The sequence below is a fragment of the Sceloporus undulatus genome, chromosome 3 (genome assembly GCF_019175285.1).
Source record: "Sceloporus undulatus isolate JIND9_A2432 ecotype Alabama chromosome 3, SceUnd_v1.1, whole genome shotgun sequence".
NCBI lineage: Eukaryota > Metazoa > Chordata > Lepidosauria > Squamata > Phrynosomatidae > Sceloporus > Sceloporus undulatus.
Genome location: NC_056524.1, coordinates 105,171,249 through 105,243,337, shown reverse-complemented (window position 1 = coordinate 105,243,337; position 72,089 = coordinate 105,171,249). Strand labels below are relative to the sequence as shown.

Sequence of the window (72,089 nt, the reverse complement as noted above, 5' to 3'; positions counted from 1 at the left end):
AAAGTCTGCATCTGTACTAAAACCACAGCAGAATACCATTTTATTTTGTGCTCATGGAGCTTCTATTTCACTCAGCCTTTTAATGCATGTTCCATTGTGTGTCTGTCATCACACAATAAACTTAAATGAGTCTTCTAAGGCTACCCTTGAAGAGCAAGGCAATTGCATGATGCCTTTGTCATTCACTTGTCTGCCCCTAGGCTGGGTTTTCTGGTTCTATAAATGATGAGCTTATTAAAGCCTCTGCTTCTTAACAGCCCTTGGGGAAGACATTTGTCAGACTGTTTGCCATCATGTATTTAAAGACTGCAGGTGCAAAAAGGAGGAAGCCTCTTTTCTCAGCCTTCATAGGAAGAGCCTTGTATATTATAATATGCAATATGGGGAGAGGTGTAAGCTTATTGCTTGGCATTTTAAATTGGCTCCAGCCTCCCGGGCTGCAGCTGGGACATGGGATGGAGGTGGGGATTCTCACACACTAAATTGCCGCTGACTTGCCAGTTGCCTTCAGCCAGGGTTCAAGCTGCATTCTGCCAGCACTTTTTAGAAGTCAGAAAGCTTTCTGACTTCTAAAAAGTAATGGTGAAGCATGGCTTAGACTCGGCTGGGATCTGTGCTGATGGTGATCAGTGATTCAGTGGCAATTTAGTGTGTGATAATCCCCGCCTCCATCCCACGTCCTGGCTGCAGCCCAGGAGGCTGGAGCTGATTTTAAACTCCAAGTGATAAGCTCATACATATGCATTTGTACATTGTCAGCATTGCCTTTTAATGCATCCAACCAGCTGGATATGGGATTGAGATGTTTAAACAGTGGTTCTCAACTTTTGGTCTTCCTTATGGTTTTAAATTCAGCACACGCAATCCATGAGTATTGGCTAAGCTAGCAGGGCTTCTGGAAACTGAAATCCAAAATATCTGGTGACAAAAAGTATACAAATCCCTATTATAACACACACACACACACAATCTCCTATGTACAGTGAGCCCTTGGTATTCACTGAGGTTTGGTTCCAGGACCCCTCATGGATACCAAAATCCATGAATGCTCAAGTCCCATTATACACAGTAGCAAAGTAAAATGGTGCCCTCATATAAAATAGCAAAATTAAGGGTTTTTTTTTTTGAATTTATATATTTTTGGAATATTTTCAAGTCATGTATAGTTGAATCCATATATAATGAATCCATAGGTATCGAGGGCAGACCATACGTTTAGATTTCTGGAAGAATAACTCCATAATCCCATTCTAAATTCCACGTTTTGGCACTCAGTCATCTGCTGGGAAGGGGCAAGAAGGTGATGTAGATACGAGGCCCTTTCCCACTACACAATTATAGTGCTATAATTCCATTTCAGTGGCCATGGCTGCACTCTGTAGAATCCTGGGGTTTGCAGTTTGGTGAAGCAGTAGATCTTTCTGGCAGAGAATTCCAGATACTCCTTGCTAAACTGCAAATCCTGCAATTCCATAGGATGCTGCATGACAAAGAAAGTGGAAACATAGCACTGTGAACACACGGGAAACTGTAGTTCTAGATACATGCTGTATATACTCATGTATAAGTCTAGATATTTTACTCAAAAATTGACCCAAAAAAACCTGGGTCGGCTTATCCACAGGGCAGTGTAAGTACAGTACTTTAACTCTTATAAAGAAAGAAAGAAAGAAAGAAAGAGAGAGAGAGAAAGAGGAACCATCCCCTGGTGAAAGGTAAGTGCTTAATCCCTTCTTGGAGCACCTAAAAGAAGCATCAACTCCTTCTACTATCTCATCCATCCAGGGTGAGCACAAACAGTTATGCCTGCTGGAATTTTGAATGCTCTTTGGCATTGTTTCCCTTTGCTTCATCTTTTATATCCTTTGTTACATGCTGCTAAGTTTTACCCTTGACTTATCCATGGGTCTTATCAAAATCCATAATTTTTTTCCCAAAACCTGCCCATGATTTATACATGAAGTCAATCTATAGTCAAATATACATGGTAATACCTACAGAAACAGCTCAGCATACAAGAACCGCTCAAAAGTTGTCTTCAGGCAGCTTTAGTCTCAAGTTCCAGGACTGGGGGAAACTTTTAGATGGAGATAGTTCTAAATCCATGACAGTAGAAATAAAATAATAATAAACAATTAATAGATTGTTGCCTTGTTGTGATGCCTCAGATCTGTCTGAAATGGGCACCTCACTCAACCTAGTGATTAGATCCAGGATGGGCCCAAACCCAGCTTCTGTAGAGATATGATACAGGAACCTGGCTTCACTCCAAGGCTGATAGCTACCAGTGTGCTTTGTGGATGGCTTGGCTCTCATATCTTGACTTGAGGCTCTGTATTGCTAAGCTTCTAATCCATTCCAACAGGGTCTGTTGCTCATTGCAAATGTCCCATGTTCTCTTGCATTTGGAGCTGCTAACAATGAACTCCTGCCTGTCTTTTAGTGTCAGATGCCCAGCCTCATGGAAGGAATCGGGCTATAAAGAGTCCTATCATTCTCACTGTCAAATGGCACTGCTAGATTCATGATGACAGCACCTGTGTTTAAGACTAACGTGCTCCATTGTCAGTGCCTGGAGTGATCTAGTCTTCTTTAATCAAAGTCAGATAACCTCCAGTTAATCTGCTTGTACTGCAGTCACTCACAAAAAATGACATCTCATGATTCATGGAATGCAGACTGGCAAACAGAAGCAAGAAAGGACACCCATACAGTTGGCTTTGGATACGGAAGATTTCATTTCTGAAAATGTGCAACTCTCTTCTAACACTCAGCCCAGTAAGCATCAAGACAGAGGCAAAAAGGATGGAATGTTACTTTTAAAATAAATGATTTCATTCATTTGGGACACTTTTGCTAAAACCATAAGAAAGATTTTACCCAAAATTAAATGCTTTTTAATTTTTTAAAAAAAATCTATTTATTTTTGGAAAAAAATCAGCATAAAACAGCTGGGTGAACATACAAAGGAAAGAAAAAGGAAGTCAAACCTGTTTTTGTAAGAATACAACAAACATTTAATAAAATAACTCATCTGAATAGGCACTTAGTGCACCCTAAGTTTCTGCTGGAGTTCCAGTACCCTTAGTGGATATCAAAATCAATGGATGTTGATGTCCCATTATATGCAATGGTGTAGTAAAATGGCATCGCTTATAAATATGACAAGATTAAGATTTGCTTTGGGGAATTTTTTGTGTAAATATTTTCAAACCATGGTTTATTCAATCCATGCATGCAGAATCTGTGGATATGAAAGGCTGATTATCTTCCAAACATACCCTACACTCCAAGTTTTATGTATTACAAGAGAAATGGAGACTGATAACCTGGTCTGGGACTCCTATCATGAAAAATTCTGGACTTATATCTAATAATGCCAAAATTAATTTAAGGTAAATATAATTTAGGGTCAGTTGCCACAATATTATAGACTTTGAAATCCTTCCTCTCTTCTGTTCTTGTATGATCACAAAGTCTTTTTCTCTTTGTATAATACAGAGCTAAATGGCCACCAAATCTGGTAACCCCTTCTCCTTTCCCTGATTCCCAGAGCTAACATTTCACAGCTGAAAACTGATACACATATGTCCAAGCAACATCAGAGTGTGGTCAAGAAGATAGTAAACATTATTCATTAGGAAGAATGGACAACCTAGCAGAACCTGCAGCAGTTTGTTTTTGTCTGAGTCTACCAGGAAGGATGGGATTCTGCTCTCTCCTCTCCCCCCTGCTGAACTGAATGAGTGTAAACTATTTTTGTAGTTTAGAATCAGTTTGCAGTAACTGCCAAGGACAATAATGGAAAATAAGCAGAGGAGAGAAAAACCAAGACATTTAAAAAGCCATTTCATATAAAGGACACCATTTTACTAAGCCATTGTATTTAATTACACTTGAGCACCCACAGATTTTCATATCCACGAGGGGGGGGGGAACGTGGAACCAAACACCAGTGGATAACAAGGACACAATGTATTTCAAGTACTGTGGAAAAGTAAGACTGAAAAGAAGCACTGCTTTATTTGTTCCTTGCTCCCTGGCCTCAGGAGGAGAGGAGAACCGCTGCCGGCCTCAGTTAAAGCTTCTGTGGTGGGGTGTTTTTTTGGCAAGGATACCAATAAAACACTAAATAGTCCGAGTGGGCAGAGTTGGAAGTTGCAGGATATGGGTTGCAATTGTCTCCTTTAGGCCTGAGTGAAGAGTCCCTTGTTCTGATATATTCTTGTTATTGATTTGCTTGTGGTCTTGCCTGCTCCTTGAGTATCTAACACATCCAGCCTATTCTTGCTTGGGTGCTTCCATCCTGCAACTACTTGCTAGAATCCTACCAAAGCCTTTATCCTGAAGCTTTTGCAAAGCCATTTTCCTTGGCTGAGGACTCTAAGCTTAAAGACTTTTCTTCCTACCTGAGAGGCTCTGGGTGTGTGAGAGCTCCTGCAAGCAGAGATGGGTGGGTTGATGTACTCCTTCCCATGTAAGCCACAGCACCAACAGCAAGTAGGTATATGGAAAATATGGTTTAGTTGTATCCTTTTAAAATTATTGTAAGCTGCATTAGATCCCATTTTGTGAGAAAGGCGGGATATTAATCCAATAAATAAGTAAAATTTTCAGCACACTGCCAGAGCGCATGATCAAGAATAATGTATTTCTAAACTGACTTTAATTTTTCAGAATCAAATTACACTTTGTGCCTACCTCTGCTAATTGGATACCTGCTATTTATCACCCTACCATCACTGGAATTCATCAAGCATTCAGTTTTAGAGGTTTATCTTCATTACTTCATTCAGAAAAGGAAACCTTCACCACATTCCTAATACTACAGGCTAGACTTCAGCTGTCAGCTCTTCCATATTAACTTGGATATTCTTTTCTTCTTCTTTTTTCTTTTTAAATGATTTTATGACATCTTATATCAAAATACGTGGCAGGTTTATTACTCTCTATTTGAGCTGCACTGTCAATTTACATTGTGTTTGCATTGTAGAGCTTGTAGTAAAGCAATCTTATGAAATCTTATGATGGTAGATGGAGCTACAGCTTCACTTGCTTTGAGTTTGCTGCACAATGGGCTCCATTATACACAAAAAACAAGGTTGAATAATCAATATGGGATGATGGTTAAAGAGTTGAGTCTTGGAAATGGGGAACCAGACCTTAGAAACTGGGTCCATAATTCCCAGAATCCCTCCACCAGCATCACACCAGCTGGGGGTTTCTGGGAAATGTAGGCCAAAAAAGTAACTTCCTCAAGCTCTGTTTAGCTAGAATGAACAGCTTGTTATGGGTTTCCTTGTTAATGTCAGCTGTCATCTTGTGTTAGGCTTCCTGAATTTCTCTCTTTACATTGCATGGCAGCTCAGAGTTGGAGTATATTAGCCAAAGCTTCTCTTCTTTCTGCTTCTATTATTTCAAATTAACTTGGAGATCTAACTGAAAATACACAACTAGGCCCTTTACCGCTGGCTACCCATTGCTTCTGACATACTTGGCAGCTGTTAGAGAAGTAATGTCTGTTGTAATTAGTAAGTAGGCGAAACAGGAATCTGTTGATTAGCTGAGACAAAAGTAGGGTATTAATTGGGGTTAATGTAAGGTTATTGCATATTTCAGAGGTAGCCACCTGTCCCAAGGCCAGGTCTCTTGTTTCTGTATTACTGTGTCACTAAAGTCCCTTCAAAGTAAACAAATGTATTTTCTGAGTTAAGGAAACTTTCTCTATGAAGATTATCGCACTGGGTTCTGAGAACGTTCTCATCACGTGATGAGAATGGAACACATTTGAGTATACTGCACGTATGTGTTCCAATCGGGTTCTCAGAACGTTTAAATGTGTTCCAAATGTGTTCCAGGAGAGTACAGATATGAATGTGTTCCCAGAGAGCTGAAACGTGATGAAAACATTCCAAGAGAAGTGTGTGCGGTATTCTTATCCGTTCTCAAAACCGCTCCCTCATTCCTCCGTCTCCTGATTGGCTGAAAGAATGACAGGCAGGGAGGCAGGGAGACAGGCGAGCGACTGCAGTGAGGGAAGGTGTGTGTGTGTGAGGGGGGAAAGAAGGAGGGATGGAAGGGAGGAAAAAGGGAGGAAAGGTGGGACAAGGAAGAGAAGAGGAAAGCAGGGAAAGAGAGGGAAAGAAGAGACCAGAGGAGAGAGCAAGAGGGAGAGGGTCTGGCTGCTTCTCCGGGGGTCTCTAGTGTCATGTCCAGTGGGGCTCCTGTGCTGTCACAATGCAGGAGGCAGGGATGCCCAGGACCTTCTCCTCCTTCCCTCCAGGAGGGAACCCACAAAAGCTCCTCTGTTTGGAGCACCACAGAAAAGCAAGCAAAAAACTCCCAGAATTCCATAGCAAAGAGCCAGACAAGAGTTAAAGCGGGGAGGGAAGCTCACAACCTGAAGGCACACATTACATGCACACACACAGGAGCAAAAGGGTGTCAACCTGCCAAAAAGGGGAAATGGGATGACAGCAGAGGACTCTTCTTTTCTAACCGGTTTAAAGAGCTGCAATGGCTGCCGGGGCTCTGCCCTTGGTCCAGTCCCCTCCCTTTCCCTCCGCTTGAAGGGACCTCCGTGGAGCTCCCTTAATGCCCAGGCTGCCAAGGAGGGGACTCTGCCCTTGGCCCATCAAGTTACATAGGTTTTATCCTATTTTCTTCAAACATATGCCAGCATATGAAGCCCCAGCGTTTTATAGGGGCATGCCTTCTTTCCCTCCCAAGAGAATCTTCGGAGGGAAGACTTCTCAGTGAGGCTGAGAAGCACTCTCCCGGCCAGAGTCCCTAGGCTTACTGAAATCCCCCACCTCCCTTCCCCATAGAAATCAATCCAAAAACTGAGTTTAAAAGGAGCAGAGGAGAGCCCTTTGGGTCTGCATCTGGGAGAGATTTTAAAGCTCCGTTTTTGGATTGATTCCTATGGGGAAGGGAGGTGAGGGATTTCAGTAAGCCGAGGGACTCAGGAGAGGCGAGCTCCATGGCCCAAGCCTCCCTTTTCCCTCTTTCCTGGGGGCAGCGCCTCTCCCGAGCCGTCCAACCACTGAGTGGCGACGTCATCAGAACACAGCCCATAAAACTTAATACAGCAAACCGTTCTGAGAACGGTTTCAAGAAAAAGGAATCGCAGTGCGGTAAACTGCCGTTCTGATCATGTTCTGATCACGTTTTCATTTCTAATGCGGTAATATCCGTTCCAGGAACGTTCTCATCACGTGATGATATGGAACGTTCTCAGAACGCAGTGCGATAATCTTCTATGTCTTGCCTGTCTTTCTGTGTTTTCTGTGCCAGAAACAAAGGATAAGACCAGATTTTATTTCCACAACCAATTGGACTGTAACCACATTATCATGCTGGCTGTCATTTTAATGCCATTTACAGGTCTGTTCCATGCACACGCCCCCAGCCCCAATGCCTCATTCTGAATGATCAGTGCCACTTCTTGTTTCTCAGTGCAAACACATTAAAAAAAACCCCTGTGATTCTGAACAATGTCATTAGGCAATTGTTGCAGAGGCATCCAACTTTCTAGGAGAATTTGCAGCAGCAGCAGCCCAGCTGCGAGGCAGAACACCCACCAACCTGAGCCTTATACCTGCCTGGAACTGGACTTCAAGTGAAAATCACCCAAAATCACACCTAAAGCCACCCAAAGGCTTGCAAACATCCAACTCCCCAAACCTCTTAAAAGCTCAGTCCTCTCAAATACTTTATTCCTTCTTCCATTGCTCCTTAAAAATGCCAACAGGTAGTAGGATAATGTCACTGCTTGTTGGCATTTTGGAACAGAAATGAAGGGAAAATAAAATATTTTGGCTCATTCAGGAGAGGATTTGCAACTTGTGGAAGTATCGGGGGTGGAAAATTGGCCCCTGTTCCACTGTCCATTGACCATCCCTAATTTAGTGATAGGCTTCAGAGAAGGTTTTTTTTTTATTTTCATTAAACATTAAAAGGAGACATGGGAGTGATTAGGAAAGGGAAAGATGGTGGCAGCCGGAGCAGGGTCAAGTAAAAAGAAGCAATCCATTTATTTTACTGCCCCTTGACTTCACCACTTCTGCATCTCTTTAATTCTTGGAAGGAAAAAAGGGTCTGGACAAGGAAATGGCAAGGAAGAAGAGGCAAAAAATGGCAAGAATCATAATGTTTGTGGGACAAATCAGCACATACTGTATTGTCTATCTGGAGGAGCCTTGTGTCTTTTCCTTTAAAAATATTTTACATGCAGAATGATTCCTTTCCATAGCACTTTTATGCTAGACGTCACAGAACACATAAACTGTTTAATAATAAAATAAATGTATATTTTTAATAGCTGGACAAAAACGAAACTAGACAATATTTTACCCTTTTTTCCTGAACTTCTTGGGCACTATTTTAATACATTACACATGCGGAGAGAAAATGTGTACAACAACAGTATGATTCTTATTTGTTTCCGTCATTTGTTAAATAGATTTCTGACAAACACAAAAATATACATCTGTTAACAAATAATAGCCACAATTACTACCCTGTTTAAATAGCAGATTCATATACTGATTAGCTGCACATTTTATTTGATCAATTCAGCTTGGAGGATAGATAAACAATTAACTGCTTCTTCCTAGGATTTAAAATATCTGAAATATATTTGAAATATTGAATGGTCCCACACTATGAAAATACAGGCCTAAAATCTGACTGTTGCAGTTTTTGATTAACTTCTGTAAAGTTTACATTCAGCTAGTCTCTCACAATGTTCATAATATATACATATCAGCATATACTCACAAAATAATACTTTATCACTTACTTGGATTAAAGTCTCTGGCATGGTGCTTATGTAACTGGCTCACGCTCTGATCCTACCCCCTTTCCTTGATACTTCAGAATAGGGCTGGTCTGAGACATTTTCCTGCCTAAGGAAAAGCAGGGAATGGTGCCATCTTTTCCCAAAATCAAGGTGCAGAGTATACCCATATGTAGCCAACATATTTGGGCACCTAAAGATGACAATTGCAAAGTACCCTTCTCTTTCTCTCACAATAATAATACTAAAGAAGAAATATAAATACAACTATAATGTTACATAACAACTGGCTGTCTTTCTATGCCTTGCAGTGGAATCCCAAATCAGCCTGAGATGGCTGTTCACTCTGCCTAATGATAGGGCTGGCCCTGTTGCAGAACAACCATCACCTTGCAACTTTTTACTTGTATGTGAATGTGCTATTGCTAGCAGCCATGGTGGGGATGATCGTGGGGGGGTCTTATGGTTAGCTGTACGTGTGGCTCCTCACCCTCTGTACCCTGAAGAGGTCTATTGACCGAATGCCACTTTGTTCCTGTGCTAAATGAATCTACACTACCAATGAGCTTCTGCAACAATGGGTCTTGCGCCAGCATCACACCGAGCCAAAACATCTTGTTTTCTGGAATGAAATGCAAAATGACAACATCAGTTACAGAAGCCATCTAGGCTAGTGGTTGAACCTTAAATCAACATTATCAATGGGATATCTTCCAACTCATTAGAGGATAGCAGGCTAGAGAATGGAAGACTGGTTGCTTGGAAAAGTAAGTGGTGCCACTGTACCCACTATATCATTTGGCATCTGCTACCAGTGCTAACCACCTCATTTTGACATACACATATGGAAAAAGGAAAAACAAATGAAGAGATAAAGTTAAGAGAGAACATGGCCCAGTTCCATAGTACTGTACACCCAAATGAGGATTCTGGTCGGTTCAGCAAGAATTTGTTTTCCCCATTTCCTCTGAGTGAAGGGGATAAAATAAGTTTCTGCTGAACATACAGGGATCCTTCTTGCCTGTGTGAGTCTAGAATATACCAGTTTTTGTGTATATACATTGTTTATGTGTGCATAGACAAATACAATGTATGAAAGAACTGTCAGATTCCAGTGAAGATTCTGTCAAATTCCAGCAAGTGAAAAGCAACCTCAATACAAGGCTTATCATTCAGTCTCTAATCCTACAGGTGTATGGACTCAGGTTATGAAAACAACTACACAAACAATTGGCTCAAAGACTTCAAATTTGGTCTACAAATCAGAAGAGCTGGCACCCTGAAGAAGAGAACTACTTGGTGAGAATTTTCTCTTTAGGGAACTGTAAGCCACTCTATAGTGCAGCCTCTCTCAAGGTGCTTGCCACATAATTAGATTACATTTTCTATCAACTCCAGTCACCATGGAAAGTAGTTGTGCATGGTGAGAGTTGTAGTCTGAAATATCTGGAGGGCATCTGGTTGGGAAAGACTATTATAGGGCACCTTATATGCTCATACAATAATTTAAAGTAATGCAAATGTAATGAAATGAGGGAATGCAGTAAAGTATTGACCACTCATTTTGTGGGGTCTTTCAGTATTACAAAAGACATTGAATAATGCTGCTACCTCCTTCCCACCTATCATGTTCCACTCATTTGACTGTGTAATAATGTGCAACAAGTGTAAAGTAGTTCAGCTACCTTCCAGTTATTGAGATATTCTCTGATGTTTCTAAATCATGATAAACTTGAGCAGTATAAAGGTTTAAAGATTGGTAAAAATGGACTTACTCTCTTAGTTATTATATTATGGAATCTAGTTTGGACCAAAAAATAAAATTGTTCCTGAATTTCCCAAAATAAATGGCTAAAGGGAGAAGAACACCTATATCTTTCCCACTCGGTAGCAATGCCGGGCGAGAGTCAGCATAGCATAGCAGTTTGAGTGTTGGACTATAATTCTGGAGATCAGGGTTTGATTCCTAACTCAGTAAAGAAACCCACTGGCTGACCTTGAGCAAGTTACATGCTCTCAGCCTCAGGGGAAGGCAATGGCAAACCTTTTCTTTGCATTAGCATCACCAGAAATCAGAGATGACTTGAAGATGCACAGCCACAACAAAGCTCTCTCTTTCTGTGGTGATTTGGATCAGGGCTGTGAATGGGTGGGGAAGAATTACAGCACCTTCCCCAAGCTGCTTTCATACACCATGAGATTCATTCACCTCCATGTAGCATCTAGATAAACATTTACTTTCTTAAGTTTCAGATCTTCTTCACACCAACCAGCGAAAGGAAATACAAAGCTGAGACAAAGCAGTGAAATGGCTCAGTTTTGTAATTTAATCCCTTACTGAGATACTGTACAGAAATTTGGCATTTCTTGTGTATCTGTTTGTAACAAAGGTTTAATATGGTGGAACTGAAACTTGAATTACGTATCTCTAAACTGACTCATACAGTGGAAGGGCGGGCATGAAGAAGGGTATTGTGGTTCACAAACAGATAAAATTGTTTTTATTTTAACTCTAAAGTATAAAAATAACAACTTACTTTTATTTCTACTGTTAGGCATATATCAAATTAGAACCCAATAGGAGTCAGTCATGTAAAAACTAAAAACGAGAATGAGTGCAAACAATAAACAAAAACCATGATTTTTAGCAAGAAAACGTGTAATTACATGTTCAAACTTCTGTTTGGTAATTACTTTGCAAACCTTAATAAATCATGAACCCAGTTAATCCTCTACATTTTTTAGTTTTAAAAGCTTTTAAAGTTGATTTCAACAGAAGACTTAGAATACAATCTTGCTAAAGACAAGCATGGAGAACCAGTGTGCGTAGTGGTTTCAGTGTTGGACTATGACTCTGGAAACCAGGGTTTGATTACTAGCTCAGCCATGAAACCTACTGGGTGAACTCGAGTAAATCACATTCTCTCAGCCTCAGGGGAAGGCAATGGTAACCTCCTTCCCCCCACCAACAAATCTTGTCTTCCCCTGAAATCCCATCCTTGAAAACAAAGCTGCAAGCTGGCATCTGGGCTGTATATCAGTTGCATTTGCCTGGCCATGGGTGAATGCAATAAGACCCATTTTTATCCTGTTGGGAATAATCTGCTTTAAATGGAATGTGAAACTCGGAGCATGAGGCTCAAGTCTACAAAAGCTCATTCTAGCAGCTTCTTTCTTTCAGTTAGCCTCAACGATAGTTTTGCAACCTATAGTTTAAGGAGAACCTTCAGTTTTCTGCAAATGATTGATGTGAATTTAAGATTTCAAGGAATATTCTAAGTGGAATGCCCACTTCATTAAGGACTAAACAAAACTGATTTTGTTTATGAAGTAGCATCCCATGTTTAGGCAGTCTACTAGAGCATAAAAACCAGAGCAAGGAAATTTGGGGCCAGTTTACAGAGCTCCTCAAATGGACAGAGAGACAGATTTGTTTAAATTGTTTACAAGTCCAGAGAAGGAAAGAAAGATCCCTATGACCAGAGCGTGCAACCAGTACAAGTTAGGCTTTGAGGCTATGTTGGTTTCTGGTAGATCTTGGAAAAGTTACTTTTTTGACTACAACTCCCAGTCTCTCCCAGCCAGCATGCTCACTGGTCATTCTGGCAGAGGCTTCTGGATGCTCTCATTGAAAGATAACTTTCCTTTGTTCTAGTTCTATACCAGTAATATAAATGACATTTCAATCTCTTTGGTCCTTGCCTCATAAAGCTTTCAAAGAGGAGACAGGGATGGAGTCCCTGCCATTGTTCAGAAAGGTCTCCTCTGGTTAGGCAGTCCCTATACCTGGCTAATAAAATAGTTCACTGTTGCATACAGAAGATAATAATAACTTTATGAACAATTTCCTGGCATGGAAGCAGCAGTTGCATGATAACAGCAGCAGAAACATGCCTCAGCAATCAGACTTGCAAATCAAGCCTGCCAATCACCTTCCAATCTTACCTTCAAATGACCAATCAGAAAACAAAATATGCTTAATGCAGGTGAGGAAAAACATGTGTTATGACAGATATCTTTCATCACTTCATCATATTTTTCTAAATATGTGCTAACTGTATCTATAGTTTGATGGTAAGAGTAAAGTCAAGGCATTTATCACAAGCTGATGCCTCTTTGGTACAGTTTGACTGTTCTAGGTGTTGGTGATTACCTCCCCACATCAAAATGCCAATAATGCTATTTAGTGATGAGTGGATCTATGCATTTCAGTTTCAATGAATATTTCTTGTCCTTGTGTGTCAATTTATTTCAGGCTGTTATCCAAATTAGTTTGCAAGCATGGCAAAATTAATTCCCCAAAATAACTGTACACATTTTTTAATACATTAATTTTTGTACTCACTTTTCTTGGTGTATCCAATTTTATGAACATAATTTTCTTTATATATTTTTGTCTATACTTTCTTGGGAAATAAACATTTGTAAGCACCCTTTCCCTTAATATAAACATCTAATGTGCACTTTAATGCTATAAATCAGAATGCAAGATTCTCAAAAACATTAGTGCCTTTGGATTCATTTATACATTCAGAGATCTGAATTAAGTTCATACTAAAATTCAGGCCACAGGTATTCTCCTTAAGAGATTATCGCACTGGCTATTTTCTCCTGATCTGGGCACAGCCTGAAACTGTGTAAAAACAGATATTTCACAGTTCTGTGCCCAGATTGGAGGTATCCCGTACCTGATCGGGATTTCTCCCATACTTAGTTAAAAATAGTACTTTTCTGTTTATTGCTAAGTACGGGAGAAGTCCCGATCGGGTATGGGATACCTACAATCTCTGTGATAACATCCATTTATATATGGTCTCAGCCTGTGCCCAGATCAGGGGAAAAAGTCATGTGATAATCTCTCAAGTCCTACCCAGATGTTGAAAAGAAAGTATGAAGCGAACCACAGATTCGTACCACTTTGTGAGTGCACATATTGCTAGTTTCATGAGTCTGTGGCCTGCTAAATACTTTGGTGCAGAGCTTGGTTCAGCATACAGTAAAACTACAGCTATCCAAATGTTGACTATTTTAAGGCTGACACACATACTCAAACATGAGGTTAGTTGGATGAATGCACAAATGACAGCAGTTTACCAGGACATACACTGACACTGGCTACATAGGGTTACAAGAAAGGCACACCTGGAACCCACACACAGCTAGAAATATATACAAAGCCATAGTTGGGAAAATATGTTCCTACTATTGTGCTCTGTAATCAAGCAGTTAATTAGTAATACACTACATTGAAAAAGATGAGAAGACCTGGATGATGAATCTGTTGCTATGATATACCATTTCAGACTGAAAGTGTAGTTATTACAAATTTGAATGATCTTTGCATAAAATATACCAAGTATACATGTCAAGACTAGAATGGCAGAGATAGGTTTTTATGTTAGGCTTTTCTGTGACATCCAAAATAGTATTTGTAGGAAACACTTTGCATTTCTAAGGAGAAACATTTCATAGCTGCTACTGATGAGTGAAGCTTGGAAAAGTTCCTTTAAGAAAAGCTATAGAGCCAGTGTGGTTCAGTGGTTTGAGTGTTGGACTACGATGCTGGAGAACAGGGTTCGATTCCAGGCTTGGCCATGAAACCCACTGGATGATCCTGATTAAACCACAGGCTCTCAGGCTCAGGGAAAGGCAATGGCAAACCTCTTCTGAACAAATCTTTCCAAGAAAATCCCATTATAGATTCACCTTAGGGTCGCCATAAATTGGAAGCGACTAGACGGCACCCAACAACAATAGTGACATGATGAAGTCATGAAACTGTGGCAGCATGATGCACTGGGTTGTAGATCATCATTCTACCATTGCTCGGTTATAGTTCACTTCACCATGTGATTATATCAATTCTTCTAAGAAACAATGGATGGTATTCTGTATTGTAGTTACAGATTGGTAGCCTAGAGTTACAGGTCCACAACTGCTCCATATACATTAACATTACATAGTCATGATCATGGCTCTATTGCCATAATGGTAAATGCCCCAGTTTGCCAGGTGCATTAGAGATGGAGGTCTGTTCAGTTGATGACTGAAGTACAGAAAGTGATGTTTTCACCCCTATTCTGATTCCTTGTTGAGGCATCACTTGCTGGTGGGAGGGGTAGTGAAAACATCATTACCCTTCAGTCGCCAGCTGAACAGATTTCTACTTCTGGGTGCAGTGACTACCTAATGGAGAAAGGGGTGTTTCAGGCCAGGAGAAGTTACTTAGCTACACTTCTATAACTAAGCAGGAAGGTTGGGAAGTTCTCGCCTAGGAAGAATGGCCCATATTCTCCATTGCCTAATGTAGAATGTGGACCATTTTTCCCAGCTGAGAACTTCCCAACCTTCCTGTAGAAGCACCTTGAAAACTATTTGGGCAGTCTCATATTGGGCAGCCCCATTGTATCATTTTAAAAAAAAACCCTCAGTAGACTTTCTTAGTATTTTAAAGGAGCACTTGGAAAAACCTATATGGATAAAACACAGTATCTTATTCTCAAAATAGAAAAACCTAACCTCCGTGAAAGCAGAGGGGGTAACTAGTAATAGGCAAGGATTACTGTTAGCTGGAAATGGCAATTTGGAGCCTTCCCCAGGATATCATAGATGTTGTAGTCTTCTCTGCTTTGTACATTTAAATCCTTTCCTCGTCAGACTGAAAATGCAATGAAGCCCATAGCACACACCCCCTCCCCAATACAGCTCACCTCACAGAGAACATTAAAAACAAACTCAATCCTACAACACTCTACAGAAAATGATGCTCTTGAACACTATGGCACTTATTTTCTAGTGAAACAACCCTGATATCAGTTACTCCTCATTTGCAAAAGTAAATTTGCAAAAGTGTTTTTTTTTTTTGTTTGTTTGGGAACATCAGAAATGTTAACCATGTTTAACACTAAAGAGTTAATGAGATTTTGAGTGAAAAGCAGTGGGAAGGGTCAGTAGTTTAAGTGACTGATAGTATCTTATCTGTTATCTATCTGTGGCCAAGCAGGTGGGGATGGACTAATAGGAGAAGCCTGTATAACTGCATGGATAACAGGTAGATCCCATTCCAGCCTAAATCCAAACTCAGCCAATGGAGGGTTTTCAAACATAGGTGTTTCCATTCCAAATGCCCTACTAATGCAAAGTTCACCACAATGTTTAATTTCAACTTTCAGCATTGTCCTAGTCTGAAATGGCACAACCCATCTACAAATGAATCACACAGGATTTCCAATCCTCTGCAGCATGAATTAACTCCCCCCTTTTTGATCCCAACCAAAAGTTGACAGTTTAGAAATGGATAATACTAGCAACCAAGATGACCTGCTATCCTTCTCTTCAAACATTTCCCATTCATTTTAGTGGTCAGGGCTGGGGGAGAGGAGCTGGTAGAAATTACTGGAGCTCAATGGCCCAGAACAGGGATCAAGGCTCAAGTATGTTGTATATGGCTTTATCTCTGGGGTAGTACAGCCCCCAATCCCATGTTTTTAAAAATGTATTGCAAGTAGGAATAATGGCCACTAGCTGTATTCACAAGGGAATGGCCCCAGAACACTTGCTATGCAGCAAAATAGCCTTTAAATTATGTATCAAATGCTGTGGGGAATCTATCCACTTGCTGAGAGGACAGTTGGTGCCTTTTCCTCCTGCTCTCAACTCTATAGGCCAAAGTGACTGAGGCAAGTAGCGTATGAGGCAATCCCTATATGAATCCTGCTTCATATTTTGTGCGAGGAGGTTTTCTCATGAGTTGTAGGTACTTACGAGATCTCTAATCTCATGGGATCCTGAAATTTTCATGAGAAGTGCTCCTCTTATGAGTCTAGAGGTGGGTTTTATATAGGCCTGCCTCACCTGTTCTGGCCAGTCTTGAGCTGGCTTGGATTGCTTCTTTCAAAAAACTGGCAAGCATAGCTGGGGAGAGGGTGCAATCCCCCCCCCCCAAGTTGGGCACCAAATCAATTTCTAATGGCCCTGAGGGTGGTCATGTATGCTATTTTACTGGAGGACTGTCTTATACCCTCCACCATTTCATAGATGAAGATCAGGGCATGTGTGGCCAGGTAACATCAGAGTGTGGTCAAGATGGCAAATGTTATTAATGGAGAAGAACAGACAAGCTAGGAGAGTCTGCAGGACTTTACTTCTGCATACTGGCAATGACAAGATTCCCCACCTTTTGTCTCCACACTGCTGAGGTAACTGAGTGCAAACTACTTTTGTACTTTGAACTTAGTTTCCAGCAATTAAAGTAAGCTGAGGATAAAAGGGGAAAGTGAGAAGAGTAGAGGCAAACTGGGACATTTTACAAGCAGAGGGAAAAACTGGGAAGGTAGAGCATTTACCAGGACTGTCCTGTCAAACTGGGACAGTTGGAGATATGCTGTTCCTATTTGAAGCGCTTTCAGAAGACTGTTTGAAAGGCTGTCCAGTCCAAGTCCATAAGAAGAAAGAGCAGCAGAACCTTGATGCAGTATTAGCCGGAAGCATCTGAACAGCAGATCGAGCATGTGCACAGATCATCTGGTCACAGTCTCCACTACTACAGTGAGGTGCCCTTCTATTTAAATTTCAGTGAGTATTTCTAAATTATAGGCTGAAAGTCTACTTTGGGTTTGTGTAGTGTAATATTCTGCATGTGGAGTAGAACACTGATTGTGCTAGGCACCCCTTGTGTCAAATGGCAAAATTGTGCAAATTGCTGCGAACCCCAATGTGCCACAGAATGCCTCCACACTGGCATGCAAAGGGGCACCACATGTGGAATTCTGAATCCAGACATTCTGTATTGGACAAAAATGTCCAACCACTTCTATAGGGGAACCTACTAATGCATAAGACTCTAAAACAATTCTGGTCAAAGTAATTATTTATAAGTATGACTATTTTATGGAAATCTGTGCCCTTTCTGTCCTTTTAAAAACTGATTTAATGGAAAATGCAAACATGACCAACCTTCCCAATAAATATTATTCTGTTTCATTCAAATGCAAGAAGAGCAAAATATTCTATCATTCTAGCCAACACGTTTTATAATACATGTAATGATTTATTCCACAGAATATTTCTGCTCCTAGAAATGAACTAAGAGAATTGTGCTGTGGACTTTCTTGTTTGCTCCCTCATCTATCTTTCCCCTCAACTTAAATGCCTCTGATCTCTATTTGTGGCATACCCTGTTGCATTATGGGGAATATGGAAGCACTACTTCTCTTCAGCTGGGTCGTTGTCACTTATCTTCTGCAGGGGATACCTCTGGGCTGGAATCAATATCACTGAAGGCCTCTTTATTAGTGAAGGTGGAGCTCAGATTCAAACTGTGTCGTGGGTTTACAGGTGTGAGCTCACTGAGAACAATATTATCATTTTTCACAAGAGTTGTCTTGTCCATGTTCTCCTTGCTGTACTTTGCAACCACAGCATCAAGGAAGTCTAACTTTGGTGGCAAAGTGCCACTTTCAAACAAGTATTTTGCAAGATAGGATACTCCAATGTTAGTAAAGAAGGAGGTAAGCATGGCTACTGTCTTAAAAGGGAATCTCTGAATGTATCTGTCTTCATCTTTATACCAACCAGGATAGAAAATCAAGGGCTGTAAGTGCAGATAGGGCTCTCCTCCAGTAATTCGGAGTAGAAGGCCAAACAAATATCCCACAATGGCACCGTAAGTGTTCGTTCCTTTGATAAAGAGCACACACAGAAGCTGGGGGAAGATGATGATGTACACAAGGTCAGAGCTGAGGTACCAGAGTCCATAGACGGATTGAGTTAGAAGGGCCATTGCTGTTGCCAGTGCTCCAAACACGAAAATGGTAATTCGCATGACCCAAACAATTTCATTGTCTGATGCCTGTAAGATAAAGGAACAGTTTGTCATAAAAATAGAATTGTATGAATACAAGGCCTGAAAACAAAACACAAACACCATTATGAATCTAGGACATTTGTGCCTTGTAACCAAAGTGACCTGATGAAATTCAGGTCATTGACACTTGGGGGCTGTGCAGACTGTCCCTAAGGGACAGCCTGCAGCTGCCCCTTTTACAACCAGATTTGGGCCATGGCAATCACACACCGCAGCCCCAATGTGGCCTTTGCTGGATGTGATAGCTACAGAACTGCAGCTTTACAGTGCTTCTTTGGTGCTGCATCATGTGGACACAGAATCAAAGTAGCGCCATGAAGCTGCGCACTGTGTGGTGCAGTGCACAGCAACACACTGCTCTGGGGGCGGAACTGGGGCATGTGTCATATGGACGCTATACCCTGACTCCGTCCCCAACCCAGCCTTTCCCTCTGTTGTGCACAAGTGCACATGGCAAGTCCATTCTTCAAGCATCCTATGACTGTACAGCCTTAGAGATGCAGGGTTGGGCAACTTTCAGGAGTTAGGGGTATTTTTAGTTTAAAAAACACTGGCCTGAATTCTGTTGCTGGTCCTACCTAAAATAGGCCAATTGAATAAATGGGATTGACTTATGTGTTGATTTAACATTCAACAGTTTAATGAAGGGGTCTACTCTAGTTGGAATAACCAATAGGATTCCAGTCCCCCCTTTTTTAAATTGGACAGTTTCAGGTCCTTGGGGGCCTTGGAACAAAACTGGAGGCAGCATATACCTCATTTTCCATCCCTTCCTTTATGGGAATGGATACATCCAAAGATCTAGTGCTGCAATTGTCACTGGAAGCTCAATATAGTTATCTAGAGTGTTGAACCTATTTTGGGGGTTAGGCCAGTGACAGCTACTTTAGGGTACAGAATGAAACCTGGAACCATTCACCACTCCAAGGATATGAAATCCCCCAGCCACTGTGGCTTCAGAGCTTTCAAGGACTGGAGCAATTTCATGTAGGCTCAAGGTACAGAAGCCCTCCTACTCTATTCTGTTTCCTTGTGGAGGGATCCAGGAGGGGATTTTGCAACCAACTCATAGTTTGGGGGCATGAGATGCCTTTGCTGTGGGTGAAAAAGTACTTCTCAGAGGTCTACGTGGCTCAAAAACAACTGAGTACTTTGGGGTGGTTTGAATGTAGATCAGGATCTTTTGATAGATTTCTGGGTGACATGCAAGAGGTCTGCAAGTTGTTATACAAGTAGTATAACAATAATAAATAAAATGGGTTCTCTGCCACCTTATCCTTATCTTTTGCACAAGAATTTGTGCCTCTCTGTTGGCCACATAGATTCTTTGTTCTGGAATGCTTCATGTGTAGTTATTCAGATGCAAGTTTGCATTTCAGTATACAGTGCTGCAATACACCTGGATTGCAAGGCAACTGACTCCACTGTAGCCCCAATCTACTTTTTTACACCTGGTTCTCATTAATGAACAGTGGGATTCTAGTAAAACTGAAAATATATTCCACAAGCAAGCCCAAATTCTGCTTACTCCTGGAGTGTTCTTTCTTTTGTTTAGATAGGAAACCTGTTATCAGCCACCAACCACAGTACTGTTGCCATATCCCACAAGAAAACTGTGTTTGTCCATTGCTCTTACACTTTGTCGAAAGGAAAGTTGGTAAATGTTTCGTGCAAACATGGAACTTGCTGATAAGATGGAAGAGTCAGCAGAGGACATCACAGCAGCAGATACTGCCCCAAGACCAAAGAAGGAGATATAAACTGGGCAGAGAAACTGAAGGACAATGGGTAAAATCATATCAGCTTCATTCTTTAACTTGGGGTCTGGACCATCGTATTCAGTCTGGTTCCAAGCTGTAATACAAACATGCATAGATAATTATGGGATCGGTTCAAAAGGAAGTTCAAATACCATGGTGACCCTACATTCTGAAATCTGTATAAAGTATAATAATTAAACAAAGAAACATACGGATAGTATATTAGATGAATACTGAGCCAGTCTCACATGGCTGCTCATTGGGTGACTTTGGGCACTCAGCCTTTGTCCTAACTCCCAGGATCATTGTGAGGATAAAGTGAGGCAAAGAGATAACCACAGTCACTGCTTTGAATTTTCTGAAGGAAAAGTATGAAATAAATAAATAAATAAATAAATTTTAAATAGTTTGTTCTCCTGCTAGTCATATGGAGAAGCAAATGTGTTGGGATTAAAATAAAGCCCTGCTTCTTTATTTCCTGGACATCTTTTACAGCATCCTCCCTCCTCTGACTGAAACTTTGCCTGGTGTTTACCTTGTACATTCAGAACTAATGCTGCAACTTTAAGGCTCACTGTGACTGCACTTAAAAAGATATGAAATGGAACCACATATTTCAAATAATATGCAGTTTGACCCTCCATCTCATTTCAGAAGGCTGTCCATTGGACCATTTGGGCCTTCCTGTTTTAATAATAATAATAATTTGTTTTATTTATATACCGCAGTTCCAAAGATCATAGCGGTGAACAGCAAGTAAGCTCATTAGCAAGTAAGCTAATTTGCCCCCAACAGTCTGGGTACTCATTTTAGCGACCTCGGAAGGATGCAAGCCTGAGTCGAGCTTGGGCCCTTTTGCTGGTCTTGGAACTCTCAACCTTGTGGTTTCGAGTGAATGGCTGCAGTACAGGCATTTAACCACTGCACCACCAGGGCTCCTTAAGAAAGGATTATGTACTATGTAGGGATATACAGTCCTCCCTTCCGTATGTAGGGGATCTGTTCTGGACCCCCCCCCCCACATAAGGGGAAAATCGTATATGCTTGCACCCAATTGAAAATAATGGGGCATGTGCATGTGGCACGGTGTGGCGCACACCATGAGGGCATGCGCCATTCATTAAATTGTACTGTGGCTTCAGCATGTGATGAAAACCGCAGAACAGAAGCCCGTGTATGGCGCGGGCTCACTGTATAACTGGAAAGCTGTATACCATGGTTACATGCAAATATGAACAAATTAATGAAACTCTAATTTCTCAAACGTTCTGTACTAAAGACCAGGTTAAAACCAAAAATGAAGAAATGGATTCAACTTGAAGAATGATAAAGAGGGGGGAATGAAAAGGAGAGGCCACCATAGGCCAAATGCTACATTTGTCCAAGGGCAGGGATGGAGAACATTAGGCCCTGCGGATGCTTTGGACTACATTTCCCACACATCAATGGAAGTTGTAGGCCAGACCCTGGCCATCTAAAGGTCTCCCAACTGCTAAGTCTACATTTTCAAATAACAGTGATCCAAAGATTCAACGTACCTGTTGATGCTCCTATTGCACCAATGAGTATTGCAGGTAATGCCATCACAAGACATCCAAAAGCTGCCAGGAAGGATAACACTTGAGCATATGTAGCAGATGAAGAAGAAAGAACTCTCTGGAAATATGCTTGCCAAGGGATTCCTCCTAGCATCTGCAAGTAACACGAAGCAGATATTCCATCATTCCTGGCCAACAGCAACTCACTTGAGTTCACTTTAATATATATCATTTATTTCCAATTAACTTTCTCCTTAATTGATTATAAAGTTGGCTTCTGATCCACTTGCTCTTAAAAAAAGGACTTCTCCCAGGCTTAAAATTTCTTGGTAAGGGACAGAGTAGCACCCCAGGACTTGTGTTTTTGTATGGGGGAAATTTCATGAAAACAATTCAGGGTGTGGGAACTCTGTGTGTGTGTTAGTGTGTTTATAAAAGCCTGCAAGGTTCACTTGGAGGCCACTGAGGTTTCCCAATAATTGACAACTGCCAACCCTGACATACAATGACCCAACATCTTACTATATCTACCTATAATCATGGAATTGCTGCACATTTGGCATATGGGTTGGCTTTTTCCCCCTCCACTTCTGGGTAGAAAGTTATCCCAGTGGAGAGACTAGCAGCAAATAAAGCATCATATGCTAGAGTTTACAGAAGAGCCAGGTCTGTAATCAAACTTGACAAGTTTGATTACACAAGTTTGATTACACAACTGGCTCTTCTGTAAACCATTGCATTTGATGGCATGGGGGGGGAGGGGGCAGTGTACTCTTTATAAAGTAACTTTCCCAGGCTCTACTTTTCCTTTCACAATATAAGCCCAGACTGCAGAGAATGGAGGTGGTAATCCTTGCTAGCCTCATATATGTGCATTAGACTGCCACTTTCCCCCATTTCTCACTCACCATCTTTCTATTCTTTCATGCACCACCACATCTCTGGGCCATTTCACACAATATGTCATTGAAACTATATCTATTTTTCATTAACCAGTTCCCAGGTTCCTCCTGGACAGCTCTATCCCCCTCTCTTGGGGCCATATTTACTTGCTTGCTCCAGCCCATTCACTTCTTAATTACCAGTGTTATTTATATTTATTAGATCATTCTTATCCCAACATTTCTCCAATGAGTCCAAGTGGCATACAGTCCCTTCCTCACAACTTTATCTTCTCTGTGAGGAAAGACCTGCTGAGAAAGGGAGTGAATGCCCCAAAGTGGCCCATGGGGTTTTCGTAGCTCTGAGTGGCCAAGAACATGGATATACCAAGTCCCAACATTCTAAACATTATATCACATATCTCAAGTCCTAATACTTGTATGTAGAGAAGAATGAGAAACCTCATTTGGTTAAAATAAAATATAGCAAAATTTACTGTTTCTTTGTAAATTTGCATGAAAGGAATTTATTTAAACTGATCAGGAGTGAAAGCAAAGCTGAAAGATTAGCCCATCCAGGAAAAGGACTGGAGTGTTCAGGTATTACAGTATAACTTTAAATCCGCATGCAAAGGGATCTTGTAGGGCCTTTGAGACTACGGTAACTGGGTGAAATAAGTTGTAGCATGACCTTTTGTAGACTATAACTGCTTCCTCAAATTCATGGAATGCCTTTATCCCTCTATGAAACTCAAAAGTGCAACATGATCTCTGTGCATACTGATTTTCCAGATTAACACAATTATGCCATTTGAATCTCATGTACTTATTTGTGGCACCAAATTAGGTTTGCCACATAATCCTTTCTGTACTGGAAATAGTAGTGCTTGTTGAATTGGGCTAGTCCGGATGGGGAGGATCGATTTTTTTGGTTTGCCCCTCATTCTCCTTTTCCTTTTTGACAAAAATGTCCAGCAATCACAAGTTTCTTCATAAATCCAACAAGGGGGGAAACTTTAAAAAAATAAATAAAAATAAAATCTGAATATGGAAGAAAAAAAGCTGACATATTTTTCTGCCTTAGCTGTGTGGTAACTCTTACAAATTCTTATTTTATTTATTTATGGTATTTATACCCTGCCCTTCAGCCATAAAGGCTCTCAGAGTGACTTACAATTATCCAATGTTTCTCATTCAGAAAATCCACTCAGTCTAATTACACTGAATGCTTATCTGAGGATTATTCCAATGTTGTTCTTATTGGGAACAGGCCTATTGAAATGAATGGGACTTGTTAGTGACAACTAACTTAAGTCCCGTTAATTTCAATCAGCCTACTCTAAGTAAGGCTGATGTTAATATAGCTTGATGCAAAAAGCTATATTGTCCTTCTTTTCCATAGCTACTTTGTTAGCATCAGATACCTGTCATATTGAGCACAGGGTTGGGCAGTTAAAAATTTCATAAATATCTTTTGTTTAACCATTTTTCAATTCTAGAGTTTGCAAACCAAATCTGCAAGTGGTTATAACCTATGGGTTCTCATAGGAGTGCTTACCAGTAACAAGAAATTGTCAATCCATATGAAGATGTCAGATTTTTCAATGGTTCCGAGCCAAGGCTCCTGGTACACTTCATGTACAGCTGTGTAGCCAATATCTTTCACAGCAGGATGGGACATGGCAAATGGAACACTGATCCACTAGAACAAAAGAAAAAACAAATTTAAACTGGATGCTACAAAGACAGAAAAGAAGTAATATCCATAGTTGATTCTACTAGCAGTTCCCCAGTTCCAAAGGATTTGTGGAAACCCCTAAATCCATTCAAATCTTCTGATGGCAAGGCAACCTACATAAGTTATCAAGCATATTGCTTGGCCCCCAGGGAGAAGAGGGAGAATAGTTGTCTGTGTCCTGCCATCCACAAACTTAAAGATGTATCCCCAGCATTTGGTATGTAACAGGCCGGTATGCTGAGCTTACAAAATCCTGTTCTGTTGTGAGTACAGAGATGTGAGATTTGGGCTGTCCCATATCACCCCAATGTGAGATCAGATTTTAAGCCCTCAAATATGGGGCATCCCATACAAAACAGGATATGTATGCCTATTATATGGAGGATCATACAGTTCCTACCCTGATTGCTAGTGGGACAGAGTATATTTTGTTAATATAAAGATGCGAGTGTGGAACATCAGGGACTTTCGTTTGGGCCTAGGGAACTTTTGGCCCTTTGCCTGTATAGATTCCAACAATTCCACCCAGCCTAGACAATAGTACGGACTGAGGGGCTTGTGGAATAAAATATGTGGTGGTCAAAAGGTTTCCCATCCTTGCTGTAGTTGTTCTTCTCAGTAGGTGTGGATTAAATTAGTGGAATGTATTTATATGGTAGATAATACAAACACAGCTGCATCTGTACTGAATTCCCTCCATCACAACCATCTTCTTTTGACTCAGAACCAGTGTTGCCAACAAGCCTCGAAGATAATTCCCCAAACATTTGGCCAAAACTCACCCCCCCCCCAATATCTCACCAAATACTTATTTCAACTCTCAAAATTACCATTAAAACCAATCACCAAAATCACACCAAAGGCTCTGAAAAGTACCCATTTTGGTGTGAAAGTCACCAGATTGGCAACACAACCTTGCTTAGTTTAGGTTTTAATAAAACAACCATTTCCTGTTTTCTGACCTCAGCAAGACCCAATAGTTTTAGCCATATACAGAGATACAGTACTCACCAGTCCGAGGAAAATGCAGAACAGCTGGACAACATCAGTGTAGGCAACTGAATAAAGGCCCCCCACCAGTGTGTACAGAATTGCAATTAGGGCAGAAATAATAACCGAGATATTAATATCGATATCAATGATCACACTTATAGTGGCACCTGCAAAGTGGGTGGGGGAGAGAAACAAGAAGAAACCTATCTTAAAAATGTGCACACTTTTCTGCATATTTCATCACAGATGTTGCCTATTTCAGTTTCTAAAAGAAATTCTTGAGGAGGGAGAAGGTCTGCTATGCTTAAAGAAACAGAATTATTTAAACTGTGGACCTGCTGCTTATAGAAAGCCAGCATGGTCTAAGGCAAGGGGTCTCAACCTTTTTGACTCGTGGAGCCCTTTTTAGAATCAGTTTCTATGACGGAGCCCCTAAGAGGCCTACTCTATGTCTTACAACAGGGGTAGGCAACCTGCGGCCCGCGGGCTGGATGCAGCCAGGCGAGGCCTTGAGGCCGGCCCCAGCCCGGTCCTGCCGCCGATTGCCGCTGGGGTTTTTGGTGTCTCGCGCGAGGGGCATGGTGGGGCAATTGTCTATAGAAGCCTCAGAAACATGCATTTATCTTAACATTTTTTAAAAAATCAGCAAATTTTTCCGCATGTTCTCCATTTTTTAATTTAAAAAGTGTCCTCCATTTGAAAATGTTGTCCTACATTTGTCCCAGTTTATTTATTTATTTAATTTTTAAAAAATTATTTAATTATTTATTTTTTGGCTTCGGCCTCCCAGTTGTCTGAGAGACAGCAACCCGGCCCCCGGCTCAAAAGGGTTGCCTACCCCTGTCTTACAAAGTAATGGTGTTAGTGAGAATGGGGGTGGGGAGGAAGATGGCATAGATTGTAAGGGAATGTAAAGTGAAGAGATATCTAAACCTAAAGAAACAATTGTGCAATGTCCATGCAATGAAATTATATTTTAAAAACTTTGAGATTTACCATAATATCTCAATATCTTTCATAACAAATACAAAATAAAGCAAATATGGGGGGGGTGGTGGTTAAAAATGAGCCTTTCTTCTTTTAAAAATGAATTCTTTTTCATTTAACAATAAACTCTTAATTTAATTTTTGTTATTTTGTTATTAAAATATAATAAAAATTATATTTAATATTATTACAAATATAACTTAAAACGTAACTATAATATTATTACAGATTTTTAATTTTTAACTACCAGCTTGCTTAAATTGTCAAGAAATAATTGATGAATGTGCAATTCCAAGAAACTACTATGAAGTTCAGTTCCAGGAAGTGTGTGTGGCAGGTCAGTACAGTGCCCCCTTAGTGGCAGCAGAATGACCAAGTGTCCACTGCTAGAGGAGGCATAAAGTTCAACTTGGCAAATTTAATTTCAGAATGTAATTTCTAGTTTTCTTTTTTTGATTATTTTTGTTTCTTATTCTTTAATTTCATTCAATCTTTTTTTTTTTTTTCATTTTTCTGATGCGGCCGTGGAACACAGGTTGGGTGTTACTGGTCTAAAGATTTTATTGTTGGACTGGGACTCTAGGAGACCAGGGTTTGAAATCTCCTGAGTTAATTTGGGCAAGTCACAGTCATTGATTTTTTCAAATTTTCCAAAAATTTTGAATCCCCCCTCCCCGAAAACCCCCCTGTTTTTTCCATGGCTTCAAAATTTCTGGATATTTTACATCTCTAGGCCTGACTTGACAGAATGGACAGCAGGGCCACCCAAACACAGTAGGGAAGACTTAGCAGATTTTGAAGAAAGAGAATGAAGACAGATTTCCATCTAAGGGTGTGTGTGGCAGGGGAGAGGAGCTTCCATAAGACCATGTAGTCTGGAGACTTGTCCTATGTAAATGGGGAGGACTATGGAGGAAACAAGGAGCTAGAGCTTGGAAAAAATGTTCCTTTGACAACTCACAGGACCCAACCACCTTACCCAGAATTGGCAGTTGTCATACTGCTAAAGGATTTTCAAAAAATCCAGGCTCAGCAAGGAGCCTATGCTTGTATACCTTGCTCTCCAGGTCCTGGCCTTATAGTATATGTAACTCTGTGTTGCCTTCTCACCAATAACGGACAAGTCTCATTCAGTTCCTAGTCTATAAACTATTCTTTTGAGAGCATAACAGGCTTAAAAGACAACGTACGATAACAACCAAAATCCACAAAACAGTGACGCTTTTATTGGACCAAGCAAAATACACAAAATACATTTTGCAAGCTTTCAAAGCTCCACTAGATTTCTCATCAAGCAAAGATGTTAAAAATTATGCAGGAAAAAAATATTATATTAGTCAAAACCTGCATTTTGTAAAGATGTAGTTGTTCTCAGTTCAGGTGGTATGGAGGGACATTTATGTTGGCAGGCCCCTCTTCCTTCTAGCCATGTGGGTACTCCAGGAAATAAAATTAAGTTCCATAAGCAAGACAAAAAGATGCTGCTTTTGAGACTTGTTTTCCTGATGGAACTAAAATTTTATTTCTTGGAGTACTGACATGGCTAGAAAGAGGAGGGGCCTGCCTGCTTGCCTGAATGTCCCACCATCCCTGAACTGAGAACAACTACATCTTGATAAAATGCAGCCTGTGATATCATCATAATTGTTTCCCCTCCTGTATTGTTTTAACACCTTGCCTGATAAAGAAGCCAGTGGAGCTTCCAAACTTGCAACATGTATTTTGTGCATTTTGGTTGGTCCAATAAATATATTACTGTTTTGAGGATTTTGGATGTTATTGTACCTTGCTACATGGACAACACAGCTACCCTTGCATAGGTTTAAAAGGGATTTGCTTTGCTTGCTTTCTTATTGTGAAATATCCCAGAAAGTTTTCACTTAGGCAGAAGTGAGTTAAAAAAAGAATGTATTTTAAATTTCCTTAAAATTGTTTAAGCCACTCAGTTTCCATCACCTCAGCATGGAATTTATTCTTAGGCTTTTCAGCACTTGCAATAAAATTATGGTTAAAAAGCTCCCCATTGCTTTCTAGCTAATCAGTGCACAGCTGGATATAAGGTTGATTATTTTATTTTAAAAAAGACTTCTCTGCAAAAACAGCTTTACATGTGCAGTTGTGGGTGTTTTTTTAAAAAAGGGAAACAACTAGCAAAAGTAGCAAAGACCGTTTAACAGTAATTTATCTGAAGGGTTCTTCTTGAAGCTAAAAGAGCTATCAAACTTTATTCTTTCAAGAGAATGCGGGGAAAAACCATTTGGAAACAAAATTCCACCAAGGACTGAAAACCAGAAATGTCAAATGACAAAATCTGAGTTTTCCTTGCCGCTTGAGTCACTAGACTCAGAGCAGATTTTCAACTGGATGCAACTTGGAATTTCACAAGTTTTGGTACACACTCACTAATATGGCTAGTGATTCTGTTCTTATGGTGAAGAAGTGTGCATCTACACACCCACACAAATATTATGCACACAAACGAGTAGAAACATAGGCATCCCATATGAAAGCCAATATTTTATTGGATAAATGGAAAACTGTAAATCACCACCAACATAGGAGCAGGGCCTGATTCATCTTTCCTGTATGCCAAAACTTGTGAAACTCCAAGTTGCATCCAGTTGAAAATGTACTCTCTTAGTTGTCCAATATGCCCAATCATTTCACGGGGCTCATGTCCCCTACCTACTCTCAGGTTAACACCCAACCACTCAATTGCATGGTGTGTCATCACAAAGTTTAGAAAAATTAGTTTTTATACTATATCTCCCCAACACCCTCTCCCAGCCAATAGTACAGGTTTTAGGGAACTGTTCTGGACCCCACACATAAGGCAAATTTCGCAAATGCTGGAGTCTCATTGATTTCAGTGGCGATGTGCTCCTGTGCACCATTGTGACCCTTGCTGCTCACCGTTCACGGAAGCTTAAATCCACGTACAGTGAGGGTGCGTATGCTGAGAGTGGACTGTATAAGATAGCTGGACACTCCTGGGTGGAGCACAGTCCTCTGTCCACTGAGTGGCTATGAAAGTGTGCCCAGACACTGCCTAGCTACACTTCCACAAATGAAAAGTAAGGAGTAGACTTTAGTCTCATCCGGGTAGTTGGGGTGGAGAAAGCTGTTTCTTCCTCCCCAGATTTGTAAGGGCAGCCAGGTGGTGCCTGGGCACCATTTCTGGCCACTGTGACCATCCAGTGCTCAGAGAAAGAGCTGTACCTGTGAACTGTCTGGCTGTGTAGATCCTTTCTGTCTGTCTTTCTGTCTGTCTGTCTATGTATCATCTACTTCATTCTATGTCATTTGATCAGATAGTTCACTACAGTATAATTATATTTTTAAAAAATCCTAGTTAGGTCATCCAAACTGAAATACACAAGTAATGAGATATATTGTTGCTGGGCTTTTGAATCTCACTCTTTTCACTGTGAAGATTGAATGGCTTAATGGTAACAAATACATTTTTGGTTGCAACATAATCACTTCAAATCTCCTTAGCGTTAAGGCAAATTGTAAAGCCAAAACCTTTTGTGATGAAATTCTCCAAATGTTACTATAAATAAAATGATACCTGACATTCCTGCAGAATATTCTACAGTCAGAATGATATTACAGTTGGCCCTTCTTATACACAGATTTTTTATACATGGATTCAAGCATACACAGTTTGAAAATGTTCAAAAAAAGTATAAATTTCAAATATCAAACCTTGATTTTCTATTTTTAATAAGGGACACCATTTTGCTATGTCATTATATTTAATGGGACTTGACCATCCATGGATTTTGTTATCCACGGGGGATCTTGGAACCAAACCCCAGCGTATAACAAGGGTCCACTGTATATCATCCATGTTGTTAGCCTAAGTTTTTTAACAGTTAGTGTTTGATCGCATGAGTTCATGCATCTCTCCTGGATGTTTCCTCTGAGATTCAAATGGCCAGCATCTTTAATAATTAGAACTATTTCCAAATGGTTGCCCAAAGACCACTAGCTGATGCTTCATACAATGGCATTAACTTTAGTGTTCCTTACCTAATGCAGAGAAGATGGCAGCAGCCCAGAACATCTCCCCCATCACAGCAGGTATAAAGATAAGCCCTCCCATTCTTTTCCCATAAATTTGCTGAAAAGGGTCCAACATGGTTATGTAGCCTTTGGAACGCATGGGCTTTGCAAAAAACAAACCACCTGAAAGACCAAAACCCAGAAAGATCATAGATATCAATACATCTTAAATTACAACTCCCAAATAGAGGTATCTCTGACCTCCCTTAGCAGCTCTCAGAGAATGATGTCACTGCTGTGCATCCAGCTACAGGAATGGACCAGGCTGGTTCTCAATTGTAACTCCCTGTACTGCTTTCCACTAGTAAGTAAATAGCTGCCTGTGCAGGGGAGCACCATCTCAAATGTAGGATTGGGAGGTTAAGGTTAGGAAGGAAAAGTTTTGTAGTTCCACTTGATGCATCTTCAGTAAACCTTCCTAATTGAGGACTGGGTATATATTAAAGTAATAGGATCTCTGTCACATAGTCAGCCTGGCAACCCTAAGGTCCATAACATCCCAGGTCATGATGGCTGGGGTATTCTGAAGGATTGTACTAAACAATGATAATATTGATGATGGTGGTGTTTTGGATGTTAATCTTACTTTGAGTAATCTATTGAAATCAATGGGATGTAAGTGAAGTCCAAAACATGCTGCAGAAATAATCCAGTTTGAGACTGTTTTAACTGCTCTGGCTCAATACTAGCGAATTCTGGGAACTGTAGTTTTGTGAGACATTTAGCCTTCTCTGTCAGACAGCTCTGGTGCCACAATAAACTGCAGTTACATGCATCTAGCTAGGGCAGCTAAAGCAGTCTCAAACTGGATTATTTCTGCAGTGTGTTTTGGACTTTAGTTATGACTCAAGATTAATTTCGGTGGTACAACAGACTCTGCCACCAATATGTGTATTTCAAGGAGAAATCTTCTTATGCTTGTATTAATAACAACAAGTTTAATGATTAGTCAGCTGACCATATCAATGGAATACTAAATACAATTACAAAATATATAATACAAGATAAACAATATCAAAATATCTGCATACATACCAAGATAAAACTGGATCACACCTCAAACTCATATAGGGGGTTAAAACAGATACAGACTAAATAAAAGCAAATTTAATAAAAATGGGATACAAAATAAAATAGTCTAAGATAAAACTGGCTAAAACAGGTTGTATTAAATGCCTGCTTCCTCCAGGTTCCTTGCATTGTTCTTTAAAAAAGCAACAAGGAAAACATAAAAAACATGAGGGTGTGACAGTTCTTAAGAATTTTTTTTGCAGATCAGTTGAACACAGCTCTGTCAGAGACCTATGCTAATTCTCCATCCCCATCTCTATTTCCTATAAATTCATCAACATCTAAGGAACAGCAAGTGGATAGTCAGAGAAATTGTTTTCTGGTTGGTGGGCCCAATAAAAAGATTGATCTCAGCTTGCATTAGTTGTAATGGTGCTGATCCAATGTGAAACTTGTTATTTGCTTCCTTAAAGCAAACTTAAAAGCAATTTTAACTTACCTACAACCAGGCTGAGTGCATATCCAATGGGTGCCTGGGCCCAGGCCAACCCAAAGCCTGGCACATATACAGCCTCTGCTGTCCCATTTATATAACCGCCTCCAACCCAGGTAGCTGAAGAAGAAATGGAGAAAAACTTTTAAAGTGTACAGCACATGGGAAAAGAAAAGCAACACAATCCATCTGTGTTATTAATTCAGAATAATAGCGAGTGACATTGTGTGCAACCACATCTCAGCGAAAGATTTCTTAGTTGACATGACCTTAATATGCCTATTTACATTATATGTTGAAGATACGTTCTGGATGGATATATGTGTGTGTGTGCATGCGTGCGTGCATGCTTATATATATATATATAAATAGAGAAATTGAGAGAGAGAGAGAGAGAGAGAGAGAGAGAGAGAGAAGTAAAACAATAGCTTCACCCACCCATACACTCTTGCTTTCACATTCTTTATTATGCATTTTATGAGTAGACCTGGGCTCTGCAACTGCAGTGGATCTGAGGTGACAATTTCCTTCCCTTAGAACCCTCCAGCTCCCACACAGACTGCCTAAAATACCACAACATAAAAACAAAAATCTGGAAATGCTGGATGTCTACTTTATGTTTTGAAAAATGGGTTTTATTTGGGGAGAAAAAGAACAGTGAAGGGAGGCTCTACAACTTATTTAAAGCCATGATAGACACCCTCCCAAATTTTGTTAGCCTTGAATTTGCATAGATTCATTTATGAATTAATTTGTGCCTTTAAACAAACATCTTGCCTTCACTCACATGTGAAATGGCAGCATCTGTGGTACAGCATTGTCCTGGGCAGCTAATGGGGTGATGCTCAGTGGCATCTCCATCAAGCAGGGAATGGGGAATGCTCTGTGGTTTCTCACCTCCAGACACATTACAGTTCAAGCTGGGCAACTATTCCACTGAAACCATTTGACAGAGTGGCTTATTTTTCATTCTCTGTAGGCTGTTAACTTTTCTCTTCAAATTTTTATTATTTTATAAAATGCTAGGTTATTTTGGCCAACAAACAATTGGCCATTGGGTTAATGTTTCTTTTGTAACATCATACAGGTTTTGCCTTCTTTCTTCTCATTGGAAGATTTGTGTGAGTGGACCCAGTTTGGGGTTTCTAAAATGATTTATTTTATTGTAATTATCACATTTATGCTTATTAAACATAAATTTAGCAGTTTTTTCAAAGCAGGCAGAACTTTGAGTTGCACCTAGAAAATAGCCAGTCTCAGAACAGACCAAGTAAAATCAGTGGGACGTGTTAGTCATGATGAGTCACTCAAATCCCATTGAATTGAACTGGATATGAAATCTGGATATGACACTGTGGCAGCATCCGCACAGCAGAAATAATCCGGCTTGATACCACTTTTACTTCCATGGGCCACTGTTATGGAATTCTGGGAATTCTGAGAAACTACAGTTCCCAGAATTCCATAGCATTGAGCCACAGTGTCAAACTGGATTATTTCTGCAATGCAGTTGTGGCACATGTTTCAAACTGGCAATAACTGAAAAAATTGAAAAGCTATTGCTAGCTGTCTGTTACAGCACTGGCACAATATTATTGTCATGGCATGCAAGCATTTCGTTGATTCATAAATATTTCTGTAACATTTTACACAGAACCTACACATTTCCAAGTAAAAAAGGTAAGCTGTCCTCCCTCTACACCAGGGGCAGGTGATCATGTGGCCTTTCAGCTGCTGTTGGATGGTAGCTCCTGGCATTCTCCAACATTGTCTGTGCTGGCTAGGGCTGCTAAGACTTGCAGTGCAGAAATGCTTGGAGGGTTCCCACCTTTACTCTGCCTTTTTGTGCTAAGTTGACCTCTTTCCCCTCCTTCACCTGCCACTTTCAAAGTTTAAGGCAATCAGATCACAGATCTTCACTCACTTGTATATTTTTAGTCCTGAATATTTGTTTTATCTTCAGAAGAAACTGCAGGGTTTACAATAGCTTCAATATCTGTATTAAGTTGAAGACTTTCATGGCTGGCATTCATAATTTTTTGTGTTTTTTTTCAGGCTACTTGTCCATATTCTAGAAGAGTTTTTTTTCCTGACATCTCACCAGCATCTGTGGCTGGCATCTTCAGAGAATGCTGGCATGGAAGTGAGTGGGGTATATATACACTGTGTGACCATTGGTACAAAGGAAGTGATTTACATTTTAATCTGTGTGTTGGTCTGTGTTGAATGGCAAGGCCTTAGGGTGTCTATTTAATTATTGATCCATTGTCTGCTGGGAAATCCCCTGAACCTGGATGGTGTTCATTTGCATGTTATGAATTTTGATTTTAGTGTTTTTAAGGACTGATAGCCAAGCTTTGTTCACTTTAAGGGTTACTTCTTTCCTGCATTTGTCCAGGTGTTTGTGGATTTCAGTGGCTTCCCTGTGCATCCTGATCTGATAATTGTAGGCATGGTTCACAATTTCAGTATTTTCATTATGGAGTAGAACAGGCAAGGTCAAGCCATATATTCAAGATTGGACCAAGATATTTTTCTGCCTGAGGTGGACCAGAAAGTGACAAGTCTCTTGGAACAGCAATAAGTATACAGTAATAATAATCTTATAAGTAAATGGTTGCTGCTTTTTCAGGATACTTCAAATTTAATTTTGCCTGAGGTGGTCATCTCATCCAACCCAGTGGCCAGCCATGCATAAGACAGCCATAATACCCAAACCTCTATATGAGTAGACCCTCCCAACATAGATGATATAAGGACTCTAACTGACCATGTTCTTTCCAGCAAAGGAAGCCACAGCTTTTATGAATAATAATAGAGGATTCAAAAGCTCATCTTTTTAACTGTGTTTTTATGCATCATAATCTGGTCAAAAAATTCTTTTTTATGGAAGGGAAAAGTGGAGTAATAAAAAAATTACAGTACTAAACTAACAAACTAAAAAATTACTAAATTATCTCCACTGTATCCCACACTTGTGCAGCTCTATGGCTTAATCCTTAGGCTTGCCTTTCCTGCAAAATCCTCCCCATTCATACTGTCAGTACTGGTCCTGTGCTTAGTCTACCTAGGAAATCAGATCTGATTTTGTTTCTTGTTTAAGAATAATGTATTTGACTGGACAATGCCATTCTTGATATTCTTAATGAACAATACTTTAATTTTTATTATGCTTGTCTTAACTTTTAGGAGAACCGCTTGCTCAGAATTTATAGTGTGGTGCTGGTGCACAGAGATTTACATTACTACGTTCGTCTGTGAGAGCTGCACAGTGAAGAAAGCAGTTCAGAAGAAAATTAATTCATTGGAGATGTGGTGCTGGAGAAGAGGGCTGAGGATACCATGGACAGCTAAAAAGACAAACAAATGGGTCCTAGAACAGATCAAGCCAGAACTCTCCCTGGAAGGGAAGATGGCTAAATTGAGGTTGTCATACTTTGGCCACATAATGAGGAGGCCCGACACATTAGAAAAGACAATGATGCTGGGGATGGTGGAGGGAAGAAGAAAGATAGGAAGGCCGCATGTCAGATGGATAGACTTGATCAGGTAGACCATGGGCCTGAATGTGCAGGATCTGAGCTGGGAGGTAGGGGAGCTTAGATATGTCTCATTCACAGGGTAATCATGAGTAGCAATTGACTCGAAAGCAGCTAACAACAAAAACCTAATTTAAGCTTAGAAAAACTTTGGTTCTGTAGATGCTTTGGACTTAAATGGCCAGAAGCCCTTGACAAAATGGTTAGTAGTAAAGGATTATGGGAGATATAGTCAAAATCATCTGGAGAGCCAAAGGTTCTCCATAATTTATCTAGTTCCTGGGCTGAAAAATAATTGTAAATAGGACATGAAGCATTCAACTCCAAGATGCTTCACTGGAAGCATGGCAATGAATAACCAAGAGGAAGAGAAATTGGCATAGGACTTGCAGCTCAAAAGTGTTCCTTACAAAATATGATCCCTATAAAATCAGCATTAGGCTACCAATTTTCCAACTATGCCATGGTTGCAAGAAAAGTATGAGGACAAACCCTCCTTCACATTACAACCTGCCTTCCTTGTGGTGATTCCAGATTACATTTTATTATTGATTTATTTTGTTGTATTATTAGTTTACTTTGATAAAATAATGAGAATAACTTGTCATTTGTATAATCTGGTTGTGTGTAAAGTAGACGGTACAGTATAGCACCAATACACTACAACATCCATGCCCATGCTTGGTTGGTGAGAGATAATATGGGTAAATTCTTGCTTTTTGTTATCAGAAGAAACAAGGACATGACCTGTGAAGGGATTGTACCCATTACTAAAGCTGAGAGGCTCAGAGAGAAGTGCTTTTCAAATAAATTTAATTTCACTGATTTTCTGCTCTTACGTGGGCTAGTACTGACATCCATTTAAAAACAAAAGCAAAGACCACTGGATATATCAAGATTGATCTAAGTTCTGTTGGTTGTCAAAATGACACCATTTACAAAGCAGAGATATAAACAGATGGGGACTCCAAGCTCTGCAGACCTACACCAAAAGAGTGAGAGGGAAAATAGAGGTGTAGTTACAGATCAGGGTAAAATGAGGGCATAACCCTGCAAATAGCAATTCAGCCTCCAATGAAAATTTCCTTCAATCCCCACATTTCTAGCATTACAGTAACTTTAAACTTTAGTCCAGGTTTTAGAAATACCATAGAAGCACCCAAAGAAAAGGAGCAGGCAAAGTGATAAAAGGAATTCAAATACATCCAATCTAAGTGTCCTAGGTGTGAAGGATTTTCACTGTCCCACTCTCTGCAATGCTAAAAATCTATGAACTGAGAGGAAATTTCATGGGGGGGGGGGCAGAATTCAGATTAGAGGTAACATACCCCATTGTAGCTGAAAAAAACCCCTCAATGGAGCATGTTATTCTCAAGAAAACATTCCAGTTTACACTCGGTGGAGTTGGGTGTAAGGGAAGAAAGAATGGGAAAGAATATCTTCGAAGGAATGGGGAGAGCATCAGTGTCTGAACTGAAGTTCTCTACACTGCAAGAATGTACAGTGGGCTCTTGGTATCCACTGGGGTTTGGTTCCAGGACCCATGTGGATATGAAAATCCACAAATTCTCAAGTCCCATCATATACAATGGCATAGTAAAATGGCATCCTTTATATAAAATTGCAAAATCAAGGTTTTCTCTTTTGAATATGTGTTTAAAATATTTTCAAGCCATGGATGGTTGAATCTGTGGAGGCAGACTCCATGGATACAGAGCAGTAATTGTATTGCAGACTCCACTTATATTACTATACTCCCCTTAGTGCTACTCAAAGTGCTGAGGTGCTATGAACCATAGATAATGGGTACAAGTAAGGTACAATGGTAAAGTGGGCTAGTCCCCCATATCAGATAGCTTTATTGCTGTTGTTTGCCCAAGTAGTTTCAGATTTATGGCAACCATAAGGTGAACCTATCACGGGGTTTTCTTGACAAGATTTGTTCAGAGGGGGGTTGTCATTGCTTTCCTCTGAGGCTGAGAGAATGTGGCTTGCCCAACATCATCCAGTGGGTTTCATGGCCGAGCAGGAATTAAACCCTGGTCTCAAGAATCAAAGCCTAGTTCTCAAACCACTACTTCACACTGGCTGTCTCAGATAGTTTAAGAAGTACTTAATTGATTGGAGTATCAAATAACAGAGTGATTTAATATTTAGTTTCAGTACAATGCTAAAAATATCAGTATTATTATGAATCAATGGATGAAGCCTCTCTTTAAACAAATTTATCCCATTCATTTCTCAAAAGGATATGCCCTATATTGATCTATCCCATCTTGACCAAACGGATCGTATTTTCACCAAATAATTAAAGTTCAACAATGAATATATAAACACATTAAAATAAGACAAATAAAATGGATAATATTAAAGTAAAATCATCAGCAATAGGTAAAACAGTCATGAGACCTAAGAGCATTTAAAACAATTTCTAAAATGTATACATTGTATGCCTCAGAGATTATGAATAGCAGTCAGTGCTCATATAAGATACAGTCTGTCTCCCATGCAACATGGTTACAGATGTTGCTACAGGCACACAGATATGTCAGCTATAATTATTTCATAGATGTATTAACTAATTTTATATCTCATATATTACTCCCCTTCTTGCATTGACAGCTGGCATTTGGGATGCTTAGCAAAAGCTTACCAAATAGAGAAGATATCTGAACTTCTGGTTTTAGGATCATTTTAGAGGGCTGTCGATGGCAGCGTTTTGAAGTTGGTCTCAGATTAAATCATAACTCAGGATTTTGCTTTTCTTAACATGGAATTTTATTTTGAAATAAAGTGACAACTGCAGACAACAAAAGGAAATGTCATTTAAGACAATTCCATAAGAACACTAGTTATGCAGAAAAAGAAACTTGGAGATTAGGGTCTTTAGTATGCCATGGGCAAATTAGTGGAAGAATAAGCGTATACCCAGGTTGAATGAAAGGAAAAGCTAATTACTGAGTAATTTTGGATGTGCAAGTCATATAGCTAAAGTTATAGTTACAGAGCAAGAGAGAAACTGGAATGAAATAAGTTCAGGATTTCAGAATTCCAAAGCAGTCTGGATGTGAGATATTAACATAAATCTATATCTATCTATCTATCTATCTATCTATCTATCTATCTATCTATCTATCTATCATCTATCTATCTATCTATGAAAAATGTTCCAGTTGCAAAACTAGTGCCAGTTAAAATATATTTTGTTGTTCCATGTCTTTAAGGATGCAATTCTGTACATACCCTATGTGGAAGTTATTTCCATAGGACTTAATGGATTTTACCACTATGTAAACATGCAGAGGATTTTTCTGAAAGCATGTTTCTGTGTTAAAATGAAACCTCTTATTTCTTCCTATTTCCTAATTTAATGCAAATAAATGGATTCCCCCAATTCTTTTCCTCTGTGATTTAGATTTTAATTAAAAAAAAAAGATTATTGTCCCTATAGATGTTATTGCTGAAGAGCACAATTCCCCACTTTCTAAATATATGTTAGCAAAGGTAATCGCAGGAGGTAGCAGATGCTTCTCTTACTGAAACTGTTTGTAAAATTGTGGTTGTTTCCAGAACTGACAGTCAGCTCTGTTGCTAGAATTAAAATGAGTTTGTTCTTCAGTTTTAGAATCTGTCCGTCCTGCTTGACAAAACACTGACTGGCAATTGTATTCCATATTTCCATATCAATATGAAATTATAGTAAAGTGATACAACTATTTGTTTGATAGGAAGGGTATCAGTTAATTCTTTACTGGATCTGTATGGCCTCAGAATTTTATTTCAAAAAGGGGTATTGTAAACTAGTATGATAAAATCACAAGAGCTATTCCTCTGGATGGATAGAGAAGGGCAGTACAAAGAACGACACCTTATGTGTGTGTGCGTATGTGCCTTCAAGTTGCCTGTTGACTGATGGCAACCTCATGAATTTCATAGGCTTTTTTGAGGCAAGGAATAGTCAGAGGTGGCTTATTCCTCTGAAATGTAGTCTATAGCATCTTGTATTTGTTAGTGGTCTCCAATCCAAGTACTAACCAGGGGTAACCCTGCTTACTTATAAAATCAAATGGGATCTGGTGCCTTTAGAGTATTTAATGAACTTCAGTTTTTGGAGTGTAGAAGAAGAGAGAGTGGATTTTGCTTAGATTAACTGACATCCTGGATCATTTTATATTTTAAAGATTATATATCCTTCCTGAAATTGAATGAAAATTTAATTGAAATCAACAGGAACAAGAATATTATGGCATATTCTGAAAATCTGTAATGCATTTTGTAAATTTCATAGCTGAAAATATTAACTAAAGGTTAAAGAGTGAAATGAAAGAGGACCATCAAATTTGGATCTGAAACAGGTTTTCTCTTGAATAGATGTACGGTGCCTCAAGAGCGGAGCCTTTTAAAAAACAGAATGGAGCCATTTCACATCTAATGGCCTTTTTGCTATTAATCCTAAATGTCATTTTGGTAACACCTGAAAATGAAGGCCTGGCCATTAATGCTTTAAGCATTTTGGTGCATTGTGACTCACCACTAGACCACCTTGCCATCTCTGATGTCACCTTGGAATTAAAGTGGCAGAAGCAGACGTCTTGATCTATCAACTCTTTTCTTTGTCAGTGCACACAATAGTGTTATGGCTACAATCTTACAAAGGTAGGCCACCCTGGCATAATGAGACAAAGAAAAGAGTTGCTTGATCAAGATGCCATTACTCAGATTGGGTTTACTTCTGAATAACCATGTATGGGATTGCATTGGATTTATTACCAGACTATGTTTGTCTTAACAGCAAACGTCTGGTCTACATTGTTTTCTGGATTATGTTGTGAGATCCTGAATTATCGGGTTAAAATTGTCATAATGCTAGCCCAGTGAATTCCTGATCTACTCAAGTCAGTAGCTTCTTCTGGTTCAGATTTCGAGAGATGCACATACAGTAATATGGTATTTATGTTATTGTGTTTTGATTCTTCCTTGTATCTAAACATGTATTTGTTTCATTCAGCATAGTACTGAGGTTTTGAAATAATTATAGTAAAAATTAAGAAATGTTCCACTAACAAATTTCCCTTGACTTGGTATTTGTATAGGAGTCATTGATTGATCTTTCTTTATTGACTAGTTGAACAACACATAGAGGAATAGGAAAATTAAACAGTGTTCCTTTGGATATTAAAATGAGTATTGTGGTTAATTATCAGATAGCTTCTACATAAATAGTGAGGACAACTATACTGACACGTACTGTTGATGCTGCATTATTCAGCAAGGCCAGCAGGGTACATTTTTGAAAGCCAAAACGAAAATACACAAGAATGCTCTTTTCAATGTGTATACTCAGAAGCAACCTGTTGATGGTTTTCTGGCAGAACTATTTGTATAGCATGGAGTATCAATGAAAGTCAAGGACCAGTCTGTATAATCTATCATGTACCCTTTGCAAAGTATACATTTACATTTACATGAAACCAATGACAGACATGCTTGAATAGGAAGTAAAAAGAGAGAAACATACATACCAGTCATGGTAAATCCACCCACTAACAAGCCAATATCTCTCCCACCAACTATAATAGCTTCACTACGATCTCCTTCGCCACTGTTTTTGGTTTTCCATGCAGCCCATATTCCAACTAACAGGATGGCCAAGTAAAAGAGAATTATAGCTATCAGTCCCTCCACGTGGAAAGCCATTTTGAAGATACAACAATTCTCTGGAGTGCTATTTCATTACTGTAAAGGATAGAGAGAAGACAACAGCCTATTAAGCATTTGCTGGACATCAAAACACAAATTTAATGCCAAATTTCACTAAAACATTTTTAAAAGTCACATTTTTATACCTGTAACCATGATTGCTTTGTTTCAGAAATAATCTCTTTTGTGTTTCAGACAATTCATACATCATTCATAGAAACTTCACTCCCACTGAACAAATATTTCAGTCTTAAAACCAAGATGTGCCTAATTTTCTATCTTTTCTTAGTTTTACCAAGACAAGTTTATTGGAATCTGTTTTTTTCTGGAATAAACTGGTTTGTGGAAAATCAATTTGGGTTCAGATTCTCCATAGACCTCAAGAATATAGAAAATCAGGTTTAATCTTCCAGAGCACTTAATACCCCACATACTTGTATTTGGGGGGTATAAGTGAACAAATACAAACACACACACACACTCCAGAAACCCCACCCTTGTTAAAATAACAAAGACCAGAAATGCAAAGACAAAACCTGTCACTTTTGCAATGTAGTTTTTGTTAAGATAAGAATGACATTTCCATCCCAAGAGAAGAATGGGACCAAGTTTACCATTACACTGATACAGGTAAAAACTCATTTCTGCAACATGTAGGCTGTAAATAGAATCTAACACTATCACTTGTCTCTGTCAATGAAAGATGAAAGAGTAGAAACAGTTGATATATACAAATGGTATATATATACAAACAATCAATCTATCTTTGGCTCCCTTCGTTCTTTCAGAATATCCTTTTCCTTTCAAAGATCTCTTACATTTTTGTATCACGCGTCGAGCAATATGTTTCTGACAAAACAGAGACAAGGGTCTCTGTGTGACATAAATGTTTTACATTTCCATAAGAATCAAGTATGATCCAATCAACTTCCCAAAATGTTGCCATTCAAGCTAAGATTGGGTGATTTCTTTTCTTTCTCATGCCTCATCTTTAGTGAAGATTGCCTTAGAAATTCATGATCAGTTTTTCTTTTTAAAAGTTCAAGCAAAAAAGCGAGCATCTGGAAAAAATATTCCCATTTGCACTGGCCGTTCCTAAAAACTCCTAGACTAGCTTCTGTTACAAGTTGGAGTTCTTTTGTTGCTCACACCCATCAAAGACAATCATTGCTCACTATATTGTTAAGGCAAAAACTCCCCCTCCCACCATGCCATCCCCTTTTTGTTTTAATTCTTCCCATTCCTCTCCTAATTCACCTCTTTTTCCAGCAGGTTTCCTCTTTTCCCTTCTTCCACTGTGCTCCGGCTGTACTTTGCCTTGATCTGGCATCAAGCAGCTCAATCTCAGCACCTTGTGTTCCCCCACAGAGGCAGAGTGAGAAGCAGTTTTCCCTGTCTTTAAAGGGACAGGCACACTTGCAAAGAGCTCCAGTGCCTTAGAAGAGCATCACATAGACTAGTCGAGACACAGATAGGGTCCTGTGCAGAGCACAAAGGAAGCCAAACACCCTAGACCCACTAAAGAGCTGGATTTCCCCCCAGTCTTGGGAAATGCTGCTTTCTCTTCCTTTCCACTCCATTCCCAACTGCGCTTGAGCACTGCAACTATGAAGGTACCCAGCCACCCAACCCCAGTGGGAAAATTATCTAGGGCTTCTCTCTCAAGGGAAGAGCAATTCCTTCTGGATGAAGAAGGAGCAACAAAAACAAAAGGCTCTAGGCCTGGATGCTCCAGTTTCTTTCGCTCACCACTCAAGGTGGGGGAAAGATCCCCTTTTCTTCCTTTCCTTCCCTGGCTGTTGAGTGCATGCTCATTTGGGTGTTTATCGGATTAAAAGAAAAGATTTCATTATAAAGGAGTGAGGATGAGGAGATCACAACCGTCAGAGCTGGGAGAAACACGTCACAGGGCAAACAGGGACTATGGGGCAGAGATGACTCAACAGAGCATGATTGACTATGTGGGAGAGGGATGGGGGGTGAAGGGGAAAAGAAAGAAAAGAAGGTGGAAATGCAACATGAGACAGGATGCCAAGGGAGTAAGAGAGCTTTATGTTCAGGTATGTGTTCATAGTGGACAGCCAGAATAAAACCACACCTCAGATTCAGAAATAGTGCGATTTGGGTTGAGTTAATATTGACCATACCAATGTGGAAGTTACAAAAATGTGAGGATTTTAACTGAAATTCTCAGTACTTTCATTGAACTCATTGGAAGTGTATTCACAAGTAATTTAAAGCCATTTTTAGCACCACTACAAACATTCTGCTTTGTTGCAGCAACTGTTTGCTCATATTTTAAATATATATTTTCACAATAAACTGCCTCTCATAATTTCCTACATGTCAATTTCCTCTGTCAAGAAGATCCATTGTTTTTTGGCAATATAAACAATTGAAAAATAAAAATTGGAGCAATATATTGATTTTTCGATTATTTCTATTTTTAAAAAATCTCTTGCCCCCTCCTCTTTCTCCTCCCTCCTCCTGGATCCCCCGGCCTTGCCCTGCTCCCATCTTGTAGTGTGGATGCAGCAACTCTCTCTTCCTCTCCTCCCCTCCCCTCCCCTTCCTTCCTTCCTTCCTTCCTTCCTTCTCCCTCAGGGGTGATTTTGCCTGAGTTCACTAACCGTCTGTCAATATAGATTTTACTTGCTAACTTACTTAATTACTTGGAGGATGATCCAGCTGTTAACTCACCAGAAATGATCCATTCCCCTCTTCACTCCTTCTTTTGTTAATCTGGCTTACAATGGGACCTCTTCTACATCTTCTTCTAGTACTACATCTTACCTGCAATGACATTTTTTTCCTTAACAGGTGCTCCAAACAGCTCCAAATTATACCATGGTTGGGAGTGGACATAATTTATATATTTTATGTGTAAATCAAATGAATGCATGCAATGAAAAAGTTAGATGGACCATAAGGAAAGAGGTTTCCTCTTCCAATCTATCCTTCCATGCTGCTAACGTGAAATATTTCTTCAGTGGTGGTGACAGTGAAGTAAACAGTACAGTATATTTCTTTCAACTCCAAAAACCATCTAAGTGCTGCAGGGAGGGAAGACTGGGTAACTTGTCCTAGACCTCCACAAAGTGTCATCTTTCCTCCTTCCTGCCCTATTGGCTCCTGCCCTGACCCTGATATTTTGTTTAACAGAACAATGCAAGAGTGTGTTAGGCCTTCAATAGTTTAACACCTGAGCTTTTCTACAGCCATAGGTAGGAACTAATACTAACTAGGAATTTCTCTGACCTGTGAATAATTTATCCTCTGCCAATCCTCAGATGGGGTATACTGTCTGGGTGAGTATTTGGGATTTGCTTTCTTCTATGTCTGGCATAAATGTCTGCCAGTTGCTTGCCACAGTGTGCTTCCATGGATTCGGTTGTGGGAAAACTCCACCAGTTATTGCCCAACTGAGGAATCTACTACCAGCCTTTGGAAAACACATTCAAGGAGATCCAGAATGTAGTTTTTAATGTGCTTTGGAAAATACCACAATTAGAGTGGAATCTACCACCACATGGAGAAAGTTTTCTATGACTTTGAAGAGGGACTTTGCACTAAGGTTTCCATCCTCTCAGAATAATACTTTCAATTAGACTTTGACTTATTGCACTTTCAAAAACCAGTCTCTGTCTTTGCTAATACACAGACAGTTATGCAACTCACTGATGGTTATGAAACCTCAGGCTAATCACTTCTGGCCTACCTTTCTTCATGGGACATTTGTGAAGCTAAAGACTGAATGAAGAGAGCCTTGTAAGTTGCTTCGAGCTCATTGGAGGAAAAGTGAGAAATAAATGTTATTAATAAGTTAGAGATGCAATTATCTCTGTCTTATTAATAATATTTTAACAGATGATGCAATGTGGAATAGGGAGCAAATATTCTGGAAAAGGAAGTCATAGTATACCAGCTGGCAACTTCTTTTGTCCAGGTGTTTTCGTAGTTTATTTTCCCATAGAATAAATAAAACATTGCACTATAATGCTATTATCTAAATGCTGAAAGCAAAGCAAATCTCATCTGTACTCGGTGAGTTTATGACCAAGAACCTCATCACTGTGATATATGAACTCAAGGGACTTGAAGAGTGCAGGAGTGCAATTGTAGCCACATCTTCTCTCAAAGTAATCAAGCAACTCTTGATTTCCTTGCTATATATCTTCTATTTCCTTCTCATCTACCCCAATTCCAGACAGGTGGTTTTCTAAGCAATGGCTAAATAATTTCTTTGGGGACCCCATAGTTACTAAAGTAAATTGTAGTGGGACACTCATGATGGATGACACCCCTAAAGCAGCCATTTGAATCCCTGTAGCCATAGTTATTTATTTAACTCATTTGGAAAACACTGCCCTGGGAGAAAGCCTTGCTTTTTGTTTGAACAGGAATATCTAGATCAGTGTATTGGTTTGTTTTACTTTTATCCCAATGTTTTCCCCAAACTAGGACTTCAGGCAGATCACAATAAGATTTTTTTAAAAGATCAAAAGACTATACCAATTTATATCAAATAAACTATAATATTAAAACAAAACTAAATAAATTATCTTACTGAAAGACAAGCAAATGAAAAGTGATGTTGAAAACATATCCATAAATCTGTAATCACCACTACTCAGGTCCCTACTTTTATCTTTATTAGTTAACTATAGAATGTATGTAGTATAATGTAGTATAAAATAGTGTAGTCACTAACTCTTCTGGTTATTTTTATGGGAACTTTAGTGTATGTGAGAGAGAGTGACAGGCAAAATATGGCCTAACCTTCCTTTTGTGCAGCTCTTCAAGCCCTGGAAAAGGGAAGGGGGAAATTGCTGATATTTGGCAGTATGGTACAAATTAGTGTTATGGCTTGCCACTAATATTTGGAGAAAATGATAGTTCTAAACTTGCAAAGTGACAGAGCTTGCTCCATGTAAGAAGAGCGAAGCAAGAGGTGCAGATATGTCAGCCAACTGGATCTCACTGGTGAAGATGAGCAACCAATGATGATACTGGAGGAGCAAGGAGGTGGGCACAGTTCCCTTCCCCACCTGTTCACTTTTGTCTCACCCTTTTTGGTGGAATATGATTGGGTGATCTTACTGCTACTTTGATTTTGGGAGACATGGCAAAGATTCAAACAGAGATAGCTGCAGCTTCACATTTGCTCACCAGATAGCACGTTTTTTACTACACATAAGCTGAGAAAAATCAACCTACGGCACTGTAAGACAAAACTGATAGGGAGAAATAAGTAACAATGTCATCCTGCAAAACAAACAAACAAACAAACAAACAACAACAACAAAGCTGAAAAGACAGAAAATATGGCAGGGGATGATCAGTGTTGCAGAACCCATCCAGAAATCACCTAATCTAGATCTTGTTCAGACCTGGCAGCATCTATGTGGATATGAGGTGGTTTGACACACATGACTTATTTGTTTGTTTGTTTATTGGTTACACTGATGTGCCATCTTTCCTCCAATAAGCTCAAAGCAGTATACAGTTGTCCCTTCATATCTGCAGGGATTCCATTCTGGAGCCTCCCATGTATGCTAAAATCATGGTTTCTCAAGTCCCCTTGGTCTTAATGAGGACACTTGTATAGCCATGTGCAAGCACAACCATTCAGGAACATGGGATGGGGCCATCTCCGGATGCTCCAACCTGTGGGTGGCAAACTCTCAGTTGGGGTGGCCCAAGTGTACATAATTCTCTTCCACCCTGTTTTATCCTCTGAACAACCCTGTGAAGTAGGTCGGGTTGACAGAAAGCAGGTTCAGTGGTGACTAGAATCTGTATCTCTTAAAGCCTAGTCCAATGCTGTATACCACACTGGCTTATGGCTGTTGCTTAGCAGGTCTCTTTGCCTCAAAGACTCAATATGACATCTACAGTGGAGGTCATAATGGAAGCATTGTTCCCTCAGTGACATCTCACTTCTTACCTGATTGTAGGCTTAAGTCCATTTGACAAGGTTGGATAAAATGGCTTTCACAGAGAGACAACCCCCTCTTATTTCCTATCTGGTATTCATTCTGCCATATGACCACCACCTGAAGCCAACCCAGACAACTTTTGTTGATTAGTTGTCATAATGGCTTGGTCAGATGAGGCTGCTGTAGGCCAGCTGGCCACATGGCTGTTTTAGATCCCTGTAGGCTTGCAGGTAGTAGAAACCATGCCTATGAAACACAGAGTTTTGGATAGTTAATGAACAGGTGAATCTGCGTTGTAATTCATAACAGGAGCATAAGATTGGAACTGTCCTGATCCACACAGTTTTTACTACTAAAAGGTGTCATAGACAGAAGTGCCCATAAAAAAAGTGAGTCAGAAAGGCAATAAAAGCAGTAAATTAGACTAGTTTTCATAATTTTGCCTCATTTTTTAAAAAATACATAGCATTTCTATAGATTTATTATGAAGTTGGTGTTGCATCCTCTGCTTTTATAACCAAAAACAAATTACACGGAAACAGTATGTTTCCCCCCTGCTGTAACCTTTTTACAAAACCATTTTTCAGAGTGGTTCATAATTAATTATGTACACACAGGCGTTACACAGCCAAGCCATCAAACCCAGTTGTGTTAGATGTAATGAGAAAACATGGGAGACCTTATATGATTCAAATAATTGGCATAAAACCATACAAGACCTTGAAATATGCCTAGCTAATGCTCAAGGAGTGTCTGCAAAGTAAAAGTCTAACAGGATTTCATATTCTGTTTGTTATTCATTTCATAGTTGCCTATATTCAGCATGGAATTTGCAATTATATATGTGAGAGTTTCTAGTCATCATGAAGAATTTCATATATCAGTTGTTCGGTTTTTGCCCAAAGGTCTATGCAATGAACACATAAACACCCATAGTTGGCTCTGCTGACTAGCATTGATGGGAGTCTCAATCCAACAATTGTCTGGAGGGCCATACGCTTCCCACCTTTAGCTTTCAGTGAAACCTCTTGCAAGGGCTTTTCCCTAGATGTGTGCCCTGCTTGTGTTCAACTCCCAACAGATACTGCTTTTCAACTAGTCCTTAGTACTGATCTGCCATTCAAAAGGATTATGGCTCAGGAGATCATTGCTTCAAACACTTCAACTGTTTTCTGATATTTGATTTCAACTAAAATCCCATGAACTCTATAATCTACCTACCTACCTACCTACCTACCTACCCATCTATCTATCTATCCATCTACAGGTTGAGTCTCACTCATCTGAAATTACCGGGACCAGAAGTGTTTTGGATTATTATTATTATTTTATTATTATTATTATTGCATTTTGGAATATTTGCATATCTATAATAAGATGTCTTGGAGATGAAATCCCAGTCTAAACATGAAATTCATTTATGTTTTGTATACACCTTATACACATACCCTGAAAGTAATTTTATACACAATAGTTTAAATAATTTTGTGGATGAAATTAAGTTTGTGTTCCCTGAACCATCAGAAAGCAAAGATGTCACTATCTCAGCCACCCATGTGGATAATTTTGGATTTTGGAGTCTTTCAATTTTGGAATATTTGCATATACATAATGAGTCATCTTGGAGATGGGACTTGAGTCTAAATGTGAAAGTCATTTTTGTTTCATATACACTTTATAAACATAGCCTAAAGCAAATGTTATATATAATATTTTAAATAATTGTGTGCATGAAACAAAGTTTGTGTACATTGAACCATCAGAAAGCACAGGTATCACTTGTATCTTGGAATTTTGGAATTCTGGATAAAGGATATTCAACCTCTGTTCACATTTGTGTGTATTTTTTTCCAATTCTATTAGAATTCTTGTATTATTTAATTGATTCTGTTCTGTTGTTCTGTTATCATGCTTCTGATATTATGTTAATTTGCTTATGCTAACACAAATATACTTTATATGTATTGATGCTGTATTACTCATGTAAGGTGAATGAGAGCGATTTTGCTATCAGAAAAGCAGTACAAAAATACTTAATCTAGTTCAACCTAACCTAATCCCATTTTAAAAAAGGAAAGGGAAAGGTAGTCCCTTGACATGAATGTCTAGTCGTAACCAACTGTAGGGGGCAATGCTCATCTCCATTTCTAAGCCAGAGAGCCAGCATTGTCTGAGGACTGTTCTGGTGGTCATGTGGCCAGCATGACTGCACCGAACGCTGTTACCTTCCCACCAAAGTGGTCCCTATTTATCTACTTGCATTTGCATGCTTTCGAACTGCTAGGTAGGCAGAAACTGGGACTAGTGACAGGAGCTCACCTCATTTTGTGGCACTTGGGCCTTCAACTGCCAACCTTCCGATCTTACAGTCATCAGAATCGGCATCTTAACCACTAAGCCATCACATCCATTTTACCATTCTTTATCTAATTTAATAAGGGTTTTCTTGTTTTGGGTCATATGACCTTGTTCATCTGTAAGAGCTATGAAAGCCAAATAAAGGTGTTAACATTAAAGTATGGAATGTATTCATTTCTGTATGTTTCTGAGAATAACTTTATATGTGGCAACAGTTTTAGTTGTAATAAAATCTGTGTGCTGGTGTGTGTGTGTGTGTGTGTGTGTGTGTGTTTGACAGTGACCAGATAAAATTGCATTGGGACTAGATGCAGCTCATAGGCTGCCAAGTTCTCTATGCTCTTAAGGAAAATTGTGCTGATTTTGTAAATTTTTATTTTTTGTTTTACAGTTGTCATTCCATAAAAAACAAAAGCTGGAACATCAGACATCTATATCTGGCCTTTCAAGACATCAGCAACCGACATTACAAAACAACAAAAAGAAGTTATGGAAGCCAAGAACAGAGAAATGACTGAGATGCAAATGAAGACAAGTGAAGACTAGATATGTTTGGCTAAATCCAACACTGAACTACTGCTACACTACAACTTCCCCCTTCGCACAGCCTTGCAGCTGGAGTTACACATTTGTAACTATTTGTTGTTCTTGATCCTTATGTATTCCCTAGTATAGGAGATATGTGGGGGCTGTGAAAGTCCTCCAATCCCCATTCACCAGGAAGAAGCCACTGTGATTGTTGGGGGTTCATTTCCTTGTCAATTGGGAAGCAGCTGATTGATGTTCCCATCCACCTCTTGTGCGAGCGATCACTGGTGCAAGGGGGAATTGTGACACTAAGGAAAGGGGATGGGAACATAAGTCAGCTATTTCCTGAATGAGAGAGAATGGACCCTGGTTGATCACAGCATCTGCTGCCCTGTAAATGGGGATTGGGAGGGGCTGGGTCAGAATTCACTGCATAACTCTAACTACAGCAGCTGTCAATTTGTAACTGCCCAATAGGATTCCAGCTACGTTTTTTAAAACTAGGTTTTGGGTGGAGGTAGGGGGTGAAGAACCAGTGACTCTGGATCTGCTGGGTTTAAAGCCCCACATCTTACCTGCCCCACTCAACTGAGCCCTTTAGATACTGATCTGGAGCTGGCCTAAGGAAAATGTTCCTGCCTTTTCCCCTTAGTGGTGGAGATGTCAGTACTGTGCATGTGTATGTAGATCTGTCTCATTGCTCCACTGGTGGAACCTGTTTGGAATATCTCTGTCTACTTGTTACATTCATTTATTTGCATCTGTTCTTTGGCTGTTTGTTCCAAGGAAATAAACGAGTCTTGAGTCATTGCTGGCTTCTAACAATGATTTCACTGGGACCTAAATATTACCCTCACAGTTACATCCAGCCTTTTAAGTCACCAAAAAAGGGACTAAGGGCATAGAGGGAAATAGTAAATTTTGTGCAGCTACTGAACAATGTCTCAGATTCTTTTTGTGACCCGTGATGTAATGCCAGCTTTTGAACAAAGACCTTACCTCCATTTAATACTATAATAATTATTTAATATGTGTAGGAACATTTCCCCCATTAAACACATCTGTGTAATTAGGAAACAACTTTGACCTACAGTATATGCATAAGAGAAAATACTCCCCCCTCAGCCCCCCCGCCGAACTCCTGTTATCCACAGGAAGCTTTGCTGAAGTAATTATTCCTAGAATTTATATTTGCCAGTGGTTACATGGAATATAGACTGACCTCTTGATTTTGCCAGTTCCCACTTTGATAGTTGCTCCCATGAGATGGTGTTGTGTTCTCATCCTCTGCTCTACAGTAGTCAAAATAAGAAGGGGTGAGAAATACATTTCATCTCATTAAGTGGAAAATTTACTTTTCCATGGAGATTATCAGATGGGGGAAAATCAGGGAAGAAAAAAGCATACTCTTGGCAAAGTTGTGCAATTGCGCTGAAGATTTTCAGACGACATCATGCTTATTTAGGACTTAACCCTAGGACTTGACCACATAACACCAATTCTAAAAGATCTTCACTGGCTGCCAACTTGGTTCTGGGTGCAATACAAGGTGTTGTTTATTACCTTTAATGCTCTACATGGCTTGGGCCCAAGTTACTTATGGGAACGCCTCTCCCTACATAATCCGCCCCACACTCTCAGAATATTGAGGAAGAACTTGCTGAATTAAGAACGACCAGACTAGCTTCAACTTCCCTACGATCTTTTACCATAGTCGCTCCTAGATTATGGAGCAGTCTCCCGGAAGAGATCCGTCTTACTACCTCCTTGGAGACACTTAAGAGGGCAGTTAAGATGGATCTCTTCCAGTGAGCATACCCACCCGACTCTGTATGAAATATATCCATCTCTGTGACTAGGATTGGAATACCTTCATCCCCACTGTTGCTTTGATAGTGTGTTTTTAATTGTTAAATGGTTAAATTGTTAAATGTTTACATATTTTATTGAAGAGTTCTGTAGTTGTATATTTATACTTGGTTGTAATCCCGCCTCAGTCCATCTGGGAGAGGTGGGAAAATATAAATAAAACATTTATTTTATTATTTTTTTTAACCCATGAAGATCCAGGAATGCTCCAGCAATAAACCATTCACAAGACTTCCTGTATAGGCAAAACTGAATACACAAATACATGTGTTGGAACTGGTGTATACAAAAATGTGTATGGATTGTCAGAGGTTGGTAGTGCTGGTTGGAGGAATCTGCAGTCTGCAAACCTAATTGGGCTAGGCTCTGATGCAAATTATTTCATCCAGGACCAACTTTTAATCAGACAAATCATTGTACAACTGTCCACATGCCTCCTCTTTCTCTCTCTAAAGTGTATCTGAAGTATTTTCCCTTTGGGATAAAACTGCGTGCTGGTCAATAGAAGTAAGAAGGACATTTGGCTTTACATGCCCCTGAACAACACTTGTGTCCAAGGCCTTGTCACCTTCCCTAACATAAAAAGGTGAGATGATACTGTTTGCTGTGTGCTGGTGACAGAGCAAATTGTAGCCCTTCCAGATGTTGGAGTTAAACATCTATCATGCCTGAACATGCTGGCTAAGGCTGATGGGAACTAGAGTCAACATATGGAGGATCATGCATCCCTCAACTTGTTGGATGAAAATTTGTGCTTTTGTGCATGGCTTCAGAACTTCATGTAGTTAGCAACCACAAATGGTTTTCTGTGGGTTTTCTGGGCTATGTGTCCCCCTTCTGGAAGAGTTGATTCCTGGTGTTTCACTTGCATCTATGATTGGCATCTTCAGAGGATGGTGGCATGGAAGTATGTGGAGTGTGACTTGTGGTAGGAAGGAATTGAAAGCTTCTACAAGAGTTGTAGGGTAGTATTTTTTTTTGAAGCACTAGCATTTCTCTGATACTATTCACCTGTTCAGACACTTTGCAGTTGGACTGTATAACATAATTCCTAGGTTGTAACTAAACATGATAGATAGCAAGACACAGGCTAAGTCCTGCCAAACCCAACAGAGCAGTTGTGGTGGGACGATCTGGGCCTATATCCAGTTGCTTGACCCTAATTAGAGTAAATCCATTGAATTAAAGGCTTTTACATAACCCTTGTTTTCTCTTTCAGCAATTGATTCAATGGGTCTACTCTGATTGACATTAGCATTTGAATTTAGGCCAGGAAGGAATCATGTGAACTTTCCAATATTGTTAAACTGCAACTGCCAGCATTCCTCACCAGTAGCTATGGCTGCTGAAGCTACAGTCCAACATCTGGAGCACTCTTGATTTAGATCCTAAAGTGCAAGGGCCTGAGTGGAGGCAACTGAAAGCCTCTTCATGGTTTTCTCCCACTAAGCCTCCTTAAAAAGCAAATAAACCGACAACCAATTTTCCTTGTGATGGGGTTACTTAGAATCATGGAGCCTCATTGGTTTCTGCAGGATATGTGTAATGCAAGCAAGAGAAGTATTCATTCCTCCCCTCCCTTGTGTGTCTACCCATTCTGCACTTTAAATGTTCCTTTGACCCCTGCTGCTTTGCAGGGATTTGGTGGTAACTAGATCCTGACACATCTTGTCTACTGCTGTCTCCTGCATTTTTGTCTGTCTGCTAAGTGTAATAAAGTTATGGCCTGTTTTCCCCCAGCTTGGTGAGTCATTGCCCCCTTCTGCTCCTCTGCATTACAGAAGGAAAAAACACTCTGATAATAAAGTGAGTATATAATAGGGGGAAACACAGGTTTATCTTTATGCATTGTGGATGGTTTGTTTTCCAATAGGGGCAAAAAATACCTCTGATATTTTCTGCTCATTACTGAGAAGAAATACCATTCAAAATGCATAGCTAGTCAGCACCATGGACAGCAACCTACAGTCTCCAGGATTTCCTTATGAAGCTTTTAGAACTGGATTGTTTTGGTAAAAAACAAAAATAAACCCACCACTCTTAAAAGGCCAAATGTTAAAACATATCTTGTTGCAAATGGACTATATAGGTACCTCTCCATTGATTGTAAGGCACTTTTAATTGGAGGATTCTGACTAAGCATCATCTAGGGTGTTATTTATTTATTTATTTATTGTATTTATATTCCAGCTTTCAGCCAAAAATGCTCCCAGAGCTGTTTAGAAATTGTTAATTTGACAGTTCCTTACCCTCAGGCATACAGTACAGTCTAAATAATGCAGTAAAAAAGGATGGCAGTGGGGGAAAGGATTAACTCCAGCAGATGCAAGCTACTCCTGCAATGGCAGTTGGATCATGGAGTGAGGGTCTCTCATCAGCTGCTGGGCCAAGGTATAATGGCTGCTCCTTTCTCCCTTAAAAGTCAGAGCAATGGTGTTTGAAAAAAAAAACATGGAATGAAGGTTTCTCATCGCTAGACCAAGATACAATAGCTGCTCCTCTCTCCCTTAAAGGCCAGAGCAACAGCAGTTGGAACATGGAGGGGTTCTCACCAATACACATTTATTCCAATACACATTTACCTGAGAAGAGTTAATCCAGATATATAAACCAGAAATCCAGGAAATTTCTCAAGAAATTCTCTCAAGCAATATTGGTTTTGGAGTAAATGCATACACATGCATGACACTCACCAAGCCTCCTTCTGGACACCTAATGGGGTAGATTTTTAGATTACCCCTGCAGGATCAATGCAGAATAACACAGGCTGGGGAGCCTGATAGTGACTCCTCAGACTGTCTGTACTTAGCACACAATGGCCAAGCCATTCCCTTTGTTAAAAAGCAGGGATTTATTTATATATTTTAAAGGACATGCTTGAATCATGATTGTAACATGTGCATTTTGTGATGTGAGTGTTCACATGTGACTTTGTCTATATCATCTATGCACTAATGATGTCCAGGCTGAACTACTTTAATGTATTCTGCCATGGTGAAGGAGAAGAGTGAGCACGCCTCTTCGGACTTTGTTATGGAGATGGGAACCTTCGAAGCTGTTGCCTCAGCGAAGGGCGAGTGCACCTTTTTGGCCACCCTCACCCCCCAAGAGCTCCCCCACATCAGGTGACGCCAGACATGGGGACTCTACTGGCCCCAGGGCCACAGTAACCCTGAAAATCTACAAAAATATCAACCATCAAAACTTGCTGCAGCCTGTGTAGCCAGCTGTGCCTACCACCATGCCCACCATTACTGCCACTTCCTTCCACCCTTCCACTGGCTGCTTGATTGCTTCACCTTGACTTTGGGCCTCTGATCCCCTTCTCACTTGAAATGCCAGCTCCCAACAGCCCTCCTTTAGTTTGGAAAGGAGTTGTGTTGAGTCCCTGGATTGTAGATGCGCAGAGCTCTCCCCCACAGTGAATGCTGAAATGGAGAAGGGAATGGGAGCTTTGAAGAAACTCACTCCTACAAATGTGAGTTTATGGAAGAAATTATTTGTATCCTTGATTTCTGAAAAGAAAACCAGCTTGTTCTTTTACTCATACAACCTCACTTTGGTTTCCTTTTATATCTCTGGGTTCTGTCATCAGGGTTCTGCCTCTTGATGAGAAGGGGCAGAAAAGTGGAGAAAAAGGTGAATTCTGCCCTGTGACAAACCCCAGTATTTTGACATAGCTCAACAGTGCTCCCTACAGCATCTAGTGTATTTGACAAGCTGACAATCATCTTGAAGAAACATACTTCCTGGGCTTTGTCTTTGAATATGAATCTCAGAAGCTTTCGTCTTCAAACAGCCCTTCCGGTTTCACCTGGGCAGCTCTTTGAGATGCAAGTTAAGGATGTAAAGCACATAATTAGTTTTCTGGTTTGTTAGAAAAATTAGACATGGAAGATATCACATGACTGTATGAGATAATAGCTACTCTCTGCAAATAGGCTTTCTTGCTTTTTTTTAAAAAAAATTGGAGCACAAATTTTTTTTTTGCAGGAGTTGTCCTAATAACATTTAATTACAGATCAATAAACTCTGTGTAAGTTCTCCACAATAAACTCTGCAAGTTCTAGAACCCAAGACTATACTGAAGAAGGCAACATGTAACCAGGTAAGTTAAGTGATTGTCTACTTCCCTTATTTTCTTTCCACACCTCATATAGTAGTTTCTATATAGGAACATTGGACTGTGTTATCTCAAAAGAGAATTTCTCATGAAATATTCCCATATGAAGGATCACTAGGTTTCAGTATTACTGCTTGTGGGTTTGTTTATTTGGAACTTCATCAGGGTTTTTGTTAAGTGTGGTCTTTCTGGACTTTTGGCAAGAAAAGCCAAACCATGGTTTTTTTCCATTTACAATTGGGCTGGTATAAAGGAAAAAGATGGACCTTGACAAAAGAACTCTGAAATTTCATGAACAAACCAGAGTGTGTCTAAAGGTTCATTCAGACTGGTGGCAGTATTATTTTAGGAAACTTCTTGTAGTAAAGCATTCCACTGTAGGGATCCACAAACCTGCCCACAATATCTCATGAAGTTCTTATTTCTTCAGCTTTCTTTGCTGTCATCAGGCATGGAAGTATGTTTTTATTTATGCTCCTTGATTTTGTACTTTTTTAAAAAAAAATGTTCTATGTGATCAAGCATCAAGTGTAGCAGTGTGTTTTGACTATTAGATTAATACTGCAGGTGACTAGGATTTGAATGGAAATCTATGGGTGATTTTGTGCAAGCCACACCCTTTCAGCCTTAGGGGAAGCAAATGGCAAACCTCCTCCAAATAAATCTTGCTATAGATTGGAGTTGACCTGAAGGTACATAACAACAGTGGCCAAAATTCTGTTGGGTAGTTATAAGAACGTAATCTATAGTTATGCATTTGTAACTGCTACATATTCACAATCCTTATGTAGCAATAGCAAGTACATTTCTATACCTCTTTTTCAGTACATTTAAGCACTCCCTAAGCAGCTTACAATGTGTAAGCTAATTGCCCCCAACAAACTGGGTACTCATTTTAGCAATCTCGGAGGTATGCCAGGCTGAGTCGACCCTGAGCCCCTGGCTCATATTGAACTCACAACCTTGTGGTTTGTAAGTGAGTGGCTGCAGTACAGGCATTTAACCATTGCACCAACAGGGCTCCTATGTAGTCCCTTGTTTAGGGGCTATTTAGGGACTGTGAATGCTCTCCAAACTTATCTTACCAGTAAGCAGCCCGTAGGATCAATGGGGGTCTGTTCCCCTGCCAAATGAGAAGTGGCTGCCTGATGTCCCCTTCCCACGTGATCTCTAGCACAAGTAGGATTTGTCACAGTGGTCCTTTTTCTGCCTGTTGTGCCAGAGATCACTGATGGGACGGGGTGCAAAAATTCGGCATCTGCTTCTCAACTGAGAGGGGGAATAGACCCCTCCCTTTACCCTGATGTCTACTTACTGATAAATGAGGTTTTGGAAAGGAATATGGCTGGAGTCCACTATGTAACACTGTAGTTATAGTGCTATATAGTATGTAATGATCATATAGGAATCTGCAGTGTGTGAATAGATTATCACAAGAAATGTTGCAGAAAGTGTTAAACAAACCACTATAAGACAATCAGACTAAAAGGGAAAAGAAATCATTTGAATCAGAATCCAAAGATTTTTTTAATTAAGAATATTAAGATATGTCAGTATCTTCTCTTTTAAGATCTTGAATCAATTCATTTTCTCCATGTTTGTTTCCTCCCTGTTTCCATTTTTTATGCAGCTACCCAAAAGCAAATATAGCCAAGCATGTTAAATGATCTGAGGAAGCATGGAGAGCAGAGCAGGATGATTTCATTGGGCATATGAGAAGATAGAAATACAATAACTTGGAAACCAATTGAGCAAACAAGAAGAACAAAACAAAACAAAACAAAACAAAACAAAACAAAACATGAGTGGATGCTTGCCCAGGACTCTACAAACTGACTGAAATGTGCCTAGATGATATTCATTAGGGCAGCTGTTCTAGCAAAATATCAGAGTTATGAACTTGTTTGAACCATAGAAAAACAAATATATTTATTCCATCATGAATTTGAATGCCATTTTCAGGGTTCTATTCTGAAGGGTTCCAAAGCATCCTCACATGCCCCAATTCAATATGAGATGTCTTCTCATTGAAAGTAAATGTGCATATAGATTCACATCTGCATTCATATCAACAGCATTCAGGTCTATGCCAGCACAGATGTTCTCTGAAACTCAAGTCGGGTAACCAATTTAAGTTTGTTCTCATTCATGGGATGTGCCTACTGCTTTGCTTCGGATGAGAGGGATGTTTTGTTTTAGGGCATTTAATTGCCTTCCACTAAAAACAACAACAGAGCCTTCCTTCTCTATTACACTGCTGCCATTTCGCCTTGAAAATTACTCACCCTTCTGTACAGGTATAATTATGTACTCTTAGACTGACACACAATCTACTTTTTATGTTTGCTTTTCTGACAGAGGGAGAAGTATTTTCCCCCATTTGTCATGACATTATAATGCTTTTTAATAGCACATTGACTGTTTGATATTAAAACTGTTGATTTTTCCCTTCCTTTCTTGGCAGCAGAGTGAAACATAGTACATTTTTTGTTTGTTTGGTTCAAGGTGATTCCCATCAGTTTCCCATCCAACCATGTCAGAGAAATGTTTTGGCTCTAATAACAGTTATGCAAACATTTTATTCACTGAACTACAGAAATCTACATCTTAAAAAGGAGTATCTGCAACAGTTTAAATGCCTGGTCTTCTTGACATGTCTTTAAAAATAATTCCTTCAGGATGTCCATCAATATTTGCACAAGAGCTCGGGTTTATTAATGCTTATTAAATTGCTCTGTTCTTATGCATAGCTGGGCAGATGGGAGATTTGGGGTGGCCTGTTTGGTAGATTTCTAAAAAAATTGCAACTGGTAAGCAAAGATTTTGAACTTGAATGGATGTGCTTTTGGAAAGAAGGAAGGAAGGAAGGAAGGAAGGAAGGAAAGAAAGAAAGAAAGAAAGAGAAAGAAGACACTCAGAATCTAAGCACAAATCTAGGACAATATCATATGTGTGGCTATGATTCTTGTAATCAGATATGTTTTGAAAATATTCTCTTTTCAAAAATATTTATATATTATAGCCAAGCATGTTAAATGATTTGAGGAAGCATTGAGCATTTTATATATTTTTGAAATATCACCCCCCCCCCCCCTTTCAATGAGTTCAAGGTGGAACCCATAGTCCTTCTTTTTATTCTCACAAGTTAGGCTTAAATACACGCTACATTTAAACTACGGCCTGGGACAGACTGCTCCAAAAGGGTGGCCTGCCGGCAGCCTATTTTCCTCCACAGGGACAGTGCAGCCCCCAAACAGCACGCCATCACTGCAGAAGAAAAAGGTATTTTCAGGTTCTTTTTTGGGTGATGTAATAATGTTGCGAATGCTCCACTGGTGCACTCACGACGTAAGCGCTGCACAGCACTGTGCGTACGCTGCACAGCGCTTACATCACAATGGCGGTGCCCCTATGGATGGGATGCCACCATTGTTATGCTGCCACTGCATAACAGTGTTGCTGCACGGTCCCTAACCCTAGTATTGGTGCTGGTACACCCCTTGTTGGCAGTGTGTACTGGGCCTATGTTTGAGTTTAGAGATACTATTTTTCTTTAACATCCAAGTAAGTGCACATGCTCATTATTTGGATTGGGACCATGATGCATATGCAGATGAGATTTGATTTTCTCTCTCATATATATAAGAACAATCTATTAATGCTCATGGAGTTAATATCACTTTTCTTTGTCATCAGAGATTGGGGGAATTTTAAAAAATGTTTTATTGAAATAAAATTGGCTGGAAGAAAGAAGGTGTCAGCATCACCTGCCCATGTATGATAGTCTTTATCCAAACAGGACTGCACTTGAATGTAAAAAAGAAAATCATCCTAAACCTCATGCTACATATTTAACCTAGGTTTACAGGCTGAGTTTGTTTTGAACCTTAAGCATAGGCCACTATTCTAGTCTCTAACACACTGTCTCACATTACTGGGGTCCTTTCATGTGACACAGGCTGCATCTACACTATAGAATGAATACAGTTTACACTGTTTTAACTGCCATGGCTGAATGCTATGGAATTCTGGGATTTGTAGCTTTCTGAGATATTTAGTCTTCTCTGTTAGAGAGTTCTGCTGCTACAACAGAACCCCAGGTTTCGACAGGATGGGGACAGGGCACTTAAAATGATGTTAAGGTGCATTAATTCTGCAATGTGGCAGAAGCCACAGCTTTACTGTCACTTTAAAGTGCCATGGAAACATCCTATGGAATCCTGTGTCTCTGGCTGAGAATTCTAAATTCCCTGCCCTAAACTTAAAATCCCAGGATTCTACAGGATGTTGCCATGGCAAGTATAATTATAACATATAACTGTGTAATGTGAAAGGGGGTCCCCATTTCTGGGTCAGATTTAGTGGCATAACAAAACTTGATCATAGAAGTTGGGAGGAGGATCAAGGCTGGAGGCCAATGTTTAAATGGTTAATATCCACTGGGAGATCTTTGCTCCATGAGTCAAAGCCCATGGGTTTATAGCGCCTTTTCCTGTGAATTCATTGGGTATTGAACTTGTGCAAGTGAAAGGACAATTGAGTTGCATAAAGTACTGTAGAGCATCGAGGGGTCACAGGATTGGAATGGCAGGACTTTTTGATGAACAGAGATGATGATATATCTACCACATTGGCCCACTCCCAGGCTTCCATTGTGGTGGTAAAGAGATGACTTTCAGAACACTAATGTCTTAATGCCAGGTATCTTTACTGTTATGCAAAGTGTTTTATGATGGCCTGGTATTAAGGGGGCAATTAACACCCACTAACTTCAGAAAGAGAGCCAGTGTGGTGTAGTAGTTTGAGTGCTGGACTAGGACACTGGAACACTAGTGTTCAAATTTCCATTCATCCATGGAAACCTACTGGGTGACCTCAGGCAAGACACACACTCTCAGGTTCAAAGGAAAGCATTGGAGACCACAATCTGAACAAATTCTGCCAAGAAACCCCCATGATAGGTTATCTTAAGATGGCCATAAGTCAGAAATGACTTTAGTAAAGACCTGGAGGCAGTGGCATTGCTACCCCTGGTGTCACCCAGTGCAAGGGGCAGGGCTACTAGGGAGCAGGGCCAAAAATCATGCTAACTCCTCCACCATGGTGTTGATGGCCTCCTCATGAGGAGACTGCTTCAGGGAAACAGGATCAGTGACGCTTGACCTTTTTCCTGTGGTGGTGACGGCTCTTTGTGAGGAGCCACTGTCATAGTGGGGAAGTGGGTTTGGGTGCCTTCAGCCTTCTTATTCTCAGTGGTGGTAGCTCCTTGTGAGGAACCGCCACAGCCATGGGGAAGCAAGGTCAGGGGCACACACCGCTCTCCCAATAGGAGGATGGCCCAATCAGGTGTCATTCCTCTCCTGGTGTGTCACCCAGTGCAGGCTGCATCACTGCACCCCCTTGTGATGCTACTGCCTGGAGGACCCCCCCTCCTGCAGCTAGAACTAATTTGTTGATACAGGTCATTATGGATACATACATTCTTGAGGAGTATTGTGAAGAACACACCCACATCAAAGATTACCACTATATTGTGGAGGAAAATGAAAAAAAAAAAATTCCCAGGGGAATATACTAACTAATTGCAAAGTAGAGTCTCTTCATATTTTCCTCCTGGGTGCCTGATCATCTCTGCCCCTCTGCTGCTGGGCTAGAGGCCTGCTGGGACAAGTGAGCTCAAAAGAATAATGCAGGGAGGGTAGGGAAGGAAGGTGCTAGATTATCTCTGCTCTCTTGCCACACTGGAGGCTTGCTGGATTAAGAGTGCCCAAAAGAAGAGCACCAGGAGGGCCAGGAGGGAGGGTGTTGGATCATTTCTGCACTCCTCTATTGCTGTGATAGAGGCCTGTTGTGCTGAGAGAGCCCTTCTGGGCTGAGAGAGCCCAGAAGAGCACCGGGAGGGAGGTGCCTGATTATCTCCACCTCCTCCACTTCTGCTGATAAAACATCAGCCACTCCTGCTGCTGACAAGCAGTACAGCCAAAAGGCAGCCACTGCAAATGAGAAACTAAAGCGGGGGAGGATGATGGGAACAAGAACAAGAAGGAAGGAAAAAAGGATGGATGGACTGGTGGTAACCGCAGGACTGGAGGGAAAATAAGGAGAGGGAGACTTGAAGGAGAAGCAACTCAGCTAAGAACAATGAGAAGTATGAAACAGAGTGACAAACAGCTAACGTGCAGCAGCAGTAGTGGTGGATGCCACTGATGTTGAGAAAACAGCAATGATACCATAGCTAACACATGTTAGCACTGCATGCATGGAGACAAAGGTGAACCTCCTTGTGAGATCCTCTCACCAAGGTGAGACGATATGATGAGACAGCCCCGAATAAAACAAAAGGCAGGAATATAACACAAACTGAGAGAAAGGAATAACCGTGAGAAATCACAATAGAGAGATGATCAAGGGCACAGAAAAACTAAAAAAGATGAGAAGTATCTTCAAGCAGCATATTCAACAATGCAAACATTGTCTGAAGCAGCACTATACATATTATAGGAATGTGGAATGTGGAAAGCATGAGCCGGGGAAGCTAGGCATAGTGAAAAAGGAAATGGAATGCATAAACATAGCAATCCTAGGGATGAGCAAGTTAAAATGCACAAAAATGGGTCATTCTGACCCAGATAACTACACAGTGTTCTTTCTCCTCGTGAAATGGAAAGACACAAAGAAACTGAGTGGCTTTCATACTAAGGAGAGATGCAAAAGTAGTCAAAAGAGACAATGCAAAGTCAGACTAAATCATGTCAATAAGGCTTCAAGGAAAACCTATAAATATTACAATAATCCAAGTATATGCACCAACCACAGAGGCAAAGGCAGAATAAATTGAAAGATTCTATGAAAGAATACAGGAAGAAATTTGACAACATACCAACACAAGAATTTCACCTAATAATAGGCAACTGGAATGCTAAAGCAGGCAAAAAAGAAGAATAAAAAAACAGTAGGAAGATTTGCACTAGGTATAACAAATGAAGCAGGACAACATCTGATAAAAATTTGCAAGGCCAATAACCTATTCATTACATACACCTTTTTCATGAAACCAGAGAGGAGACTTTACACATGGACATCACCAGATGATCAATACAAAAATATGATAGACTATATAATTGGAAGCATAAGATGGAGAAACGTATTCTTGTGACCAAAACTAGATCAGGTGCTGACTGTGGTATAGATCATGAACTACATATATTTAAAATTAGAGCAAAGCTGAAGAAGAAAACAAAAACAGTTATCATACCTAAATATGATCTTAATAATATCTCAACAGAATTTACTGACAATGTAAGAAATGTATTTGCACTTTTAAGCATAATGGACCAAGAACCAGAAGAACTATGGGCAGACAAGACATGATTAAGGAAGAATGCAGAAAGACACTATTGGAGGCCAAAAAGAGAGAAGAAACAATGGATACCACATGAAATGCTTCAAATAGTAAAGGAGAGAAGAGAAGCAAAAGAAAAGCGAGATAGGAACAAAACCAGAACAATGAATGCAACTGTACAATGACTAGTATGCAAGGATAAAGAGAACTACTACACAATCAATTCAGAGAAACAGAAGACAAAAAAAAAAAAAAAAAAAGGAAGAACAAGAAACCTTTTCCACAAGATCCAGGAACTCAAAGGGAAGTTCAAATCAAGAGCTGAGATGCTCTATGACTAAAAGAACATATACAAGATCAAGAAGAAATAAAAGATGTTGTATGCAGTACACAGAAGTGCTATATAAAAGAGATACAAAAATGAATGAAACATAGAATGAGAAACCATACAAAGATGAACCCCAAATTCTAAAAAGCGAGGAGGAAGCTGCAAGAAGAGAAACTGGGAAAAATAAATAACTAGAAACAGATGATATTCCAACTGAACTGGTACAATGCATACAGACAGAATCAACTCCAGTGTTAACTAAAATATGCCAACAAATACAGAAAACAAAATGCTGGTCACTAGACTGGAAATGCTCAACATACATCCCCGGCCACAAAAAAGGACAGACAAAAGACTTCAGCAAGTATAAGACCAGAGCATTAATTTCCCACACAAGCACAGCTAAGGAAGAGGCACTGGGGACCACACAGCAAACACATGATGACTAATGGAACACACCTAGGAATTTCAAAAGAAAACCAGCATGTCCTTTATAGACTATAGCCTTTGACTGAATAGAACATGAAAAATTATGGTATGTGCTTAAAGACACGTGAATGATACTACATATGATAGTTCTGATAAGAGATCTGTACTTAGGATATGAGACTACTGTTAGAACAGAATATGGAGAAACAGAATGGTTCAATTGGCAAACGGGTCAGGCAAGGCTGAATTCTATCACCCTATTTGTTCAACCCGTATGCAGAAATATCATATAAGACTCAGAAGAAGAAGGAGTGAAGATAGGAGGAAGGAATATCAATAATCTAAGATATGTGGATGACACTATACTACTAACAGAAAAATCACAGATCTGGAACAGTTACTAAGGAAGATCAAAGAAGAAAGTGCAAGGACAGGCTTACTGCTGAACATACACTCATCCTTCCATGTTAGTGGCTTTGACTTCTTGCGGATTTGATTATTCACGGATTTTATTAATATGTTCTCTCTCGGAATATCTAAGTCCTCGAGTTCAACTCTATGTTCAACTTTAACTAAAAAGTTGCACGGAAGGACCTCCAGTAAAATTCTGTTGTCAATGTCTGGCAGATGTTGACCACAGAGTTGTACTGGAGGACCTAGAGAGTCCCAGAGAGGTGTTCTCTCAGGAAAAAAAAATATTTTTGTTATTTGTGGTTTTTCCATATTCATGGGGGTCCTGTGACCCTAACCTCAGTGAATATGGAGTGTAGTTAAAGATGTCCTGTACCTTGGATCAAACACTGGTCAGAATGGAGACTGCAGTCAAGAAATCAGAAGAAGACTAGGAATGGGAAGGGCAACCATGGAAGGTAAGATCCTGAAGTGTAAAGATAAACAACTGAGCACTAAAGTTAGGATAATCCAATCCCTATTACCATGTAAGGATGTGAGAGGTGGATAGTGAAGAAGATGCACAGGAAGAAAATAAATTCATTTGAGATGTGGTGCTGGAGAACAGTACTGAGGATACCATGGTCTGCCAAAAGGACAAACAAATGAATACTGGAAGAGATCAAACCTGAACTCTCCCAGGGAGTCAAGATGATCAAACTGAGGCTGTCGTACTTTGGCCACATCATGAGAAGACATAATGCTAGGGAAGATAGAAGGTATTAGAAAGAGAGGAAGACTGCATTCCAGATGGATAGACTCAATCAGGGATGTCACAAGCCTGAATTTGCAGGACCTAAGCAGAGCAGTGGAAGACAGGGTTTTTTTGGAGATGTCTCATCCACAAGGTCACTGTGAGTAGGGGTTAACTTAAAGGCAGTTAACAACAACAATTATTCATATATTCAAAATGAAAAAAGAACATCAAGAAGAATAATGTTCATAGATGTCACAGAAGAAAACATAAAGCAAGCTAGAAACAGTGAAAAGTGGCTTTCCTTTGGGGGAAATATGTGAAAGCAGTGGGTACAGGCCCAGACCAAGGCATTTTATAGCCTGAAGCAGGGCATCAAATTACCCCCCTTCTATTGTATAGTATTGGACAGTATGAAAGAGTTCATTTTTCACTTATTTTTGCAGATGAGGATGAAAAAATACAAATGTTTCCTTATCACTGGCTGAGATTACATGAATTTCTGAGCGTTTTTTAATGATTTTTCACGTTTCTGGACCTTTTATACACAATTTTCATAAAGTTCTTTTTTCCCACTGAAAAACTCAATGGTCAAGATCCTGGCTCAATATATGTAACTACAATACATCTTGCATCCAACTCCCCACAACCCAAATATTTCTTGGACAGAGTATCCCCCCCCCCCCATGATTATGTTCTCTGGAGATCCCTGAGAATGGTGTTATTGCCCTGTATCCAACTATAGTCCAGCTATAGTCTAATAGTTGGATTCTTATTTGATACCCCCATCTCCCCACTGGTCTGGAAATGGTTGTGTAGAATGGGAGAAATAGGGTTGAGAAAAATGGGTTGGGAGGGGGTTGGTAGTTGTTCTATTGGTAAGGATTCTGACCTCCATAAGGACCCAAGATAGTAAGTTATAGTGGTGTACATACAACAACTTCATAACTGACTAACAAAATGGTGTAAGTCCACCATTATAACACCCTAGTAGGATGCTAGTCAGCATTTCTGATTTCAGAAAACTTGGGTGTTTGTGTGTGTGTGTGTGTTTAAAATAGATTTTTGGACAAAATATGTTTTTGTGCAAAATGTCACAGTTTTTGGATGAGGTTTCTCAACATATCAAGATACCCGTTCTCATCAAGTCTTAGAAAATATCCATTATAGCACTACATTGCACTCAAAGACCAGTTTTAGCATTTGGACATCTATGACAAAACCATGCAGAAGTGCCTCTTGTCTTGGAACTTAGAATAAAACATAAAGCAAATTAATGTGTTTAACAATAGAATTCCCTGCTCTTTCATCATAATAGCCAAAATCTGCTGACTGGAGCAAGTGTCCCACTGTCCCTAATGGTAGAACCAGCCCTGAGTGAAAGTGACAACAATATATTCTGTTAAGCATTCTTGAGAGTTCATTTCTTCCTCCTAACTGGTTTTTCCAATTCCATTTCTTGAGTGGATGGAGAAGGGGGAATTGCCTCTTGACATTCTTGGGCATACACATTTTCATATTTCTTTAGACTCAGCACACTGACACTGTCTCCCTCTTTTCATGCTGTGATGCTGTTTTGGCTTACACACTGTAAGGACAGATATTCTGTGAATTGACATAAAGGCATGTTTTTATGGCTATTTTTCTTTGTTGGTCTTTAATTTTAAGGAAGAGTAATGAAGATTTCAAAAAATGTATTCCATAACAACTCTCCCCTCTGATTTACATGTCTCCCTCCCCTTATGAAATGTGCAAAGAAATCAGCATTTCTGAAGGAAATGCCAATGGAATAAAACAATTTTTCCCAGCCTCTACAGTCTTTGTTCATTTCTTTCCTTGGAGGAGATAGCTTGGCTTTCAATGGAGTCTTTTGCATTGTTTTGCAATGTGACATTTGAAAGTCCCATTCTCATGCAAATCGGCCCAATAGGAACATCTGCACACTTACAGGATGCCATCAGTTCAATGAGCTGAGGACTCCAGAGCCCAGGGGGGTAAAGAGATCAAATAGAAAACAGATGTCTGGGTGTTTTCTATAGTGCAGGGCCAGAGCAGTGAGGGTGATGGAGGGGAATGTGGCTGCGGGGGGGGGGGGGGGGAGGAAGACTCCGAGATGGATTAAGTTGGATGTGGGTGGAGTTACCCTGAAGTTTTGTTGAAATGACCAAAATGAAAATGACAAAGAATATGAAATGCAGATGTCTCTACGGGTGTTTTCCCACTATATATGGTGGAATCCTGTACCACTACTGAATCCGACTTTAGAAGCTATATAGGAACCATGAAAGCACCCCTCCCCCATCTTCACTTACCAGGCAGCTGCTGCTGCAATCAATGGGATTCCATTTCCTTTCATTCAAGAAGCAGTTGGGTACCATTCCTGCACTATTCCTTGTTGAGTGATCAGTGGGGAGAGGAACTGCTATAGGGACCCTGTTTCTGCCTGTTGCAATGGGGATTGCTCATGAGATGGTGTGGAAATTTTAGACAGCTGCTTCCTGAACAATCAGTAACAGACCCTCATCACTTGCAGTGACTGCTTCCGGGTAAGTGAGGATGGGGAGGGTTTGCATCAGATTTCAATGCATCATATTGTAACCGTGATGCTTATACATACATAAAGAACATGCATGATCCCAGTTGTAATTAGATCAGTCTCGTACCACTTTAACTGCCTGTATTCCCTCCAATGAAATCTTGGGTTTTACAGTTTGATAAGGAACATATCTTTCCAAGAAACCCCCATGATAGGTTTGCCTTAGGCGTCACCATAAATAAGAGGTGACTTGAAGGAACACAACAACAACAACAACAACAACAACAACAACAACAACATGGACTTAGAAATCAGTGGTGCCCTCCCTTGACCTCCAAATCCCTAGGCACTCTGAAAAGATGGACTGCGGATTAAGTAAGAGAAGTTTGGGAACTGAAGTTCAGAGGAGTGGACTAGACCTCTGTAGCAGAAAAGTCTGGGTAGTACACCAAACTACAAATCTTGGATTCTGTAGGATGGGAGCTTGGCAGTTAATGTGATATATTGCTACAACTGTGTAGTATGGCTGCATTCTGGGTATTTATATAGAGAAATGTTGCTGGGAGTGGAGACTGAGAAGGCTCTGGAATGCGGGATATTAAGGGAGTGTGGATGGAGTTACACTGAAGCTCTGAATAAATGACCAAAATGAAAATGACAAGGAAAAAGCAGATATCTGAGGTATTGAAAAACATGAAAATATGACAGTAAATCTATCAAGATCAGGACTACACACATTTTTCTGGTGTTCTGCCATGTTATTTTCTGTTCAGACATGTTTTCCAGATTTCATTTATTGCACGCTAAAACTGCCCACTAACCAGAATTCTATAGGAAGTGTGTGTTAAATAATAGTATAAAACAATGTCTAAAGAAGCAAATTATAGCATTGAAATAAAACCCAGCAACAGAGAACATTTCAACTACTTTGATCTGTGTTGTCTTTTAAGTTGGACCTTTCAAAAAGACAGTATCAGCCTTTAGGTGTGACCTATGGAGCTCCAAAAATGTATGTAGGTGTTGCCCTGGCAGTTGTAATTATCTGTGGGATAATGGCCTTAAAAAGTAAAATAATTTTGTCCCCCTCTTCCACCGTCACAGTCAATTCAAGTAATGGGGTAAAACTGTCAGAGTTTATTCGATGTATAAAGAGATTTCAGGCCTATTTAAATTTCTGAATTAGCTGTAACACAACAAATACTGCATATAGAAGGCATATAGATCGTTATAGAAAGCAGACTTAAGATTTCAGGAAAAATATCTTACTGACTTGCATTATTGTTAAGTTTCTTTGTACTGCACTCACTGTACTGCCACTACACTGTTATGAAATCAGTTTGCTCTCCTCTATTTCAGCTGTGAATCAATCTGAGATACAGCTACATAAACATCGCACCATATATGTTATTTACAGGAAAGGCTGGAGGATTCTGCTGTTATTACATTCAAATATCACCCACTAGTTAGACAAAACTGATGTATAAATAGTGGTTTTCTCAGACATCTGAGAATTTTGCAAGAAGAGGATAGGTTGCACATATTAGTAAAACAGGTAACATAGTGCCTCCTGCTGACCATATAGGCAAGCTAACATATTCCATTCCATAAAAGACAAGTGAAAAAAAGTCTGTATAGTTTAAGACAACAATCTCCAAATGTTGTTGGATTGCAAGTTCCAGCAGCCTTAGCCAGCAAAGCCAATGATGTGCAAAGGTGAGAATTATAATCCAACATCATGGAGGGCTACATGATTGGTTTATGGTAATGGCATCTTGAGCCTAAACCTGCTTTTAAGTATGCCCCATGACTTCACATGGAAAATTTCAGTCCAGGTTAGTGAAGTTGCAATCCTATGCATCCTTAATATGGGAATAAATCCTGTTGAACAGAGCAGGAATTTCTTCCAAATAATCAGACATTGGACTGCACTATAAGAAGACAAAACAGAATTTGCATTTACACACCACAGACAGTGTTCCATTTGAGGTAATGATGCATGTGTGGCATGTGGTATGTCTGTATGGGAGAGATACATGAGAGAGTGTAGTGGTGAATTGACAGCACTCTGTCATGTGCATGCTAGAAAACATGTCTGCAAACTCTTAATCTCTTATAATGTTAAATGTCCAAAAGGGTATTTATTATTTTTTGAGGTTGAAGCAGATCTAACGAAAGTTACTTTTTGGGCTAACAGTCCCAGAATCCTTCACCCACATAGTTGCATGTGGCTTTCTACTTTTTTCTTTCTACGAGATGAAATAATTAGACTTTTTGTATATTTTAGATGATGTTTTTGGTTTCTGCATTTTGGATTTTTTTGCAAAAAAATTCATTTGTATCAAAACAAACAAACAAACAAACAAAAACCTGGCACAGAAAACACTATGATATGTGTAAAGTATCATGTGTAAATTTTGTAACTTCCCCTAAACATACACAAATAAGTTCATTAATAAAGGATTTTTTCACAATTTAGTCTTCAAAATGCAAGAAATCTTGTGAGAAAATCAGTTGACTTTTTTTATGTATCAAGATATCCTTTTTTGTTAATATTAAAACATTTTCTATACATACTTAGATCAATTCTGTAATATTAAAACAACAGTCATCCTGCCTTTGGAAAACCACTGTAGTAGATAAAAGAGTGAATTAAAAAAAAAAAAACACAGCTATTTAATGTCAGGGATGATGGGAGTTGTAGCTCTTCACCTCTGGCTTGAACTCACCACCTGGTTGTGCACCGCGCTGACCAGTTTTGGCCAGTGGTTATAGCTTAGCAGAGTTACAGAGAATAGGCTGAAGATCCTGACAAACTCTCCAAGCCTTCTCACTCTTGCTTCCACAAAAGTCTTCACCCTTCTTCAGGATCCAGCTGGCTCTTGTAGCTTCACCCAAGACACCAGACAACTCAGTAGTCTTAAATAAAAGATCTACTTTATTCTACTATATACAGCTCCAAAACTATCCAACACAACAATACTCTACTCCTCACTATCCACTACTACTACCCACTCTACAACCCACAAAATACATTGGGATGCATAGTCATTATTATAGTCAATGCATGGTACCACCCACTGTTGTCTGTTTCCACCCAGTAGGCGTGTACATCATTCTCATTGGTTCTCTTGGTTCATCCTACAATTAATGATTTCATCATCTCAGCCTTGACCACTTAACAATTGTCAGGTGTGTCCAATTATTCACTTTACATTTCTTGTCCTTGGCATTTAGGACCTGTTAATTGTATTACCATTTACACCTGTGTGGTTCCCACTTGGCTTCTGCTGAGTCACCCTGACTCTCACATACATGTTTTATTTCATATACTGTATAACCCATGTTGCTTTTTCCTTAACAGAACATTGCTCCTCCCCCGATTCGGACACCCTTGTCATTCCCATTAGTTTGCTGCGGATCCGACATGGCAGCTGCAAACAAAGTCTTTGGAAAAGTGGTGTCAGAATAACCCAGGTTATCCACCGCTGATTCGGGTTTTAGCTAGAGAAATCAATCAAAGTTGGATTGAACGCGGATTCAAATGGGAATGATTTTCCTTAAACAAGGATCGAACACGAGTTCAAATGGGAACGATGCTCCTATAATCCGATTCTTAATTCGATTTATAGCCCAGTGGGAGTGGGGCCCTGTGCTTACTGGATTATGCTGTTTCACTTAGAGCAATTAAAAGCTCTGATTGCATCTGCACTGCAGAAATAATGCAGTTTGACACCACTTTAACTGTTATGGCTCCATCCTACAGAACCTGGAATGTATAGTTTTGTGAGACACCAGAGCTCTCTGATTATCTCCAAATCATCCAATGATCTACTAGAAAAACTACAAATTCCAGAATTCCCAAGCATTGATCAATGGCAGTTAAAGTGATGTCAAACTGCATTATTTATTCAGTGCAGATGCAGCCTAATATATCTATATTTACTAGGAAACATGCTCCATAGTGGCATTTGCTTCTAACTGAGTGTACCTAGGAGTGGAGTCCTCTGCCCTCAGATGAATGGATATTATTAATGTCTGTATAAATATGACTGGAATCTAGGTAGAAGAGCAATTCATTAAAATCACTCCAGCCATTAAAAGACAGCCTAAACAAGGGGAA

The 72,089-nt window shown here is 39.8% G+C and overlaps 1 protein-coding gene across 3 annotated transcripts; it reads right to left on the bottom strand.

Annotated features, from left to right (window-relative positions):
- Positions 1-17,907: 17,907 nt before the first annotated feature.
- SLC5A7 (solute carrier family 5 member 7) lies at positions 17,908-47,440 on the bottom strand. 3 transcript variants are annotated; one of them, XM_042459770.1, is made up of 10 exons: positions 47,321-47,416; positions 44,038-44,166; positions 41,196-41,409; positions 32,141-32,254; positions 30,598-30,753; positions 25,594-25,742; positions 24,403-24,546; positions 21,964-22,117; positions 20,302-20,519; positions 17,908-18,650 (listed from the first exon to the last, which is right to left on the bottom strand). In XM_042459770.1, exons 3-10 carry the CDS (start codon positions 41,368-41,370, stop codon positions 18,030-18,032), a joined length of 1,731 nt encoding a protein of 576 aa, XP_042315704.1. In that variant the 5' UTR covers positions 41,371-41,409; positions 44,038-44,166; positions 47,321-47,416; the 3' UTR covers positions 17,908-18,029. The 3 variants fall into 3 exon arrangements, with proteins under 3 accessions (XP_042315704.1, XP_042315702.1, XP_042315703.1); XM_042459768.1 differs by having other exon boundaries at positions 44,074-44,166; XM_042459769.1 differs by lacking the exon at positions 44,038-44,166 and having other exon boundaries at positions 47,321-47,440.
- Between the last annotated feature and the right edge of the window lie 24,649 nt (positions 47,441-72,089).

Bases quoted from the DNA above. Each gene is read 5' to 3' on its own strand.
- SLC5A7 (XM_042459769.1), bottom strand. From the start codon at position 41,370: ATGGCTTTCCACGTGGAGGGACTGATAGCTATAATTCTCTTTTACTTG. The intron at 32,255-41,195 runs GTATGTATGTTT...TTTCTTCTTCAG, and splicing joins GGGTGGATTTACCATGACTG to CTACCTGGGTTGGAGGCGGT. The intron at 30,754-32,140 runs GTAAGTTAAAAT...TTGGTCTTTCAG, and splicing joins TGCACTCAGCCTGGTTGTAG to GTGGTTTGTTTTTTGCAAAG.